The sequence below is a fragment of the Pleurodeles waltl genome, chromosome 9 (genome assembly GCF_031143425.1).
Source record: "Pleurodeles waltl isolate 20211129_DDA chromosome 9, aPleWal1.hap1.20221129, whole genome shotgun sequence".
Taxonomy (NCBI): Eukaryota; Metazoa; Chordata; class Amphibia; order Caudata; family Salamandridae; genus Pleurodeles; species Pleurodeles waltl.
In genome coordinates, this window is record NC_090448.1 from 280,158,182 (window position 1) to 280,230,270 (window position 72,089).

A 72,089-nucleotide genomic window follows, 5' to 3' on the forward strand; every position below is an offset into this window, starting at 1 on the left:
TCATAGGTAAGACCACAACCCTGTGGCTGAAGCATTATTGAACTGTGTAGCATCTCATTTTGTTGTGAGATTAAAGTACTTTACTGTATGTTTGCTTAGATGATCAGTGGTCTGGAAAGCATGGTATTGTGTCTATTGTTTAACTGTTGAGTTCTCTGAGTTCATGCTCCCAACCCTAAAAGAGTGTTTCCCTGAGCAGTCTTTGGCTGCTTACCCTTGCTATTCTGAGAGTTAAGTGGGGAAGTAGTGTAACTTGCCTCTGTTTGCAGGGCCACAGTGGGCCAGGCGATGGGACATCACTGGCAAACAACCTCAGTCCCACATTTGTGGCCCAATAGCACCTTTCTGCCTCCCTTTCGGACATGGTCTGACATTCCTTGCAGGAAATCCTGGGATAGGGTTTGATCATGTGAAAAATCCTTACAGGAAATCATAAGAAAATCCCTGGAGGCAATTATAATAATTGCAGGGAATTTCAACGCATGTATTCATCCTGGCCAAGGAGATCTTCAGTTGGAGGAAGTGTTTGATTGCTATAACATTTCTCCAGCCATCTTTCAGTCTGGTTCAGTAAAGCAGCAAGCCAAGGTATTGGGCCAATGCCTGATAAACAACAGACTGATATGCTTAAATGGTTGTTTAAAAAAATTATACCCCTGCAGCTGAAATGTTCTGGCATGGCCACTCGGAGGGCCCAATTGAATATGTTTGTTCCTGCTTGGCCGTTTGGGCTCTATTTAGTGTTTAAGCTAACAAAATTTGGGGGAAATTATCATTGGGCCACATCCACTGTCTTATGTTTTCAGGAACCCATGGTTGCCGATAAAGTGCTGCCTCTGGGGGTATCCTTACCTTGGAGACTCACAACACTTCTTGATCCAACCGACCTCCAGCTTCTGGCCATGTACTAATTCACTGAAGACACTGACATTTTTTTCTGTAGGACAAGAGAATAGAATCTTGTGGTGTAATGAAACTACAGATAATGTGTTCTACTGTTGGACTGTATAAGTGTTCACATAAAAAAATGTGGGTCTCAGTCATTGGGTTTTATTCATGGGAAGGGTTGGTTTGATTCCGCTTGTCAGCAAATGAAAAGGTCGGTGAGGAGGGCATCCAAACAATTTATGCTGATGCCAGAAAGATATCACAATCAGGAACTGGATAGGCTAAGGTGTCAGTATAGGTAGCTGATTAAAGAGAAGAATGGCACTTTCTATCATGGTATGTGGGAGGATAGGCTGATGGTCACACAGTCAGAGGCCCAGCAAGAGCTCTGGATGAAAGAGAATGAATCCCGAAGTCCACATGGGGGGTGGTAGCTCTAACATGGATGATTGCCAGGGACAGTATTTAGAGGAGCTATATGGTAGCTCATCTATTTCATCAGACCTTAAATGTATCCCAGCTACAAATTTGTCCCCAGCTGGTCTCTGTCAAAGAAATAAGGTGGTTTTTGACCATATGAAGCTTTCAAGAGCTACGGGCCCAGTAGTTTTAATTAAGTCAAAAGGCTGATGGTGGGCGTGGGTATATTCCCTTTTCTGTTGGATAGCCTCAATGGGCTATCTTTCAGGGGGGGCAGTGAAACCCATATAAAAAAGGGCAATGGCTCAGATCTCTAATGTTATAGACTGATCAGCCTCTTGGATGTCTCTGTGAAAGTGGTCTAACAAATGTTAGTGTCTAGTTTTGATGACTGGGCGCATGAGCATAAGATCATACTGATTGAGGGAGGAGGATTTTGGGAGGATCACCCAACCACAGACCTTTGTTTTTCTCTTTGGGGTATCATTCGGAAATCCTTGGAAGTGAATCAAAGGCTATGCTGTTGTTTTATTAATTTTTGTACAGGCTTTGATACAATGGACAGAGGACTCCTATGGGGGAAGCTCCGCTCCTAGAAACTTCTAATTACCATCTTCAGTGCAATACAAGCATTCCATACGTTCAGTTGGCACAGGTTGAACACGATAAATCTGGTACATTATCACAAAAGATACACATCCAGAATTGCCCATCACAGTGGTGCATCTTAGCTCTTTTGTTTTTTTAGCTTATTCTTGGCAGACCTTCCAGCAGTAATAAATCTATCAAATTAATTCACTTTCCCCCAAAGTTGGGAAACAGCATATCTCCTGTTTGCTGTATGCACATTACTTGTTTTTACTGGATTACACCCTGGTCGGTCTGCAAAGAAAATTAGACTCCCTTCAGGCTTATAGTAAGCAGAATTCACTGAAAATAAACCTGGTTAAAACAAAGATGTTGGTCTTTGGGAAAAGAGTTAATAACTTCAAATGGCGCTTACACGCCCAAGAGGTGGAACTGGTGAATTCCTATAAATACCTAGGGCTATCCTTCAGTAAGAATTTAAAGTGTGATATCCATATAGGGAATGTTAAGCAGAGGTCCACACTTCAAGCTGGTTGTTTGGTCAAATGTAACCAGAGATATGGGGGCATGGCCCTTACACCACTAATGGAGACATATGAAGGGAAGTTACTTGCTCTTGACCCTCTTGCAACTGAGATCTGCTGGAGAGGGCCATCCTCAGGAGGTTGTTGTCTCTGCCAACTGGAGCCATGGTTCAGGGATAAGGAGAGAATTGAATCTGATTTCCAGGAATCTTGTCGTATTTACTACAAATTTATTGGCAAACTTCTCTGTTTTGAGATTTCTCAAATCAGATGATGGCAAAAATCCAAATGTTTCTAGATTATGTTGGGAAGAAATGCTCAATAGAGAAAGGAGGCAGGCAAGGGCCAGAATAAGAGGTTTTGATACAATTCTCATGGGGGTACCATTGATACTTGGTCCCCCTTCCTCAGTACACAAGCTCTGAGAAAATCTATGGGAAAGTTTGGCGTTCTTTGGACCCGGCCCTGCTTGAGGGAGAAACCCTCGATCTGCTTCACATTAAACACTCTTGGCCAGCACACGTCTTTCTCTATTTGGAAAAGGTACCAGACCCCAGGCTAAAGAATGAACTCTTATGAGTGAGAATGTGGTGTAACCCAATCTTTTCGACTCCTAAATGGTGTAATGCTGTCCGGGATAGCAATGGATTTTGTACGTGCTCCCTGAATGTAAAATGCTCCTTATCGCAGGCTATTATGGACTGTGTTTTTTATATTTCTGCCCGTGTCAAGGTTTTAAAACCTCTATTGTTAAAATATCAATAATTTCCAAAGTTGGATGCAATGAGGCTTCTATCTGAATTGCGCTATGTTGATGCAGTAGGAACTGCAAGTTTTATACTTACTCTCAAGCAGAGTTTTAAGGATGGGGTTTGATAAGTTGTGCTGCTCAGGGTGGGGTCTGTGGGGTTTTAGGCTGATACTATATTTTAACTGTTTTATTTTTTTAGAAAGTTTTATAGACAAGTGTGCTAGTAAACGTCTTTTACCTACCTACCTGACACAAACACTGCCAGAAGATCGGCAGATCTCCGGATGTCATAGGTGTTTGGCTCCAGTCATATTTCAGTCAATTAATTATTAACACAGCTTGCAGCCATTCCTAGTTCAACTAATACTAGTGCAACATTTTCTAATACAACCATTCCTACAACATCCATTTCTACTTCGACTTGAGACGCCTTAACTGTTTTGTTCCAGTCATATTGTATTCAGTTAATTATTAACAATGCTTGCAAGCATTATCAGTGTGACCACTCAGAGTACAGCCATTTCAGGAAATTCATTGCTACTGTAAATATTCAGAGTGCAGTATTTCCTCGTGCAACCTTTTATAGTGCACTTTTCCTAGTAAAAGTATTCCTAATGCAGCAATTTCTTTGCATGCTGAAATACTGAAGTATTTTCTCAGTGTACAGCTTTTTTTTGGTCTGTCAGATTGGAGAGAGAAAATCATTTAACTCATCTTTCCAGCTTCTCTTACACTGCCAGAGGGAGGGAGCAGGTCTAATCTTCGAGACGCCATAGGTGTTTTGTTCCAATCAAGCTGCATTCAATTAATTATTAACGTGGTTTGCCAACCCTCAAGGTGATCATAAACACGTATTTCTCTGCTGTGATACATTTTCCATAATCCACACAGAAGATTAGAACAAATAATTGTAAAAAACAGCACTTTTGATAATTGCTATCATGGCATCTATGCAATGTGGGAAGTGCTGCAACGTAACTCAGGATTCTAAGGGCTAGATCTACTACTTACCGCAAAATATTTATTGCAATTTGCGACCAGCATTTTTAAAATAGGCAAATCATTTTCTGAACTTATCTATGTACAAGTAGGTCAGTTCACAAAATTCAGATTTAGAGTTGTTTGCAAGGTGACCTACCTAATTAATACTCACGAGGTAGGTCATACATTATGACTCATCCTGATTGGAGGCCATCACAGGGATGTTGACCTAAAGGGTACAGTAGATCACCATATCTGTGATTGCCTTAAAATAAAATAAACTTTTTAGTGCAGCTCATTCTCATTAATGGAAACTGGACTGTTATTTAAAAGAAAAGTTTACTTTTTTTAATAAAAGTTTTTTGAGCGTTGGCAGTGGTCCTAGGTACCACTGCCTGCCCCTAACAGACTTTTTGTGAAAATTCACAGTAGGGACACTAATTCGGTACTTGGAAGAAAATTAAGCCATGCCCCTTCCAGATACCGAAGTGGTATCCATTAGGAAATTTAGGAGTTGGAAAACATTTTCTGACTCCTAAAATGGGATTAGTAAACAGCAAAAACCATTTTAACTGTTGCAGGCGCCAAAGCTGAGCTCTGCGATTACATCTGGCCCATAATTCTGTATCTCATATGCCACCACTTTTCCAAATGTGTAGGGTTGCCATCAACACAAGAAACATGAAACACTGAATATGCTTGCTGGAATTTTAGCATGTGACCAGGGGCCAGATGCAGGAAACACTTTGCGACTCGCAAACGGCAAAATCTGCCGTTTGCGACTCGCAAATGCGTGTTTCCAATGCAGAAATGCATTCTGCGAGTCGGGACCGACTCGCAAAATGCATTTCAGAATCGCAAATAGGAAGGGGTGTTCCCTTCCTATTTGCGATTCCTAGTGGTATGCAATACCATTTGCGACCGCATATGCGGTCGCAAATGGTGTCGCAGTTACCATCCACTTCAAGTGGATGGTAACCCACTCGCAAATGGGACCCCTTCCTCTTTGTGAATGGACCCCAAATTATTTTTTCAGGGCAGGTAGTGGCCCAAGGGACCACTACCTACCCTGAAAAAATACCGAAACTAAAGGTTTCGTATTTTTTTTTAAGTGCAGCTCGTTTTCCTTTAAGGAAAACGGGCTACACTTAAAAAAAAAAAACTGCTTTATTTAAAAGCAGTCACGAACATGGAGGTCTGCTGACGACAGCAGGCCTCAATGTTTGCGAGTGCCCATAGTCGGTATGGGGCCACAATTTGCGACCCACCTCATTAATATTAATGAAGTGGGTCATTGCGACCCCATACCGACTCGCAGACGGTGTCTGAGACACCGTTCTGCATAACATTTTGCGAGTTGCAAATAGCGAGTCGCTATGACTCGCTATTTGCAAGTTGCAAAATGTTTCTTTGCTACATCTGGCCCCAGGTTATACTCACATCAAGCACGAAATGTAACCCACTGGGCAAACCTACCAGTTGCCTTAGAAAAATGTCAAGCATTCTTCCTGACACTGATTATTTGGAGTTAGATTATATAAAATGTGCATTCTGTCTTGGCTTCGAGATCTCATTTCTTGAAGTGGCTACGAAGGGGTTTATGATAGACGCTTTGAAAAAGCTTCAAACCTTAGCTAATGTTCATTAGGGCATAAAATGTATACCTTCGCGTCGGTATTTTCTGTACCTTGTATTGTTTTTTGCGATGGTCCTGTTTTTAAGGGAATGTGAAGCAGTGCAAAGGGAAGTCTCTCACTTGAAGGGAGAAAACTACCCCCCCACCTACCTTCTGCAAAACAGGGAGAGTCCCTCAAATTAATACAAGGACCCTATCTGTGATAAAAAATGTTATGGTGTAAGTTACAAATGCCAGATTTCTGCAAAAGTGAGGCAAAGTTCTAATAAATGTCATTTATGCTAGTTATAATATTAGACATACTGGTACCATTATGCCTTCCTCCTTAATATTGTAAATTTCTTTGTAGATTTTATCAGGATAACTATACTGTTTAAAATACGTTTTAGAGTATTAAGGATTCTAATATAATGAAATATTTTATCACATCTTCTAGGGTTTGGAGTCGCGCAAGGCCATTATTAGCACAGTGGTATCACCTTCCCATCAGCTCCTCTAGATCGGGGTCAAACTGCACCAATCTCTTATTTCATAGGAATCACAGTCAACACATTGATCTCCCAAACAACCACCACGCCATTGCTTCACACCAGACCGCAGGTTGTAGAAAGCATGCACACACACACACACTAGTGAAGCATCAGACATGCACATGGGGTCACATGCTTTCCCCAAAAATCCTACCTCAAACTACAGGTGAAAAGTGGCCATGTCCTTTATTAAACAGTAGCAAACTAGTAAGTGGGTTGCTCAGTCCAAGGCTCTAGGCTTAAATGAACTTGAGAGGGACAGAAGGGGAAAGCTGTGAAATGGCAGTCACTCTGCAGTTTGATTGAAATAAGCATGTCTGGGCACAAGTAACTCCATGCAATTGAGAAGAGGGTATTAAAGGAAATAGACAAATTTATCCCTGCCTATGCATCCATGCATTCCGGCAATGCACGTGTGACAGGGAGCATGTCAGTATCTTAGCACATGGGGCCGAATAACAAACAGCTGTCCTGGGGCCAGATGTAGCAAAACGGCAATTTGCGACTTGCAAATTGCGAGTCCCTGCGACTCGCAATTTGCAAGTCGCAAATTGCTATGCAGTACGGTGTCTCAGACACCGACTGCGACTCGCTATGGGGTCGCAATGACCCACCTCATGAATATTCATGAGGTGGGTCGCAAATTGCGGCCCCATAGCGAGTATAGGCACTCGCAAACATGGAGGCCTGCTGTCGTCAGCAGACCTCCATGTTCGTGACTGCTTTTAAATAAAGCAGTTTTTTTTTTTTTAAGTGTAGCCCGTTTTCCTTACAGGAAAACGAGCTGCACTTAAAAAAAAACCGAAACCTTTAGTTTCGGTATTTTTTCAGGGCAGGGAGTGGTCCCTTGGACCACTCCCTGCCCTGAAAAAATATTTTTGGGTCCAGTCACAAACTGGAAGGGGTCCCGTGGGGACCCCTTCCAATTTGCGAGTGGGTTACCATCCACTTGAAGTGGATGGTAACTGCGATGCCATTTGCAAACGCGTACGCGGTCGCAAATGGTATTGCATCCCACTGCGAGTCGCAAATAGGAAGGGAACACCCATTCCTATTTGCGAGTCGGAAATGCCATTTGCGAGTCGCAAACAGTTTCCTACATCTGGCCCCTGGCTCCATGCAATCTGGAGCGGCCATTGTTGTGCATCTGAAGTTTACAAACGTAGCACAATACTTCTCAAAGTTTGTGCATGAACTTTTGGCAGAAAAGTTTGGAAACAGAGAGACACAAAGACACCATTGCAGAGTGCTTTAAGTGAGATGGAAAAGGTGGGGGTCTCTAAACAACAGTTGCCAAAGAAGCATAACTATGAACCCTCTCATGAGGTTTGGCCTAAGTAATAAAGAGCATGTCTTAAAACTTGTGATAGAAAATTACATGCTTCCCACAATCTGCTCCTGACCAGAATTAGAGTGCCTCTTTGTCAATTTTCTCTAATTACATCCAGAAAACATCACAGAATAACACACATACGTCTGAAAGCAAGCCAGACATACTGGTTTTGCCAATTATTGTTTGAAGTTTCAGATACCAATAATAGTGTCTGTGAGTAAATGAAATTGAACATGGTTTAATTCTGAAAATATGATACTGTGACTTAAACATTTCTAGTGTCCATGAAAGTGGCCTTCAGAGTGTGCTGTTTGCAAAGAGGTCAAGGATTGGAAGTGCTTGTAATCTAAGCATCTTTATGAGCCATTGGCAGGTAGTGCGAGAAAATCATACTGCAGTCAGCTTCAACTTGTGAGTTCTCAAGTGTACCCTGCCATGAGCATCCACTCACATCCTGAAACCACCCAGAATCCTCAGGGCAACTCAGTTCAGAGTATGCCCTGGAAAGGAATCATTTGCACATATACAATGAGGGAAGAAGATGTGGTGGAACGTCAGAGCTGTCGACTTTGAAGTTGGAGAACCAGATTCGAGACTCAGAGTCAGTTTGATATCCTGTGATAATGGGCAAATCACTTAATCTCCCTGTCCCTAAAAAAATGAATGTGTCCTTGTGTAGCATAACTTGTGGTCATGTAAAGCACTCAAACACCTTTGGGTTGAGTTCACCAGCACCGGCTCCTCTGTTAGGGGGGAGGAGCGTCACACCCCACCAGCAGCAGCCTCTGCAAAACCTTTAACGTACGAAATGATAATAAACAATGTTTATCATTTCATTTGTTAAAGTGACGTGGCATTGGGGATGACAAGGATGAGAGGAGTGCATTGTGCACTCCCCTCGTGTGCATGTCTGTTTGGCCAGCCGTCTTGGGCATACCAAGCACACATGCGCAGTAGGCTCTCTCCTATACTGTGTTGCCGGGCTGGAGAGAGCAGGCACAGGCTCCCAGTCTGCCTGGGAGCACCCTGACTGTGCACTCCCAGCTAATCTGACACTGTTCTGAGGGGTGTCAGGATCGGCAACAGGGCAGGCTGGGAACCTGTGCCTGCAGCGACGAGAGAAACAGGAGCAGCACAGTGGCAGTTCAGGTACATTTTTTTTACACTTTTTAATTACATTTTGCCCCCTCCCACTCCCATGCCCCACCCCTGTGCACCACCCCCCCACCACTTGTGAACGCAGCAAGCCACGACTGGAGTTCACGCTATAATAAAAAACACAAAAAACCCTCAAAAAAGTCAACTGTAAGAAATACAATAGGTACTGTCTCACTGACATGGATAAACTTAAGAGTTGCTTCAGTCATTGCTGCGAAATCAATCAGTGTTTCTGCCTGTATAGTTAAGTAACTTAAATTTAGGACCTATTTAAAAGTCTGGAATGAATTACTGAGATCTGTCAGGACCTACCCCAGTTAAAGTTCTGGTTATGTATGTTTGAAGTATAAACCCCAGAAATGAAAACAGGTGCTCTGCAATGGGTTTACGTTGCATATCTCTTCATCATATGCCCCCTGAGAAAAGAGTTGCACAATAGTTTGTCACACACATACAAATTATGAAGCTTTTCACAGAGTTTGTTCTCAACTGAGAATGGTCTGTGTGACTGCGTGTGACTGAGTCTGATGGAATCCAGTCCCTGAAACGTTTTTTACCGTGTGGGGTGGGGCCTTCAAGGAGGCAGGGCTTAGTCCCAAGCACAACCCAAGGCACTTTTAAACTCAGTGCCTCCTACTACAAAACCCTCATGCTAGTGTCCCTCACCCCATTTTCTGCCCAGCCAAAACAAAAACAAAGCTGTTGAGGCTGCTGCCAATGTCCTAGGGAGGTTTCACACCTTGTAATGGACACTGACAGTACAAAACCTCAAAACAAGTAGCTGGAAACCTGTTCACTATAGGGGTTTCCAGTTAATTGTTTTCACCCCTAATGAAATCCGCTCCTCACAGGGTGACCAGATGAAGGGAGCTGATATCGTGAGGCACACAGTGGCGCCGTGTGAGTTGGCAGGTCTATGAGTCGTAAGGGCAGTTTACTACAGAGTGCACATTTCCAAAATATATCACCAGAATATGCAATGTCTGAGCCATACACAGTACATAAAACAACAAAGAATACATGAATACTTTATTGGTTTGCTGAATAATGCATAAGTTGCATGAGACCTTTTAGTGACTCCTAATTAGTTTTAACAGGAATCAGGAGCTTAGCTGAGCCTTCTGGCTTGCAACACGTGCCTCCATCACCTAGTGACTTTCAACCTACTTAGCCTGCTCTGTTTTAGTGCATTTATTTAATTATTTCTTCCAAGATGGCTGCTACGTTTACAGTTAGGAAGATGTTTGAGTTCACATTATCAGTGCCACTCTCTGAAGGCATCATTGTCAGTGTCAAAGTCAAGCGATAGACGTAGGTATTCACATTATGTCACTTTGCCACTTCTGTGTGACAGGAACATAATGTACTTTTGGAGAGAATTATTTAAATAATTTCGGCCCCAAGCATGCATTCTTATCTATTGTTTGGGAACATACCTTCGTAAGGGGCCCTACAAGATCTGAATAAATACATCTCATGCAGACAATGTTATCAGAGGGATTCCTACAAGATGCCATCAATACTATCTATGCTACACATCACCTTGATGCAGACCCAGCATTCGTGTCCCCACGGAGTCTGATCTAGAGACCTCATCCAAGGTAACAGAGGGTTGAGTGGCTCTTCTCGTGGACATGGTACTGTCAGATTAGGTTTAACACACCTTGCTGTGTCTATATTAGAGAATAAGTTCGTCATGCTAGGGTTTTAAGGATATCTCACATCTCGTGTTGTTGCAAGATGGTGAGGGTCTTTGTATTTATGACTCTCATTTTTACAATTCGGCTTCTTGCATTGTTCATTATCCTAATCATTGCAGCTCATGCATTTTACAGTAGATTGCAGTCTTGTTAACAAAACCTTTTGTAAACTTTCCTGCATCTCCTTCATTGCCTGTGTGCAACTGAGACTTGATGCTCGTGTGAGAAAAGGGTAATCTCCGTTTAACCACAACTTCCCTAAGATGTCGCACTCTTGAGTCCATGCATAAAGGCTGCCACAAATCACCTTTTACTATTTGGGTTTTTTATGAGGTACTGCTTGTGAGCCAGGAGGGTTGGGCCGACAGTTGCAACCTGTTTTAGGATTGGCCTAGTCACCTACAAACAAAGTGCTGTCATCCCTAAACCAGTAGTCTTGCCTACAGCAAGAGTCCAACTACGACAATCTCAAGTTGTACAACATAAGGGGGATCTACAACGGATTCTCACTCACCGACATATTAGATCACATGCTTGTTTATTTAATGTCATTATAATTTGCTGTGTATCGTATTCATACACCCATTCAATCATTTGTTCATTTCTTCATTCACCTGCTTACATAAAGGCTCACTCATTGTCTGGATTACCCAATGACACTTTCTTCACTCACTTAATCATTACCTCACTTTCTAGGTACGGGCTTGTTTCACTCTGTCTCATTCAAGTGTTTTTTCATTTACTTCCTCTCTAATACATTCACTCTTCCTCTCGCTTGCTCACTCACTCATTCACTCACACACTTGTGTCTCCCTACCACACTTAAACTCACTCATTCACCTCCATGCTGAGTCCCTCATCCTCACTCGTAAGCTCTCTCATTAACTCACTCATACTCATTGACTGCTTGACAGACTCACTCACTTACTCTCTCCCTGACTTTCTCACTCACTTATAACCACTCACCCTATAAGAAATTGTTGGCATTCTGAAACTCTAGCACTGATTTCTGCAAGCCAGTGTGTTAAAATTTAGACGAGAGTAATGTGATAATCAGATGCAATACTCAAAGCACATTAATACTAATTAATAAAATACATTTTTGCTAAGCAACTCTGCATTTATGACACTATAATACGAACTTGTTTTATTTAGGCATTCATAGCTCATACATCAAATTCTTCAAGCAAGCATGAATACACAGGCTATTCGCTTGAAATGCACGCAAAGGAAGCAAAGGACTACTCGAAAAATTAAACATCACCTTTGCAGTATTTTTGTTCCATGTTTGTTTAGCCATGACTAAATCTAAACACCACACTGACTTTAAAGCTGTGTAAACAAAGTTTACTTCAACCGGTCATCAATCATGCCATGTGATCGGTGTTCATTGTGTGTGAGAGACAGTTGTTTTATCTGGAGTTTCAGCCTTTAAAAATGTAATAACAGTAAAATTGTTTATTTGACACTGGTCTTGACCCACAGGCATATAATGATGCATTCTAACAGGAATGAGAGAGAAAGAAAACATTGCTTTCCCCTTGAAAGTCATGGGAAACAAAAGACATCGAGTTGTTTGTTTTGAAAGCTATTGCCGTGGCTTTCTAAACGAGAGTAGACATGATTCAGTGGGGATCCGGGTGTTGCTTATTTTGTTGAGTTTGTTAAAAACATCACTACAAAGAAGTTGCGACTGACACCATTATTTTGTTGCGTTTGTTAAAAACGTCACTAAAAAGACGTAGGGTGAAAGGTACTAACACAGGCAAACGCAGACATGCACACATGTTGTTTGTATGTGGTTGTACATTAAAGCCAGGCTTTAAAACCTACCTTTCAGCGACAACAGTCTGACCCAAAGAATGATCCACCTGTTTCTGAGTTTGCTTTTGATATATCTCCGATTCCCACAGATAGGTGACAAGAACTCGCCGTCCCTAATTTTTGTATATGATTCATACGACAGACTTGAAAATCAGTTGAATTTTATCAGTGAATGAATTATTAATTGCATTTGTGAACCTCCACCAAGTCATTACAAGGAAGTCCAGGACCCTGGCCTAAGAAATTTTGATGATCTGGACCGCAAAAAATGCACACAAATACAGAAACATTTATCAAACAAATACTGAAATGATGAAATATTTTATTTAATTCTAAAATAAATATTTAAAAAAATCCATATTTTAATTTTAATTGGAAGGTTGGAGCTCTTCTAAAGTCAACTAAAGCCACTAATCGTCCATACTGTATTCTTGATGCACTTCCACAGCTCCCACAAATCAATCTGAGGATACCAATTTAATTTTTAATCTACAATTTCAAATTCCTTCACGCTTACAGAATGTTAAAAAACAATCAGTGTTACATTTTACTCCTTTATTTATATACACTTTATTATTTTGTTAAATTTTTTTATTTTTTTAAGCAGTCACAGATCCGCGGAATGGATGTATGATAGAACAATGCATGCGTATATCACGCATGCCTTTAGAACGCGGTCTCTACAATGACTACATCTTTATCATACATGCATTTACAATGAAATTCATTGTAAAAGTGTGTTTGGTAAAGGAACATGCTTGATAAATGCTCTCCACCAGCACCTTACACCTGACACCATACTCCACCAAAACTACCCCGACCCCATGCCTTTGCCATAAACCCTAAAAACGACCCCACCCTGTCCTCAAACCTACCCCACCCGGTCCTAAAAAATACCCTCCCCCTGCCCTAAACCCGAAAGTCTACCCTTTCCTAAAACATACCCCGCCGTGCCCTAAAAACTACCCTGACCCCCGCTCTAAACCATAAAACCTACCCTGTCCTAAAAACGACCCCTCCCTGTCCTAAAAACCACCCCAACCCCTGCCCTGAAACCTAAAAGTGACCTTGCCCTGTCCCAAAACCTACCCTGCCCTATCCTAAAAACTACTCCAACCCTTGCCCTCAACCCTAAAGCCTACCCTGTCCTAAAAATTACCCCATCCTATCATAAAAATGACTACGACCCCTGCTCTAAACCCTAAAATCTACCCTGTCCTGAAACCTAACTGCCCTGTCCTAAAAAATACAGAGAGCCCCTGCCCTAAACCCTAAAATCTAGCCTGCCCTATCCTAAAAACTACCCGACCCCTTGCCCCACCCTAAAGCCTACCCTTTCCTAAAAATGACCCAACCCTGTCCTAAAAGCTACCCAGATCCCCCGCCCTAAACCCTACCCTGCTCTAAATCTATCCCAACCCCCCACCCTAAAAGCTACCCTGCCCTGTCCTACAACCTACCCTCCCCTGTCCTAAAAACTACCCCACCCCACCCTGCACCCTAACACCTACCCCACCCAGACCTAAAAATTACTCTGACCCCCTGCCTGCACCCTAAACCCTAAAAGCTACACTGCCCTGTCCTAAAACCTATCTCACCCTGTCCTAAAAACTACCCACCCTAAAAGCTACCTGCCATGTCCTCAAACCTACCCTGTCCTGTTCTAAAAACTACCCTGACCCCCCCCACCCGCCCTAAACCCTAAAAGCTACCCTGTCCTAAAAACAACCCCTATCCCGAACCCTAAAACCTTCCCCACCCTGTCCTAAAAACTACCTGACCCTCTGACCCTGTCCTAAAAACTACCTCAACCACCCCCCCCAAACCTGGCCCCACTTACCTCTCTCTCCTCTCATTGTTACTCCTTCCTGTTCCATCCGGACTGCTCTCATATGCATGGTAAACGCATGCACAGTAAACACAAATGCGTGGTAATAGCAGCGTGGTCACTGCATAGAGTTGCATTGACTGCATATCTAGCTAGTGATGTTTCTCTGCTGAATAGGCATCCCAGATTCCCAGGGGTCCCCGTCCCACAGGTTAAGAACTGCTGCTGGACTGGGCACTAAACTACCATCTGTTCTGTTTAAGATATGCTCTGTAGGCGATTGTGACAGTATACTGTTTTTGAGCCCATAACATTAAACATGCATTTTTTCTCTGTACAAAGTGACAGCAGAATGCCTACAGACCAGCTCGAGTAATATTTTGTGCTCACACACCTGCATATATATTGAGTGAATGTGTTGAGTGAATCCATTTTGGATTGCCTCTAGTTTGACATGGCACAAGATGAAGTTAGTGATTCAGCCTCCTTAGACAGTGGAGATGTATTGCCTGCATTCTAGAGCTAAAAAGTGGAAAAGTAGACACCAAAGTGTACATGGATGGATAATGTGTGCCTCAAATTCTATGGTAGCCTTTGTTTGCAAAGGATTGCTGATTAGTCCTTTCTGAGTAGTGTCATTTTGTTAATTGTGTGAAATGAGGTGCACCAGCAGATTCAAATGTTAGGGGGAGAAAGGCTTCTGGGCAAGGTAATGGAACCACCTTGAACTAGTTTCTGTAATTTAGACAGTGGTTTAGTATCTCCTGTCCAGAACTATTGTATAAAAGAGGGATCTGAACTTTTGAGCCAGTTCTGAGCTTCTTCACAGTGCCAGAATGAGGGTACTCCTCAGAGATGTAATTTTACACGTCATGAGTGATGTAATATTTGAGATCAGAGGGGTGCAGGTATATTTAGTTCACAGAACTTTAGCTAGTGAATTGTAGTGTTTTTTGGTTTATAAATGTCACTTTAATTGTAGTTCTTTTCAGTGAATTTCTGCTTTGTTTAATAAAAGTTATTATATAAAGCAATGGATCCATGACACAGACTCGAGTATTATGCAACAACATACGATACACGTCACTTTATTCAGACATATACAGAATGACAAAGTTCAGGGGCAGGATATCGCCATCTAACCAGTTCAACCCGCTTGCACTTCTAGCTCTTTATCCTTTTTGAGCCCAGTTGGATGTTTGGTATGTAGGTCATTATTGTACTCCAGTTGTCACACTGTTTTAACTGGTTACCACCCTGTGTGTTATTCTCGACTCTGTCAATTCCAAAGAATATTAATTTAGAAACATTTCTCTGGTATTTGTGATCAAAATGTTAGTCACTCGGTAAATGGTGTCTACATATGCAATAGCTCTTAAGTTAAGTGCTCCAAATACACCTTTTTTATTTGGGAAGGGTGTGCTACCCACATATATTTTTATTCAAAGGGATAAATAATGACATATACTGTCTGTCTGTAGTACAGGTAAGAATGTCTGTCTATTGTACAGGTAAGAAATTTGTCACAGAAACTTCTTCTAGCTATATATAAGATATATTCCTTTACCTTGGTGGAGTATTTACATGTCTTGTATCTCACACATTTGTTGTAGCCCTAAATGGAGTACCCCAATTGTAAATGGGTAGGTTGAGAAGTAACCGTGGGTCAGAACATCTCCTAATAATCTCCCTTACCTACACATGATAAAAGGTTTGGTCCCCACATCTGGGTCAATTATATTATTCTTTCTCAGAATATTTCAATCTTTGCTAGTAGAGTTTTAATCTTCTGGTGCTTTTTAGTGACAGTAGATATTAGCTCAATGGAGTTATTCTGTGTGGTCCCATTGCTCTCATCTGTCTTTTGGTTGGGGTACAGTACATCATTTCTGTCTATTCGGGCAGACTTTGGACTTGCCACCCTAAGAACATTGTTTGAATAGCCTCTTCTTTTGAATCACCCTACACTGTGTGACCTCTCCTTGGCATCTACAGCAGTAGTACTGCCTTTAAGATCTCCTTTTTAGGGATGCTGCTTATCAAAGTTCCAGGGTGGGGGCTGCTAAAGCATAGCACTCTATTATCTGCCTCTTCCTTTCTATGAAGGCTTGTGGTTACAATGCCCTTCCCAATCTCAGTCCTCACACCTAGAAACTCAACTTCAGTTAGGCTCATCTTCAAGATGAATCTTAGACCACATTGATTATGGTCCAGAATTTCAGTAAACTGTTTGGCCTTCTCTATGCAGCCATCCCAAATCAGAAACAAATCTTCAATATTTTCAGTCCAGATAATAATGTGCTTGGTGTATTCTTCATTAGGACCCCTCGACACCTACTGCTTCTCACACCAGCCCATTTGCAAATTTGCAAAGCTGGGGGTAAAGCAGGTTTCCATTGCAGATACAGTCAGCTGTCTATAGTAGACACCATCAAACAAAAAGATGTTCTTCATCAGACAATACCTGATCATAGGTAATATCTTATTATGATCATGCAAGTTGACAGGTCTAGTTTTCAAGAAGTGATCACAAGCCTTTATAGAAAAGTCATGTTTGATACATGTACACAATGAATTAATATCCACTGTAAACATAATGTATGCCTGCTCCCACTTGATACCTTGTACCTTGGTGAGGAAGTCAGTGCTCTCCCTACAATATGAGAGTAACATAAGCACTAATGGGAAGAGAAAATGATTAATATAGATGGTCATGTTCTCAAGTAATGACTCTTTGGATGGCCTTCCGGTGCTCTCTAAGAATCTTTATGCCGTACTGGGCATCGGGAACTTCCCCGGGAGGCTAGAAGGGTGGGGGTCGCTTTTGTTACTGGGGGGGGGGCTGGTTTTGCACCAGTGCAGCAGTTTAAAAAGCACTGCAGAGTTCCTTGTATACCCTACACTTTTCATGCAACAATAAAATTGCCAAGATAACTCTAGTGATTAATGTACCTGATGGAGAGTTATCAGAGTTTTGTTTTGTAGCAGTTTTAACTCATCTAAGGTAGTGCAGAGGGTTAATATGCCTGCTGCAAAGAACATGTACTTCCAGATTATGGAACAGTATTTTATGTGCATAGCGCAGTGGGATAATGATTTTGTCATAGAGATCCTTTTTTAACTGTGCAGTTCATAAGTTGTAATCACAAACTTGCACAGTGAACATCAAAGAGCTGCATGCAAGCTGCATGGTACAGGTTAGAACGTTATTTTTTTCCCAGTCTTTGATTATCCTAATTTTGCTAAAATCGGTTTGTTTCGGTAGAAATAAATTGTTATTAGTAAAGTCAACCCTAACCACTGTGTTACGTTCTGAATCCTGAGTCTGTGCTTCTCCAGACCAAGCACTCTAACAAAATTCCTACCGATATGGATGACACATGAATGCTAGACCTTGTAGCCCCTTTTGTCTTATATAACATTATCTATACAGTGATTTACCCACACATATGATTTATTGTCTCTGAATGTGTCTGGAGTGATGAAAAGTACTCCAACACCCCATGCTGGTAAGAGAGGTGCTATAAAACAAATGAAATACATGTGACTGACAGTTATGGAGAGATAAGAGGCACTGTTAGAGGGTGATGGTGAGGGGATCACTGAAGAGCGTAATAAAGGTTGCCATATCCTGGTGCTCCATCATTTACTTTGCTTTAAAAACTAATACAATTGAATATATAATCAAAAATATGTTGTAGGATCCAGGCTGGCCCGCTATGTACCCTGTGGGGGCTGGTCTCTCAAAACTTTCTGTGGCTGCTTTGGATTCCCAGTCCACCCTCATCTAAAATCCCTTTACTCATACTTGTCCCTGAACTCTAAAAACCCTTTTCCACCTCTTACCCTTCCCCATCCTGAACACTAAAATCCCTTACTAGCCATAATCCTACCCACCCCTGTAACCTAAAAAACACTTAGGGTCAGATTTATGAAAAGTGGTGCTGCACTCAGTGCAGAACCATTTTTCCTGCTCCCCTTAGTGCACCCTAACATCACCATGGTAGCGCCATAAATATCGTACCAGACCAGCGTCATAATTTTTTACGCTAGTCTGGTGCTCTGCAAATAAAAATGGTGCAAAGGAATCTGATAGATTCCTTTGTGCCCTTTTTATGGCCCCCCCTAGCGCTAGAACGCCCCTCTTGCATTCATTATTCCTGGCGCAGGCATAATGTGGTGTAAAGGGTTGAAAAGTGGTAAATATGGTGCAGCGTTTTTCGCCTTCCAACTCCACATTAGTGTAAAAAAATTACGTTAATGTGGTGTTGGAATGGCGCAAGACCAACATAAATCTAGCCCTTAGTAACCATTACCCTTACACATCCCTACACCCCTGCAACCAAAAAAATTATTAACCCCACTCATCTCTGAAGCCTTTCTAATCCTGACTGTCCTTTGCCCCTACCCATTCCCAGACCCTAAAAAGCCTTTCTAACTCTTACCCTTACTCATCCCAGAACCCCTGAACCCCTCACTACCCCTAACTCTTACCCATCTCTGAACCCTAAATCCCCTTACTGAGCCCTAAAAACTTAAACATTCCTTACTTCCCATTACCCTTACCAAACCTTGGACCCTAAAAATCCTTTACTATCACATACCCTACTCATGCCACTGGAAACAAGCTATACCTGACTGATGAGCACTAATAAGGGCAAAAGCAGTCTTGGGTCGCTTGCATTGTGGTTCAGGGAGGACCTGGCCTGGCATTTCAGTAGTTTCACTATTGCAGGAGGGTCAAAACTGATTTGCTTATGGCTGAGTTTAATCTGAGGTGCATGGTGTGCAAAATAATGTGGACTGGGGTACAGCCCTGAGTAATTACCAGTGGCTGAGGTTAATTCAAGCATTCCATACATCACTGTTTTGTATACTTCAGTCTATCAGTTTATGGTCTTGACCTTTGGACCGAAGAATGATTAGCTATGTCCTATTTGGGATGGAACAGTTCAGTGTGGCCCACGAGGATGACCATGCCATCTTCAGCAATTCATGGGAAGACTAGCTGAGGCACCACAAAAAAGGTGTTGGTCATGATAGAGGGGGCACAAATCACTATCAAGGCAATCAACTGCCAAGTGCAGGAGCTTTCTGTGTCCTACCGTGGACATCAGGTAGCAACAGTGAGGTCTGTCCATTTCATGCTAAGATCCGTTCTGAGATGGAGTGGGAGGTACTCAGGTGAGGGACACTTTAAGACTCACATGTTACAGGAACTTTGAGGCCACCTATGGGACCATAGTTGCACCCTTTACAGTCCAGACATCCAAGAAACAGCATGCAAAAATGATCTGCTTTGAGGAGTAAATGTAGTCTAATGACATCCCCAGCAGTGGACAGCTTCATGTTTGTCCAAGTTGTGCAGATTCACTGAAGACTATAGGACTGATCACACAGAATACAGGTCCTCTCCATAGATCAATAATGCATGTGTTTGAGTTTGGGTTCAGATGGTAATGTGAGGCATCAAGGCCTATACTTTGCTCCTGCTGTGCTTTGAATGGGTCATGGAGAGGTGTGGGTTGTGGTGCATGTATTACTGCATGTCCTTTCTTTGGCATCTCCAAGGAGTTCCTTGGAGGAGTTAGAGGAGTCTCTCTATACCATGCACCATCTTAGAATGAGTTTTTGTTTCATGTCACCCTTTTCCGTTACTTTGCATCTGAATAATTTTCAACATCTCAGATGCTTAATGTGCTGTGAGTTTTCTGAGTAACACAATTCACTGATGATATTGGATGCAAGGCTGAAAGCCATTCTATTTGAATGGTGTATACATGTGGTCTGAACATAGTCGTAGGCCAAAACTGAGGTGACATGCAATAGCTACAAAATAACAGCCAATTACACAATATTGGGCCAGATGTAGCAAAACGCCAATTTGCGACTTGCAAATTGCGAGTCCCTGCGACTCGCAATTTGCAACTCGCAAATTGGTATGCAGTACGGTGTCTCAGACACCGACTGCGACTCGTAATGGGGTCGCAATGACCCACCTCATTAATATTCATGAGGTGGGTCGCTAATTGCGGCCCCATAGCGAGTCTAGGCACTCGCAAACATGGAGGCCTGCTGTCGTCAGCAGACCTCCATGTTCGTGACTGCTTTAAATAAAGCAGTTTTTTTTTTTTTTTAAGTGTAGCCCGTTTTCCTTAAAGGAAAACGAGCTACACTTAAAAAAAAAATGTAAACCTTTAGTTTCGGTATTTTTTCAGGGCAGGGAGTGGTCCCTTGGACCACTCCCTGCCCTGAAAAAATATTTGTGTGTCCATTCACAAAGTGGAAGGGGTCCCATGGGGACCCCTTCCAATTTGCGAGTGGGTTACCATCCACTTCAAGTGGATGGTAACTGCGACTCCATTTGCGACCGCATATGCGGTCGCAAATGGAATTGCCTTCCACTCCGAATCGCAAATAGGAAGGGAACACCCCTTCCTATTTGCGATTCTGAAATGCATATTGCGAGTCGGTCCCGACTCGCAATATGCATTTCTGAATAGCAAAGAGGCTTTTGCGCCTCGCAAACGGCGATTTTCGCTGTTTGCGAGGCACAAACCCTTTGCTACATCTGGCCCATTGTTATGTAACAAGACACAAACAGGAAAATAATTGAGGATCCATAGTCAGGTTAAAAATTATTTTATGTAAAGGAAAATAGAAATAGAGGTAAAAGAAAGGGATACCGCAAAACAGTGTACAAAAGTGGATCTCAGTTATCTGTTTTGGGGATTATTGACAATATATAGCCAATATATGTTTTCCACTATGTCATCAAGCTTAGAAACAGTACATAACAGCTTTAAATTAATTAGTAAAGTAACTTTTATATCAATCAATCAATCACAGGGTCTTCTATAGCGCAAGCTTGTCACCCCAGGGGGTCTCTAGGCGCTGGATGGTGCTGCAGGCCTGGTCTGACTGGTGCTGGCAGGTGAAGAGCCAAGTCTTGAGCTGCTTTCTGAAGTCCTTCAGGGAAGGGGGGTGTGCAGGTGGAGGGGGAGGTCATTCCAGGATCTGGCAGCGAGTTGGGAGAAGGAGCGACCTCTGTAACATTTGCGTCAGATGCATGGGATGTGGGCCTCGCAAGGGAGGCTGAGCAGAGGTCTCTGGTTGGTTAGTGGAAGGTGAGGCGGTTGATGATGTAGGCTGGTCTGAAGTTGTGGAGGGCCTTGTATGCATGTGTTAGGAACTTGAAGAGGCATCTTTGTTGTACGGGAAGCCAGTAGAGGTTGATGCTGCTTCCTCTTGGAAGGTCGATGACGAGTCTTTCTGCCATATTTTGGATGGTCTGGAGGTTGTTCATGAGCTGTTTTGTGGCTCCGGCATAGAATGCATTGTCGTAGTTACGGCTGAAGATGAGGGCCTAAATTACTGTTTTGCTGGTAGGGATGGGGATCCATTGGAAGATCTTGGAGCATGCAGAGGATGTGGAAGCAGGCAGAGAAGACCGTGTTGGTCTGTTGCTTCATGGTCAGTTGGGTACCTGGGATGTTCCCGAGATTATGTACCTTGTCGGTGGGTGTGGGTGTGAGACCAAGGGCAGCCGGCCACCACGTGTTATCCCAGGGTGAGGGCTTGTTGCCAAAGATGAGAATCTCTGTTTTGTCTAAATTTAGCTTGAGGCAGTTGGTCCTCATCCAGGCGGTGATGACGGTCATAGTGTTTTGGAAGTTAGTTTGTGTGGTGGTGGTCCTGTCTGTGAGGGGTAGGACAAGCTGGGTGTCTTCAACGTAGGAGAAGATGTTGAGTCTGTGGGTGAGTGTGATGTCTGCAGTGGAATCATGTAGATATTGAAAAGAGTGGGGCTGAGGGAGGAGCCCTGGGGAACACTACATATGATGCCTTTTGGGTGCAGAGATGTAGGGAGGGAGGAGGATCCTCTGTGTTCAGCCAGAGAGGAAAGAGGAGATCTAGTTGAGTGCATAGTATTGGACACCAATGCTGTGGAGTTTGGTGATGGGAGTGAGGTGTGAGACAGTGTTGAAGACTGCTGAAAAGTCAAGGATGATGAGGACTGATGTTGCCCCTAGGTTGAGGAGACACCCAATGTTGTCCGTAGCTTCGATCAAGTTGGTTTTGGTGCTGTGATTGGACCAGAAGCTGGATTGACATGGGTCGAGCATGTTGTGTTCCAGGTAGTCCGCGAGCTGGCGGTTGATGGCCTTTTCCAAGACTTTGGCGGGGAATGGGAGGAGCGGGATGGGGCAGTAGTTTTTGAGCTAGCTGGGGTCGCTTGAGGGTTCCATCAGGAGGGGCCTGACTTTGGTGTGCTTCCAGGCACCAGGGACAGTGGTTGTGGTGATGTAGGTGTTGAGGAGTTCTGTGAAGGGGGCTACGATTGATTCTCCTCCTAGGTTGTAGAAGTGGTGCAGGCACAGGTCTGTGAGGGATTCGGAGTGGATAGAGTTCATAATGGAAATGGAGTCTTCGGTGATTAGCTGCTTCTATTTGGTGATCCTATGGGAGAGTGGTGGGATAAGGTGCGGTGGTGGTTGAGGTCGGTTGGTTGGTGGTCGATATTGCTGTAGATGTCAGTGATCTTTTGGTGAAAGTAGTCCGATAGCATGTCACAGAGAGCTTGGGAGGGATGAATCATTTTCTCTATGGTGGTGGGGCAGGAGAACGATGCTGAAGAGTTCTTTGGTGTGGTTGGTGCATGCCTCGATGCGGGAGGTGAGTGCTTCTTTCTTGATCTCTGAGTTGGTGGTGGTATTTTTGGAAGGTGGCCCGGAAGGAGTTGTGGTCAACAGGGGTCCTGTTGGAGCACCAGTGTCTTTCTAATTTTTTGCAATGTTGTTTGAGGGTCAGAAGTTCTGGGGTGAACTATTTGATTTGCACGGTGGACTTGCTGCTGGTGGTTTTCTTCAGCGGGGTGATGGTGTCAACAGCTGAGGAGATCCAGTTGGAGAAGTTTTGCACACGGCGTTCAAGGGTATCTGCAGGGACGAGACTAGATTCTTTGATGGCAGCCATGCAGGATGTTTCAGTGACTTTTCTCCAGTTGTGGCAGGGGAGGATGGGAGATTATAGGTGCTCCAGGTAGTCGCTCGATGGTGAAGTTGACGATGTTATAGTCAGTCCATATTACCTCAGAGGTGTGGGAGAACTTGGCTCTGTCGCTGGAGGAGACAATGGGGTCTAGTGTGTGTCCTGTGTAGTGTGTGGGGGTGGTGACCAGCTGAGAGAGGCCGATGATGCTCATGTTTTCGAGGAGTGATGCAGAGTTGGCCTTGTCTGGGTCTTCCAGGTGGAAGTGCAGAATCCCCAGGTAGATGTAGTGGTTGGAGTCGCTAGCCAAGAGGGCAATGAAGTATGGCATGGAGTTGCAGATGCTTTGGCAGGGCCAGAGGGACTGTAGGCGAGGGCTCCTCTGATGGTCATTATGCCATCGGGTTTGATTTGGAAGCTGAGGTGCTCCATGATCGGTGTTGTGTCGTCGTCCGAGGCAGTGCAATGGAGGGAGTCCTTGTGGACGAAGGCCATGCGAGGGTGGTGATGGTGTCCCAGATTTCTATGACATGCTTGCAGAGAAGTCTTAAGTTGAGTAGTACACAGTGGAGTTGAGGTATGTGGCTTGGGGTTTGCTGGTTGGAGGTTGTGGTGGTTCCAACATTGCAGGAGACATGGCAGTTGAGGCAGGAGAAGGGGCCCTTTTTGGCTGGAGATGATGCGGTGCCGCAGCTGGAGTGTAGAGTCTTAGGGCCGAAGTTCTTGATCTCGTCAGAGGAGTACCAGTGCCAGGTTGCAGATCCAGGGGTCCTGGTGATGGGTGCGGTCCAGGTGTGGATGGGTACAGACGGGCTTGCCTTTTGTGCACCCGCTATGCAGACTGCCTTTAAGTAGGTCCTGGTGTGCGGGGCTCAGGTGGTGCAGGGGAAGCAAGGCAGGAAAATGGTGGCAGGACACGGGGCCTGAGCAGGGGCAAACAAGTGGGAAACAGAAAAAAAATAAAATAAAAAAGCGGGAAGAGTGCAGGGAGAGTGGTTGGCCTCAAGTTGGCAGCAGCAGCAAACCAGGGGCAGAGACATCAGAGGCACTGTGCTGTAGATGCCATGCAGGGCCTATCAGCAGTACCAAGGGAGCTGGAGGGGCCTCCTCAATGGGGTTGGGCAGCAACCGCATTTATGTAGGTCATAGGAGGGCAGGGTGCAGGGAGGCGGAGGGACAAAGGCAGGAAAAACAGCAGCAGGATGTGGGGGCCTGAATGGGGGCATAGAAGGGGGAAACCAGGAACAAAAGAAAAGAAAAAAGTGGGAAGAGTGCAGGGAGGGTCTGAAGTAGGCAGCAGCATCAAAACAGAGGCAGCTGAGGCACTGTACTGCAGGTGCTATGTAGCGCTGAGCAACAGTGCCGGGGGAGCTGGAGGGTCCTGCTCAATGGTGTCACGTAGCAACCGCCATTAAGTAGCTCCGGGGGGAACAGGCATGGGGGGAGCAAGGTGGGAAAAACTGCGGCAGGATGAGGGGGGACTTAAGCAGTGGCAACAGCACCAACTGTCACAACAGTCCACTGTAGTAACCTATCACAAAGATGCAGCTGTCATGTGATAGTTCTCACCATTTATGCAAATCTTTACGTAGGTTCATATCACTTGCGGTGCATGACATATGCATCTTCATAACCAAGCACCATTCAGCAATTTCTTTAATCCATAAACAATCTGTACATCATTTAGACACAGATGATGTATGGCAATCATATGTTTAGACAAAAGCAGGTACAGCACTGCAAATTTCAAATGTATCTTTAACATACATTTGATAGCATGAAGGCCCAGAAGTCCAATCTTCTCATGTACTCGGGCCACCACCATTTCCAAGAACTGTTCAACAATGGAGCATGACTACACCATATTAACGAATTCTGTTTTTCTCTTCTCATATTTTGGACAGAAGGCTCCACAAGCATGATATGCATTGTGTAACACCACAGGGGTGAAGTATCTCCTAACTGACATGCTAAATTGCATTAATTTAAATCTGCCATTACTCGGTACAACTTTCAAATAACGGAAGTAACGGCAGGGTGTGTGCCATTCAGTTTAAAAAAAAATCTATAACATAATCTTCTCCATACTTATCTTTTAACAGTAGGCCTTATGGTGTATTGTCCTGTTAAACGGACAGAAAATACACAACTCCTTTATGATATTGACATAAATTCTTCATAAACTGTACCTTACAGGTTGGGTCAGGAACATCTTCCTTGTCAGTCTAGCCAAGCAGGTTATCCTGTATAATATGAGAAACTGTACTGATTTCAGAACAAAATTATCCCATGCTGATGCAAATACAATAAATTCTTCATTTTCAAACATAGGTTCCTATATCTAGGTATCCGTGATCTATGCACTTGACCAAAATCTCATCCCTTCACAGCACCCAAAAAATGAGAGAGCCCAAAGGTGACATGGTAAGGCGGAAATATTGGTAGTCTTCTCCCTCTCATACTGGCAAGGCAAAATCAGTCTTCAAAATAAAGGCTTCATCCATACTAATTAAAGGTGATATTTTGTCATTGATGGTGTCATAATTCAGCCAGTATATAAGGTACTGGATCGGCAAAGCTAAATACCAAAGGCTTGATTTAGAGTGTGGCAGAAAGGGTTCTCTGTCACAAATTTGACGAAGTGTTGTCAGATCTGTCAGCCTTAGGGTGGCCTTCCCCCCAAACATGTTGCCTTTTTCTCTAAATTTTTGCTGAAATTCATTGTTGTTGGCCTTAGGACTAAACATGGTAAAACTCGCTTGCACCTAATTGACATACTTTAATTTACTTATTGGTCCCTTATAGGGTGGTATGCCATATATCCAGGGCCTGTAAATTAAATGCTACTAGTGGGCCTGCCGCACTTATTGTGCCACCCACTTATGTAGCCACTTAAAACATGTTCCATGTATGCCATTGCAACCTGAATGTAGTTTTAAGCTGTCAATTCGACCTGGAAATATAACCCCCTTGCCAGGTCTTAAGCTCCTCTTTTATTTCATATAAGCCGCCCTAAAGGTTGGCCCAAGATAGCCCATAGTGGAGGGTACTTTGTAATTAAAATGTTGGACATGTACTTTTAGGTATTACATGTCCTGGTAGTAAAAAATACCTACATTCATTTTTCACTACTACGGAGACAACCTATCCCCTAGGATAACATTGGGTGGCCTTATTACATTTACAAGTGCTATCTTTTGTTTGAGGACACATAAGCATTTTCATGTTTTCTATATATGATATTGTAATGAAAATCCTCTTTAATAGTAAAGTTGGATTTTAAATTACAACTCTGAAAATACCACTTTTAGAAAGTTGGCATTTTCCTCCCCTTGCTATTTGGTGCTTGCAGCTTGTCTAGGGTTGCATGACTCGTCATAGCTTACAGCTGGACTTTGTTTATTCCTCCCATACAGCTGATAAATAGAGGGATTAGGTGTGCTGGATAATCCATCAACTAGAAGGATGACGGGGTGGAGCTGGGTACAGCCCCTCTTCCAACTGAATGGGCTATGCTTTTCTTTCACACAAAGGGTTTGTCATCATTTCATTGTCCATGCTACCAGCTTGGAGCCAGGGCAGGAGAGTCAGGAAATTCCAAGCACTTCAAAGAACAACTTGTAGAAAGTTCCCCTACTTCAAAGAAGATACCAGGTATAAAAAACACAGTCCAACTCTTCAGTTCACTTTCTGGGCCTACTGAAGGACTCTCAGAGTACTGCATGCTGGTGTGGCCTGCTTTATACTCCACAAGACTGCTTTGTTGCACCTGGAAGGACTGCTTTAGTGTCTGGAGCTTGTCTTGAATCCTCAGATGTCTGCCCTGTGGTTTGAAATCTGTTTCCTCACATGAAACCAGTACTAAAAGTGCAACCCCAAAGGCTAGTTTGCAGGCTTCCTGATCAGAGCCCCAGGGACATAAAAGGATCCCACACCTGAACTCAACCTGAATGAGTCCTGAAAACCCAAGCTGTGCCCCTCTAGTCCCTTTGATTGTGGTGTTAAAGATGCCCAAATAGCCAAAATCCAAAACTTGGGACTTTTAACATTTTTGGCTAAAAACCGAGTGAAAATCAGGACGAATCTGCTTGTCTATCCGCTGAAGGGTCATCGCCAGTCAGCCTGGCTTTGCAGTAGCTCTTGCTACATTCTTCTACTGGAGCAGCAAATCCTGGTCAGCAGTTCCTCATCTAAGGGGTATCCAGTCACTTGGAACTCTCAGCAGCTACTGCTACAGCTTCGTCCATCTGAAGATTTTCAACTTCCAAAAAAGAAACACAGACCAAAATTAGAAATCTTCTCCGCTGCTTTGTGTATGTCTATTTCTCTAAATTGGTGCGTGGTTTTTCTTGTGTAGTGTTCTTGGGTTGTGTTTTCACTTATTAATACGTTACAAATTGCCCCCCAATTAAGACTGACTGCTTTTTGTGCAAATCTACCAAGGGTTAAGCATGGGTTAATTTGCTGACTTTTGTGATTCACCCTGACAAGGATTGTGGCTCTTAGTTGAACAGGGGTCATTTCCTATTCAACCAATAAGTCAATTTCTCACAAGTACCCTGTCTGCCAAACTCTCGGTCTTCTTAAATTCTTAGAGCTAAGTCAGTTTTCTGTTGACTCATCAACAGAAAGCGTATGCTGATGACCTAGCAAGAGCTCCTGCCATCAGGGTAACAACATGATTCCACGTACCCTATCTATGTTAGACAGACTGATGTCCTTTTTATCCTTTTTTCAGGAAAACCCTGGCAGTGATGAAATGAAAACTATAAAGAATGATCCACACAACCAGGTTAGGAAACACTCTGGGCATGTGGGATATAAGTTATTTATTTATTTTTCAAATACAAACTCCTGTATGACCTTGTTTTCGGGAGAAAAAAAAAAACAAATCGGTGGACAGCTGTCAAAATTGACAGCACCATCCACCAGACTTTCAATACTTCAGAAAAACTGCCATGATGGCAGTTCGTCTAAAGGTACAGTCAGTTTGGAAGACATTTTTTCCTCCACCTTGACGGATGGAAAGAAGCCCACCAAACCCTAAATCAAGCTTACATGTTCTAAATTTGGAACATCTAATCATCCATTCTCATATGTAAGAATAGGACTGTTGACTATTCTGTGTTTAGGACCGCTCAAAGTAAACCTGAGAGCAAGGAGATCAGGCCCTTAAGGTGCTTCTTGAGATCCGATACATAGTAGTTCCTTTTCACCTTTGGCTTTCTGGGAAGCATCACCATGTTGGTCAGTGCTACACAGACTATATTTGTGAGAGGGAGAGTATTCCTGAATATTATGTAGGCATGCATACTAACTGGTACACACACCAGACAGTTGACCGTACTCCATAAAGTATTTCAACAAGTGAGGAATTGCTGTAACAAGTTTATCATTATCATATATAAAGATCACATGTATTCAATGTTCTATACATATCCTCCATTTTCTTATATTGTATCTCAGATTATCTCCAAATGAATCTATCACCAAAGAAAATAACATTGGAGATGCAAGGCAGCCCTTTGAGTACACTTATCAAGTGTTCAGCTCTTTGAGATCTCCCTCTACATCTTCTCCTTGGCTAATGGGTCATTATTAAGAAAGCAGTTTAGTCCAACTACACACAGTGGGCTAATATTGTAGCGCCTGAGAGCACTAAACAGAAGCTCTCATTTTAAGGTGTCTAAGACCTTTTCTATATTTAGTACAGGCAATAGCATATTCTATCTCACTATCAACAGGGCTTTTAGCATGTGTCAACACATTTCATTTTAGACATTGTGCTTCTATGTGGCATAAACTGTGTTTGGTTAGGGGAAATTAGGGCGTGAAGCACTTTAAGCAGTAAATTGCTCAAATCTGTGTGTCTACATTAATTATTGATAAGGGTCTATAAGACCAAAAATACGTATGATCATGGTCCAGTTTGGGCTGCACTACAATCAATACTTCCCTCAATGACTAGCAGCATATTCCATCTCACTATCTACAGGGCTTTTAGTAGCATTCAGAGGTAGGGAATTCCACAAGAAAAAGCTTTGGGCATGAAGATATCAGCTACCTAACATAAAAGTTAGGTCAACAATTGGCACCTACTGGTGGACGTGATGCTTTTAGTAGATTAGTAATGGACTTGCGGTCTGACATACAAACCTTTTGTGAGTCACAAAGGCCCATATTTATACTTTTTGACGCAAAACTGCGCTAACGCAGTTTTGCATCAAAAAAATTAGCGCCGGCTAACGCCATTCTGAAGCGCCATGCGGGCGCCATATTTATTGAATGACGTTAGCCGGCGTTAGCCGCCGGCGCCGTCTGGTGTGCGTTAAAAAAAACGACGTACACCAGGCAGCGCCGGCGTAGGGGAAAATGGAGCTTGGGCGTCAAGAAATGGGGCAAGTCAGGTTGAGGCAATTTTTTCGCCTCAACCCGATTTGCGCCATTTTTTTTCACTCCCAACCCCCATAGAAATGACTCCTGTCTTAGCAAAGACAGGGGTCATGCCCCCTTGCCCAATGGCCATGCCCAGGGGACTTCCGTCCCCTGGGCATGGTCATTGGGCATAGTGGCATGTAGGGGGGCACAAATCAGGCCCCCCTATGCCACAATTTTTTTTTTTTTAAAACACTTACCTGAACTTACCTTAATGTCCCTGGGATGGGTCCCTCCAGCCTTGGGTGTCCTCCTGGGGTGGGCAAGGGTGACAGGGGGTGTCCCTGGGGGCATGGGAGGGCACCTCTGGGCTCCTTCAGAGCCCACAGGTCCCTTAACGCCTGCCTTTTGCAGGCGCTAAAAAACGGCGCAAAAGCGGCCGTACGTCAATTTTTTTGACCCGCCCACTCCCGGGCGTGAATTTTGCCCGGGAGTATAAATCCGACGCACATGCCTCGGAGTCGATTGTTTAGACGGGAACGCCTACCTTGCATATAATTAACGCAAAGTAGGTGTCCACGCTAAAAAATGACGCTAACTCCATGGACTTTGGCGCTAGACGCGTCTAACGCCAAAGTATAAATATGGAGTTAGTTTTGCGTCGGAATTGCGTAAAAAAAACGACGCAATTCCGGCGCAAACGGACTATAAATATGCCCCAAAGTATTTACAAAGTGTCTTCAAACCAATAAAATGGATTTGTGGGGTTCATCATGCTAATGTTTGGCTTGCTACAGTAGCAGAGTACAGAATGTTTATCACATTGTTGTTTTGCAATTCATATCAGCATTTCCTAAATTGCAATTTTCCAATTACTGAATCACAATTTATATGTACTAATTATTCACATATTGCAAATAGTCACAAAAGCAGCATGTAGCATGTGCAATTTATCATCAAGAAAATGCAGATGACAATCAAATGCAAAGTGTAAAAGTTCACCCAAATGCAAAGGCAGCACTTTATGCTATGGTGAAGTGTATGTGCATTCCAGGGACATAGCAGAGGAGGAAGAAGTGAGTGGAAAGATGTTTTAGACAGATGGCAACTTTGTTGCACCAAACTGAGGAGGAGGTTTGTAGTAGGTACCGATTTAATAAGCAGGTGATTCTGAACCTGAATGATTAGGTACAGCCAGTTTAAGGAAAGGTTATGCATAAACACATTCAGGGATTGGGTAGCCTACTCCTCCAAGCTTCAGTTGCAGCTGTGGGAGAATCACTCACAGTGCTCCCGAAGGCTTTTGCGGAAACATAGTGAGGGGAAATGAAGACTTCAGATATCGCAAGGTGAGAATGAGTAGAAGAAGTATTCACAGAAAGAAACTCCAGCTGCAGTGGTAAACAACTCCTCGCTATTCCTTCATCTCCCATTTCAAATGGTAACATGCTCAGATGGAATAAAGGAGGACAATATAATACAGGAAAAATAAAAGGGGAAAAAGGGAATGTACCAACAAGGAGACTATAACAAAGATACAATAGTATATAAGAAACCACAGCTTTCCACAAGGAGAAACACACAAATGCTTTTCCTTGACACCCCTACTGATTTATATTCTGCAAAGGTAGAATTGTATAGCACAGATTTCAAATATTATTGGATTTGTGGATGGAACACCTGTCCTTATTGTCCCACACCAAGGAGATAATACATGAATCAAGATCATACAAATGAACACTCTATTAATATGCAGGTAATGGCTAATGTATCATGCCGTATCACTGGTAACATGATTTTCAGGAATCAATCGAGACTCACAGTGCATTTGCATTACCATCTAATGACATTTATTAATGGAAATTTTTAAAAAAAACATTCTTTCCAGTGACGGTGCATATTCCCTACTCCCATGACTGACACTATGCTTAAAATCACAAACTCTGATACTAGAGATGCAATTCAGCTGTATTATTGATAGGCCATTTGATTTGTGCCCAACCAAAGAGTTGACCAACTCTTTCTCTTCTCTTCTCCTCTGTCATGGGTTGTTTGAATTGGACTAAACTTCTATTTTCTACTATAATTTTGCATCTGCTCATCTGTGTGCTTTTACATAATTTGGTACAAGTTTCCTTCAAAGTGGTGAGAAAATCTTAGACCGTTACCTGTGTTGCCTTTTCAATAGTTAAAGCAGAACGATTGTTGTGTCAGACTCTTCTTGCACACTCAACTCATTCAAGTCGGTGGTGAGACAGTGGAAGCATTCATTGCCGCATTGCAAGTTCTCGTGTTGAGTTGAAAATTTGAGAATTGTATTGACATTTATATTAGGGACAAATTTGTATTTAATTGTTTTAAAAAAAAACACAATAAAGGTTATTTACTTGCAGAAATCCCACATTATCTAAAGCTATTGATGTGGCCAAGAGTATTGTCAAATCTATTGTTTCATCTCAAACTTTGATTGAGAATGTGGGTTTGTCACCCTTTGCATGTGTTTCAGAGGGGAGCGCTGTTTATGTAGTGAATACAAAGCTTAAACAAGAAGGACAGTTGATTTGCTTTGTTCTGGTTTCCACGCTCATGTAAGTAATTATCCATTTTGTCCAGTGTTAAACAAGAAGTGTAATATTTGCAAGAAGCTAGGACAGTTTCGAACCATGTGAAGAGGAGGAGGCCATATGGTAAAAATAAGTAATGTTGAGATCCATAATACTGTTATTAGGACTGTACTAACAAACTTGACAATGCACTGTTGACAATCAATGATAAGTGTGACAAGGATCTGTCAAGAATCAAAGGTCCACTGATGCAGTCTAAGACTAATGACAAATCAATTCATGTCATGGCAGACTCTGGGGCACCAGTCACCATTTTCGTAGATGACATATTTTACAAACTTTTGTCCAAGGAGTTTAAACTAGAGAAACCCAATACCAATCACAAAGATTTTGAGGGATTTGATATTGAGCCTTTGAGTTTTTTAAATGGTCAATTGGAGTGTTTGGGTAGACACATTTACAATAAAGTATTTGTAGCAGTCAAAGGAAATGATATTGTGCGGGTGGAAGGATTGAGCCAGGCTAAGCGTCATGTTGAAACCTATCAATAAAGAACTATTTGTACTTAGATAATTACCTAAATTTTCCGTGCAGAGTGAAAAGAATATTTTACAGACCATGATCACCAAGTTTCTCAGGTTATTCAAAAAAGACATTGGTATGGTCAGAGGTTTTGAACATTTTATTAATTTAAAGAAAGATGCTTCTCTGGTCATCCACTAAGTGAGACCTATTCCTCTAAGTGTACGTAAAAATCTCAAATCTGTACATGATAAATTGCGCTGAGAGGTTATCATACAACCTACAGAATCTTCAGAATGGATTGCATCAGTTGTTTTAACAAAGAAAGTCTGGGGGTTGAGATTGTGTGTAGACTTGAAGTCTCTTAACCAGAATATGGTTGCTGACTGCCATCCCCCCACATATTCAAGAAATGGTAGCTAACATTGGTGAGGCAAAGTATTTTTCTACTACTGATCTCCACTCTACACACCACCAGATTGCCCGGGGAGACAGTCCCAAGATTTGCTGACTTTTGTCATGCTATATGGCATGTTTAAATATTTGAGGCTGCCTTTTGGTCTGGTGTCAGCCACCAGCATTTTCCAAAAGAAACATAGCATTGTCCTTGAAAGGGTGTTAAGCATTCTTCACAGTGGAAGGTGCTGCCAATCAAGGGTGGTGGGGCAAAGGGGGGTTAAACACTGTCAGTGGGGGGGGGGGGGGTTAAAAATCATTTAAAAAAACTTACCTGTCTGCTGCTCCCGCTGCTGGGCGCCTCCGTGATGCTCCTCTCTTTCCGGCACTGGGGCACAAAGCACAGACTCCCAATCCAGACGCTGCTCTCATGCTATACCAAGCCTGGTCTGATGCTCTCTCTGACACAGGGACCCTGTGCCATTTCTCCAACCTAGCTGTGTAACACAGCTGGGTTGGAGAAATGTAAGTGTGCAGGTCAGATTGGCTGGCCTATGACTGCCGGCCAAACTGACATGCCCATTTACAAGTGCCCACCACTTCTCCTCCCTGCCATGGCCCCTCCCTGTCATAGATATCCATGGCTCAGTCAGACAGTGAAAAAAATGTAATTGTCACTGCATGACTGAGCAGGATGATGACGCTGCTCTGCTATTACAGAGGAGCCGCTCCTGACTCTTAAGGAGAGAAAGATGACAAACTAGAAAAGTAAAGTGTGATTTGTTAGTAAATGAGGTGGATTATTTTGGACATACCTTTACTGCTGAGGGCATCTAACTTTAATTTGACAACATGGATGCCATTCAGAAAGTGCCACCACCCTATCAATGGTGGCTCCTCCATTATGGTGGAGTAGTGTTGCCCCCGTGGCAGCAGAGTCAAACGAAAAATAAAATTATAATAAAAGGTGTATTATCATTTTAATTTTCATTAGGAGCTGAGTCTAGGAATGGGGGAGGAGTGCTTGGCACTGCTGTCAGTGCGCATGTCTGTTTGCCCAACAGCAGGCACAGGGTCCCAGTTCACTTGGGAGCACAAAACCAGCATGCTCTGCCAGATCCTGATGCTGCTCTCATGGGTATTACCTGCATGTGGCAGGTAAGTTATGTTTTTTTAATTTTTAATTGTTATTATTGCTCCCCCGCGCTGCCTCACTTCCTTTCCCTGACACCAGCCTCTACTGCACCCTATTATAAAGTCTCTTTGCATTCATTTCCAGAGTTTTGTGAATATTATGCTTGTTTTGTACCAGGTTATGCCTTACCATTTCCACCTATGATGAATTTGCTTCGAAAGGGGGAGACATCTTTAGGGACAAATGAAATCAATGATGCTTTTGCTGATAAAAAATGGTGATGAATGCTCCTACACTTAAACCATACAACCCTAAATGTAGGTGTTTATCTCTGTGGATGCCAGAATGAAGGGAATTGGTGCTGTATTTGGGCACTTTTGACGGCTTCAAACAAGTGACAATAGTATTTGGCTCTAGAACACTAAATAATGCTGAATCTGGGTACAGTTCAATTGAACGTGAGGCTTTGGCTTGTGTTTGGGCAGTGCACACTTTTAAGGTTCATATTTGGAGAAAACCTTTTGAAGTGTTCACAGAACATAAAGCTCTAGTTTATTTACTTTTGCTTAGTGGCCTCAGAAAGGCTTCTGTCAGTTTGGTTCACCTTCTTTCAAAACTACACGATTATGACATGATTTTAAAGTATTTTCAAATGGTAGACATTTTCAAGCAGGCAGTTTATCCTGATTGCTGGATCTGGATGACTCAGAATGTGTTGTTGCCATGGTTGATGCTGTGTGTGGTACTAATAGATAGATTCTGAAAACTGAGGGGGAACTCGCTATGAGCCAAGATTGTACATTTAAGAAAAGGTTGCTAGACGTTAGGGATGGGTGGCTACAGCCTAAACAACTTTCAAATGAATCACAAAGTTTTACAAAAGTATAGTCTGAAAGATAAATAATATGTGCCTAAGAAATGGCATCTTTGTACCTCCCTCAGGTCAACGTGAGAACATTATTACAGTAGCCCATTAAGGGCACCTGGGAGCATTGCTACATGCAAGAGTCTCAGGCAATTTTATTGGTGGCCCAACATGGATAATCAGTTTGGGTCATTGATTGGTGTTTGTCCACAATGTATTATGTCAGGCAAACACTGGAACATTAATGAAGAGCCTTTGTTTTCAGCTCCTGTACCCGGACAAATTGGCTTTAGATTCTTCAGGACCTTTCCAACTGCTATCCTCAGATTGTCATTTTATGGTTGTATCGATTGATTATTTTACTAAATGGATATACTTTGCTTTTGTAGATTCACCTCATTCGACAAAAATGATCTGATTTTTCGATAAAGTTTTCTTTCCGGGAGATACTCCAAACCAAATTGTTACAGACAATGGTTCATACTTTATTTCCAAAAAAATCAAACACTTTCTTGAGTCACAGAATGTCAGACATCTTCAGATGGCCTTGTATAGTCCTGCAGCAAATGGTTTAATTGAGAGAGCTAATCGATTTCTCAAGGAAGGCATAACAGCTGCATTAACTTCAGAGCTGAATATCAATTCTTATTTTAGGAAGCTATATGGGCATATCTTCTCACACCCACTACACCACAGGTATATCTTCATTTAAACTTTTGAGAGACAGGAACCTAAATCCAAATGTGTGCCCACTTGGCTTAGTCAGTCATCACAAATTGAGAAGATCTCCTGTACTTTGAAGGATATGCGTGACAGGGGCTGTCATAAGCAGTCATTACAGAAAAAAGTTTTTGTTACCACTAAACATGCCAAAGAAGTTGGGTTTTTAATTGGTGGCCGGGCGTTAATGAAAAAAAAAAAAAGAAACAACCAAGACTCCACAAATTGAGTAAAATGTTTCCTCTTCTGTGGAAGTTTGAGGAGTAGGGAAAAACTTTTTTTTGTCTGGTAAGGTGTGGAGGAACAAGAATCAATTGGTTCCCATCACAAATTTGCAAGCTGAAAATTATTTAAAAAATGTGTGAGTGAGAGCAGCAGTGACTCCAAGTTAAGTACTGATTTGGGTTTATCAAACACCATTGATTTACCAACGGAAGAAAATCTTTGTGATGCTGCTGGCATGTCCAATAGTGTTGGTAGTGAACCAGTTGTAGACACTTTCCAGCAAAAATATTGAGTCTTCGGATTAACAGTCTTCTTGTGTGATTTCTCATTATTTTAGGCCTCCAAGGTTACTTCTCAGACTGTTGGATTATGATCTATCTTAATATGTTTTTAGTTTTTATTATTTGTTTTCCTTACTCTTTATTAGAATGGAGGTGTGTAGCATAGTAGTATGTAGTATGATATTATTGTGGTTTAGTGTATTGGTATATTTTCATGATGTGTTCCTTGGTGTGTCTGGTCCCTCTGAGTGAGTCGGAGGCCAGCTGTGGAGTTGACCAGTCCTCCATCTTCTCTTCTCCTCTGTTGTGGGTGGTTCAAATTGGATTAAACCTATTTTCTCTACCATACATTTGCCACAGCTTATTTGTGCCCCTCTACAATTTGCCAAAAGGAAAGTCTTGCTGCCCACATATGAGTTGGGCTGTGCTGTAGTATTAGTCGCCTTGTAGTGTAAAATAACAGCTGCATGTACTCAAGTTACACAACATACATAAAAAAAGGCATACCGATTGAATCTTGTTAGAAATGGGGCTTCGGTCGGCAGTCAGGTGACCCGCTGTCCAAGCAAGGACCTTCACTCTAGTCAGGGCAATGGAGAAACACACTTAGATAACCCCTGCTTACCCCCTTGCTGGCTTGGCACAAGCAGTCAGGCTTATCTCAGAAGCAATGTGTAAAGTATTTGTACCAACACACACAGTACTACAGTGAAAACACTACAAAATGGACACCACACCAGTTTAGAAAAATAGGTAATATTTATCTAAATCAAACAAGAACAAAATGACAAAATTCCAACACACACAAGTTAAAATATGAATTTTCAAAAGAATAACAGTCATAGTCCATAGAAAACAATGAAACGTTGATTTTACACAAAGTACCTGGGTAGCATCAAAAATAATGCAGCACGGGCGAGTGTGCATTGGAAAAGGCGTTGATGCCTCAGATTCCTTCTTTGCAAGGGAGGCCGTGTGTTGTTTCTTCTCTGATCAGGTCGGTGAGGTGTAATTTTTCTCCCTTGCAAGAGTGATGTGTCGATTTCCAGGTGGGGCACCTTGGAAAAGCACAGAGTCGGGTTGATTTTGATGCCCAGGGACGATGCGTGGAAAATCCTGACACACGGTGTTAGAAAACCACACTGCGTGGGGTCTGCGTCCTTATCAGCAGCCGCAAGCGGGTGTTCTACATCGTTTCACCAGCCGCGATCCGTCGATCTCCCAGGGGCGATGCAGGTGGAGCGTCGGTTTTAGCTGCAAAGCTGGTGGCTCGTCTTTAATCAGCCGCGTGGCAGATGGTGTATCAAAAATTAACCCGTACAGCGTTCTGTGTGTGGATTTTCAGCTCTTGTCTGCCAACTTCATCTCAAGGGCCCAGGGACTGGATAGGCCACCACTTGGCAGGGTAGGAGTCTCAGCAGAGAGTCCAGATGTTAGCAGAGGAAGTATTTGATGGCTCTGAGACGTCAAAACAGGAGGCAAGCTCAGATCAAGCCCTTGGAGATTCTTCACCAGCAGGAATATACCACAAAGTCCAGTCCTTGTCCCCTTTCACAGGCAGAAGCAGCAACTGCAGGACAGCCCAAAAAAGCCCAGTCACAGGTAGGGGCAGCACTTCTCCTCAGCTATTCAGCTTTTCTCCTTGGCAGAGGTTCATTTTGGTTCCAGAAGTGATCTGATTTTCAGCAGTTTTGGGTCCAAGACTTATACCCCTTTCTGCCTTTGAAGTAGGCCTTCTTGAAAGGAAAGTCTATGTTGTTCACAAGATCCTGCCTTGCACAGGTCTGGCCCCAGACACACACCAGGGGGTTGGAGACTGTATTGTGAGAGGGCAGGCACAGCCCATTTAGGTGTAAGTGACCACTCCTCCCTCCAGTCTGCAACATATGGCTCATCAGGATATGCAGGCTACACCCCAGCTCCATATGTCTCACTGTCTAGAGGGGATTCACAAACAACCCAACTGTCAAACTGACACAGACAGGCAATACACAAACAGGCAGAGTCACAGAACGGTTTAAGAAATAAAATGCCTACTTTCTAAAAGTGGCATTTTCAAACTAACAATCTAAAAACCAACTTCACTAAAAGATGTATTTTATTTCCATCTACTTTCAAAGGGAATCTGCACTTTAATAATATCTAAAGACAGCCCCCATGTTAACCTATGAGAGAGAGAGGCCTTGCAACAGTGAAGACTGAATTTAGCAATATTTCACTGTTAGGACATGTAACACACATCAGTACAGGTCCCATCTTTAACATACACTGCACCCTGCACATGGGGCCATTTAGAGCCTACCTTAAGGGTGCCTTACACGTATGAAAAGGGAAGGTTTAGGGCTGACAAGTGGGTACACTTGCATATCGAATTGGCAGGTTAAAACTGCACAAACAGACATTGCAGTGGAAGGTCTGAGACATGTTTACAGGGCTATGTATGTGGGTAGCACAACCAGTGCTACAGGCCCACTAGTAGCATTTGGTTTTCAGGCCCTGGGCACCTCTAGTGCACTCTACTAGGGACTTACTAGTAAATCAAATAGGCCTATCATGGATAAACCAATCAACAATACAATTTACACAGAGAGCATATGCACTTTAGCACTGGTTAGCAGTGGTGAAGTGCCCAGAGTCCTAAAGCCAACAAAAACTGGTCATAAAAAATAGGAGGAACGAGGCAAAAAGTTTAGGGCGACCCTGCAAAAAAGGCCATTTCCAACAAATATGTTTATGATGGCTCTAACATTTAAGAAGGTCATCCACCTCAAACTCCAACCCCCTCGGCCCCCCAGCACTGGACGTTGCAGGGGCCCTGGATGGATATGGATACAGAACTGAAGTTGCACAAATATACTTGAGGTATATGTGACAAACAAATCATACATCTGCTATAGAATTTACTGTTGTGTTGAAATAATTTCAAGAAGATTTCTCATTCCTAACTTTATTTTTACATTGAACAAAAGGTATGCAAAGGACTTTGTTTTATACTTTTTAAAGTACAACAAAATTGTTAATTTGACCAAATCAAAAAATGGAATTTAATTTGCATCTTAAATGGATACTAACACATCTTGCTATGGCAGGTGCTATTGTACTACAATGTCTTTGCCCACTGTGAAAACTTGTAGTTTAAGTAGTGCATATTTCTGGTGCTACAGTCACACTACTAACACTTGATGCTTCTTCACTTTCTATTGATACATTATCAGACCTGTTAGCAACATTAGCTGTCTGTATTTCCTCAGGTGCATATGTCACTTGTGCAAGACTTAAGGCTATACTGCCACGTTGTCAAACCATCTCTGCTTGCATTTTTGCTGTGCATCTGCACATTGCTGTAGTAGCAGATGCCAGCCATCCAACAGAGAGGCCTATAGCCTGTAGGTGGAGTTCTGTATGCCTTTACCTGCTCCTATTTGCCTTTAAGTAAGCAGCAGTGACATGTTCCAGATCCTTCACTGTTTTTTTGCATCAGATATAAATGTTTTTAAAACTGAATGACATGATTTTTTAAACCCCAGCAATCCTCTTACTGAGCTCACAAGAGGCCCTAAAGTTTTTTCTTTGTATCAGTAATACAGATGTCTCCAAAGAATGAAAGTGGGATGTCATAGAAGTACCAACTTGTACATCTCATAATAAATTGCCAACAACTTGTGACGATGCCCTGCTGAGTCTGTTTTAAGAGTGATGTCTAGAACTGGAAGTACTGAATTGTGGTTTTGATTTTGTGCTAAGAGTAGCTGTCTCATTGGTCGTAGAAAGAGATTGTGTGGAAATTAACAATATTAGTTGGATTTATTCTCTTGTAGTTGGAGAACTGGTGAACTACTGTTTCTGTCAAAGCAAGGTCTAGCACCTCTGACGGTTATCCCACTGTCTGTGTCTGGGTTTTCTGGTTAGGTGGCTCTGTTTGGGGCACATAAAACAGTATTTATTCATATGTTTTTGATAATACATTTATGATTCGCTTCTACAATCATGTATATGTGTAAATAATGTGACAAATCAAATATTTTTCATTATGATTTATAAACATCATTTTCCTTTATATTTTATAGATTCTTCTATATTACTGATTTAAAAATTAAAAAGGGACTCAATCAACAAACAATTAGGATTTATAGTTTGGTGGAGGGGGTTACTCCATTACAAACATGACAGAAATCCTGCCCCCCATATTATTATCCGAATAGTAACCTAAGGAGATCGTAATATGGCAAATGGGATTTTGTCACGTTTGTGCCGGAGTAACTTATCCGCCAAACCCTAAATCAGGCCCTAAATTTCTCATAATGAAGCGGTTGTGATCCATATAAAATCAAACACTGAATCTCATTACAATTTCAAAAAACAAAATGATTTAACTACTCTACTTATTTCGGAAAAATTAATATATGCTTGTCATTGATTAAAGTTTGGATTTAGCATACCTGTTCTGCTTTTTCTTGGAGAAAGTGTTGCCAGTTTAGGATATTAATGACACTGACTATGGCTGCAACATACATTCAATTAACTGCTACTTTGCAGATAGTGGTGCCTCAGTGGTGGTCCTCTGGCTGCTGCCTCAGTCTCCTGCTTCCTTCTGCAAGTTTAATTTTTCTTCTGGACCTTCGGTCCCACCAATTCGTCCTCCACACAGTATTCGGACCCTTAGGTATTGCGGGATCCAAGTGGCTGCTCAATGTGTGGGCTTGGCCCAGAAAGGGACAGTACTGGAAGACCTATCCCGGCACCACAATTCTGGAATTGAATGCTGCAATACCTAAGGGGCTCAATACTGTTGTCAGTAGGGTCAAAGGCTTTTATTTTTCTTCGTGACAGTGTTTCTATAATAAGTAAGAGCTACCTGTTTTCCCACACTGTATTGGTAAGTATGAGTTTTGGGCACTCATCCACTTTAGATTCCTTTGTCCCAATCTAGTGTAGATTAGGAATTTGACAGGTCCTGATGAAATGCCACAGATCATTTTGACTGCCTCTACAGCAAGAAACATGCTGACCAGATATTGAGTCTAACTATATTATGAAAACAAGAAGAAAGATGACTTCCCTTCAAGTTCCATATTGTTTTTATCCCTTAACCAGGACCACCACTATAATAAACTAGTAACTCATAGCCCCTTGCTTAATTTTAATATTATAATCACTTTCACTCCAGTCCACACCATTCTTATACATTCACCACAAGCTTGCAATGGCAAACCAATCAAAAGAGTCCAGCAAAGAGCCCCTGTAAGGGGCTTGTTGGTCATTGCAGCTCTGGCCCAACGAAGAGCTGCTTGATGATGAAGCATGCCACAGAGTTCAGATGGTAAGGGCCCTTGCTCATCTATTTGAATATTTCACCAACCTTAGTTTCTTGAAGATACACTAGTGGTGTTTTATCCTTAGGTAATATTGGGAACTGCATATTCTTTGTTTAATAGTCTATTTTTAAGAGCACCATTTCCTTCTTAGATACCCTGATAACACAGGGCTATAGATCTGTACAGGTTACTAACTAATTGTGCCAATTTAATCATACCAACTGTATTCCCAAAATATTATACACTTCCATCATGTACTCTTACTCTTAAATACATCTTGTGCCAGTTCAGGTTCACCAAATGTGCTCTCAAGATGGCCTGGCTCCACCTCCACCTCCAGCAGATACTCTAAATTACATTCTAGATAACGTGCATGGCATGTTGTTTGGACAAAATATCAAAATAAAATACTGGGATACAATAATATGGTGTCAATATATTGGGATGTCAAAAATATTGTAGACAGGAATATTGAAGGTAAAAATATCATTTTAAGTGTTGTTTTTAAAATTGTTTAAAAAAAATATTCATTAGAAAATATCATTGTATATGATATTGTTTGTAAGTGTTAATTAGTAGGTAGTTTATTGTAGTGTATTTGAGACTATTGGCCTCAATACGACTTTGCCGGTTTGATGGCAAGACCGCCACTGTGGTGGCCATCAAAAGACCGCCATGTTGACTTTCATCCGACCTCCAGTTTAAGAGTTACACTGTGAAGTTTGACAAAAAACTGCCAAATATCCAAAGCCACCAGGACATTGGAGGATGCACAGAAAGGAGGTGTTCCTACCACCAGCACTGCCAGGCCTCGAAAAATCCTCCCACCATATTATGATCCACAAATCACGACAGCGGTTATTCCATGGCAGAAAATATTTGGCTGTGTGAATCGCGGTGGTCTGAACTCACATCACACAGAACAAAACACCACATTGGATAGTTTGAATATCCCACACATGACACACATCCACACACTTGATACACCTACACACTCCAAGATATAACACACCCCTACACAACCCACAATCCTTTGCAGCGTGAACACCACACACAGCCACAAAGGAGGAATTATCAACACTGGTTTGCTAAAAAAATACTTTGGTACCTATACACATTTCACCACTCATACATCCCACACCTGCACCTCATACACAACACACAAGTTACCATCACACAAAATACACAACAACCTTCACCCACTCACATCACAGCACCTACACCTCATCACTAACGGTTCCTTCCACCAGTTTTTGTTGCACTACCTCACCGTCTATACCACCACTACCATGTCCCCACAAAAACACCCCTGTTTCACAGATGTTGAGTTGAGGGTGATAGTGGATAAAATTGTCAGGGAAGAGCCACACCTTTTTGGAGCACAGGTCCAGAAAGCATCAGTAGTCAGGAAAATTGAGTTGTGACAAAGAATAGTAGACATGTTAATTCTGTAGGCAGCTACCTCTGAACAAGGGACAACATCAGGAAGAAGTGTACCGACCTCAGGAAGAAGGTACTTTCCATGGCATCCAGGCACCAGCTGGTGGTACCCAAGACTCCAGATTGTCATTTCCTGGAGGGTCCAGTTGCGGTTCCAGTGCTAGAAGTCGAAGTAGAAGTTGCAGAGAAGTCCTGCTGGAATCTTGCAAGCCGAATCACCAAGCGAGGAGACCACCTATCAGGAGGGGGTTCTTACATTACCTGTCTGACCTGGCCACTAGGATGCCCCTGCTAACCTTGGATTCTAGATGGCCGAACCCAGAGCCACCACCTTCTCACCCACACTTTACATCATAGGAGGAGAAGGTTGTGAACATCCTGCATCCTGAGGGCCCAACAGGAATACCTGGGGGAGTGGAGTCTGGTAAGTCCCCACAACATTCATGTAATCAAAAAGTTTTGTCTTGCATGCTCCCTCACCACCCTTCACCACCTCTATTACCAAACCAACCACCACCGGTCTGTGTCTAATGTACAAATACCACTCCCTGGCATGCCACATGGCTACCAAACTCACCTGGCTCCACAGTCTTTGAAATGGCTTGTGAAGTACTGGGAACTTACAGCACTACAACTCCCACTATTCCACCATAAAGAAAACCAGTACGGTGTATTCATTTTGAGATGCTTTGCATGCGCAAACTAACAAGTAATGTAACCCATCATGAATGTTCCACTATTAAACATTTTATGCCAGTGCCAGAAATGCAATGGCCCACTTCCACTACCATTAACAGCAAAACACAGCTACAGCTGAATGCCCTATCAAACTGCCCTTAGAGAAAGTGTCCTAAGATTGACATTTACTCACCTGGGGTGGAGAACTAGATGCTAAACCAGATGCACTTGCAGTACATCCAGATGGAGCCCAATGTCAACTGCTATCTCCTATACTATGTTCCAACTCTGACACAATTGTGCATTGTTCACTTTTCATTTGGATATGTGATAGCATACACCTTACTAGCCAACAAATGTAATCACTCATATCATTAGTCAGGTAAAATAAGAGTGTATCAGCAATCAACAAACTACCAACATAGTCAAACAGCTTTGAGCATGGTCTATGGAATTGAAAACTCTGAGTCTCACTTTGCACTAACTAAGATTTAGTAGCAGCTGCCATTGTCTTTTCAGAGGAGCATGTAAAGGCAGTGTGTGCATCTCACACAGCATCACTACTACTCCAGTGTAAACATAACTTGTTGTAACACGTACAGCAACTGCGTGTAAACAGTGTAAACATAACTTGTTGTAACACGTACAGCAACTGTGTGTTCCACTTCTCCCACAGTTAACCTTACCAATGTCACCATGGAGAGAATACCAGACACTACCACAACCCCTCTGGATGAAGGCCCCATTGAGGACAACACCCCTGGATGTTTGGACACTGACAACAAAGCTGACCCATCAGGGATGCCTGGTCAGTCAACATCTATCAGCCCCACATTGACTCATCCCAGCCCTGTAGCCTCAACATCTGAGGCAACCATTCACCCCCAAACATGTGTCCAAGGACTGTTACTTCCATTGTGTGCCCCCAGTACAGGAACCTGAGTCTCCTTTTGTTACCCCTGACCATGATGGACCTGCCACCACTAGGAGTGGACACACTATGCCAGGGGTACAGGTACGTGGGGGCAGGGAATGTGGGAGGGATGGTGTGGGCCAGAGAATGGGGACTCAAAGGGACTACACTGACCAGGAAAACATCTCCCGAGTCTTGGGTGCCTACCAAAACTTCCGAGGCATGATGGGCCAGGTACTCACCATGATGGGGGAAATCCAACAGCTGAAGAGGGATAACCAGGAAGTCATGGAGCAGTGGCAGGAATAAAATGCCATCCTGACTTCCATTGTTGGGGTGCTGAGGGACATCAACAGTACCCTGAGTAGGTCTGCCACACAACACCAGGCCTCTTCCACTAGTAATGAGTCATCAGCCCCTTCAACAATTGCGGCTGCTAGTGGAATGGAGGCCCTACCAGGGGAAGGACATGTCTCAGACACCCCACCCTCTGTAGCAGAGGAACCCCCGCAAATGTGGACATCCACCCAGACATCCAGGAGGAACAGATGCCAAGACCAAACCCACAGCCAGGAAGTGCACCTCTCCTGATTGGTTCCTCTTGTATGCCACAGATACACACTTTTGACTGTTCTGAAACACAACTCCATTTTTCTATGGTGCAAGAACACAGGACTTGTGCTTCCAAATGGTGTAGCAGCTACTCTGATGATTTCATCTACCGTGACTCAACCATTCACTGATTACTTTCTGTTATTTACATTTCAATTCATATAGATTGAGTTGGACTCCCCATCAAATGTGTAAGTGTCATGTATCAACCATGAACAACTGTCATGTATGACACCTCTTGTCCCAATATGCCCCTCTGTATTGTACAACCTTTGTTATGGACATCACACATGTACTCTAGAACCAGGAGACTCATTACGTTGGGATTGTACCAGACACATAACCCAAAGCAGCTTATTGTACATCTCCACACATTTATTAGTAGATTGGCAATCAGTAGATAGAGTAGTACTGCTGGTGACTTCAGAATGTCAGCTTCCGTGCCATACACTGATAACCCACAGGATACAGAAGTTATGGACATGTCAGTCTTTTCACAAGCCAGGACGCAAACATATTGGTCCATTGTCACACCAGGAAAACCCTTATTTCATACCCACAGCTTAGCTTCCTAATAATCATACCCCACGATACAGACTGAGATCAGTACTGATGTCCCCAGTCCTGGAACCTTTCACTTACCATGTTCATGTACCTGTAGGCTTGCCACTCACATGTGTCAGTCCTCACAGACATGTACATTGGTCAGCAAAGTATTAACACCTTGACAGCTATGTACAAGGTAGTTCATATACAACAGAAACCATTATGATGGTAGAGGCTCTGGTACAACTATTTTCAAATGTGTCAGACACATGTGGGCATACACATAGCACCATTTGAGCACCTCTAATATCAAACAGGTAATCCTGTAGGAAAACACCCTTCCATCCCAGTGTTCTGACAGTCTGGCTATATAAGTGACACTTCACATACACATGCTAATCAGTACCTGGTTTCATACATGTCAACATCTCATGTATGCCTGCAAATCCCATCTACTTCTGACACTGTCTGTGATTTGGAATTGGTGATGAGCCAAACAGTTACTCTGCAAATCTGTGATTGTCAAAGATGACATATTTGTAAACATACTTGCATTCTGGCTAGTCATTTGTACAAGTGTGACTTTGCAGTAAGAACCCATTACACTGTATACCACACTGTTCAGTACACAATAATAACTTACAATCAGCATGCATACATGAGTCACTGGCATTGGAGCAACCTAAGAGCTCACAAATGATGGTCATTAGGAGGTTACATGCTAGGCATCAATTATAGACTACAAAATGAAATCTCACTTTTGAGAACACATCACATACCTTTATTCAGTTGAAGTATTGATTGATGAGATCTGCCCTGATGTCTCCAGCTTCACCTTCATCAGGCTCATCCTCACTTGGCAAATGTGCATTTCCACCCACAGGTTCTGCTGGCTCCCCCTCATCTGATATGAATTGCATATGACGTCTCAGGGCAAGGTTGTGGAGCATGCAGCAGGAAACAATGATCTGACATACCTTTTTGGGTGAGTAGAGGAGGGCTCCTCCAGATTTGTCCAGGCTGTGAAATCTTGCCTTCAGGAGCCCAGAAGTCTGCTCCGCGACACGCCTTGTCCTTCTGTGGGCCTCATTGAAGCAGACTTCCCCTGGCATCGTTGGGTACCTCACTGGTATCAATAACCAAGGACGGTTTGGATAGCCAGAGTCACCTGCAAGGAATAGGTATAGCAACAGAAACATATATGTTGGACATGCACATTTGTGAGAGCAGGAGAAAAACTTTGCATACACACATGTTATATGTGACTTACCAACTAGCCAGGCCCTCTCAACGTAGAGTCGTGTCATCAGCAGTGGGATATTGCTGTTGCGCATAATGAAGGAATCATGGACTGATCCAGGATAGTTTTCACAGACTTGTGACAAGTACTGGTCTGGCAGGCACACAACTTGGACGTCGATGGAGTGGTAGTTTCTCCTGTACCTATATACCTGTTCATTGGCACTGGGGAAACCAAGGCTACATGGGTGCCATCTATGGCTCCAACCACATGTGGATTGTATTCCAAAGCATAATACTCTGCCTTCACAAAGGGTCAAATCCGCACGTTGGGGAAACATGATGTAGCTGTCTGGGTGTTTCAACAATACTGTCTACAGCCTTCAGTGCTAGATTGAACATGGGCTGAGACATCCCTGCAGTTAGGGCCAGTGTATTGTGACAGGACCCAGTGTCCAGGAAGTGTAGCACTGACATGACTTGAATGATGGGAGGTATGCTATTGGGATTTTCTAGTAGCAGACATCAGATATGGCTCCAACTGATGACATAGATATATGACTGTCTGCCTATTCAGGCAATATAATTGAATAATGTGTCTCTCCTCCATAGTATGCAGGTCTGCTAGTGGGCGGTACATAGGAGGATGTCTTCCTCTCCTCATGCCAGGGTAACTATGTGGGACAGAAATGGATTGTAGGTGAATTTTACAATGTACAAATACTGTAATGAATATGTTCATATACAGGTCACACATATCTCCATATGATGTGAGATGAAACATATGACATTTGATGTATAGCATATTGCTATGCATGCTATGTCAGTTCCCTTTGATGCAGAATCACTATATATACATGTGATAGGCAGCGTTTGATAGTCGCACCTAGTTTACATGTGAGACATCTTTGCAGCACCTATACTGCATTGACGTCGCTAAAATGTTGTGTATAGAATTTCATTTCCATTAAAAGCCATACCTCTTTTACACAGCTTTTAATAATCACATGTACATTGGAACTACTAAACATGAAAGCAGCACTTAAAACGTGTTTGTACTATATAGCTTGTAGTAAATGGTGCACCTTCTATTACTTCCCCATACATATATTTGCCTCAAAATGGCAGCTGCCTGACCTATTGTACTGGACATGAGGGAGTGAGCTAAGTCCGCCAGCAGATGTCGTTATGGCGGTAGTCGGTTACAACCATGTTGGACTCTACTATTCTGACTCATTGCTGCCTTTGGCAGACTTGGGCCAATGGCACCGGCGGTGAAGGTCATGTACGTGGTAGATGTGATAACCATGTTCTGCCGAATCCCTCACTTGACTCCTGACACTGCTGCCAGCAAGACCTCCGCTACCTGAGCTGCTGTGTTCTGCCTATGGGTGCTATCATGCCACTTCCTGCAGGTGATAGGGCCCCAGCCTTCACCCCAGAAGAGCTGGACAGCTTGTGGATGAGGTCATACCCCTGGATGGACAGCTATATGGTACACCAGAGTAGCAGGTGAGTCCAATGGTATACCAATGTGTGAAAAGTGGAGTGTATCATGGTGTACATGAAATGTGCTGAATTGACCAATTTGGCACTCGTGTGGGGTTAGGGACATGTGTACAAGGGCATAGGCAGACATACAGTAGTGATACATGTTGGATGGTATGTGATCTAAGTACCTCTATTCACAACATAGATTGCAACATGTCCAAAAATAAATGTGTGAGAAATATTAATAGAGGCAACCCATCTTATGGACAATCATGTGGCCTGGTGATTTGTGTCTAATCAATACCTGGTACTGATCATGGATGTTGTATGGGTGACTCCACTTTACTCATGGGCTGGCTGCAGATGGAAAATTGGTAAGGAGTTTGAACTAAGAGGAAGGAAATGTTTGCTTACTTGCTGTGACAGTAGTGTTATGACCACTTGTGTTGGGATGGTGCATGTGGGCATAACTTTCTCCTTTTGTCTGTGTCAGTCATTCAGTAAAAAAAAAACTTTATTCGGCGATCACATTTAAAACCATTAAATACAAATAAATCCTAAAAACATATTTCAATTGGAATTATTCCTTAAATAACGTTAAAATCACTTCCGCCCATCCAAACCTTTGGCAGAGGGACCCAGAGCGACAACTTGCATCAGTACAATCCCAAATGTATAGGTACATCAAGCTGTTCATAGTATTTCCTTATAACACATGCAGATCTAATAAAATGTATTTTTTGGTAACAAGTTTGAATCGTCAACATTTTTTTAAGATGAATCATTGCTTCCCTATAATTACTGATTTTTGCTGTACGCAGAAAGGGGAGAATAAAAGTCAACCTAGGGTCAGAGTACAATGCGCAAAATAAGATAAAATGGCAAGTACTCTGCATAGACATAGCATCACACAGGCAAGGTAGCAGGTCTCTTCGCCAAGAGCCCAGCGTAGGAACAATCACTCTGTAGTGGATCAAATTTAACCTAACCAATGGTAAGAGAGACCCAGAAGTTGGGCTCGCGAACCAGAATAAATAAGGCCTCTGTAGTTGAGATCAGAATATAGGGTTCAAATGATCTCAACTTCAAGGCACCCTGTAATCTGAGGGATATAGACTGCTCTTTAACTCTTTAAAACGCTGTTTAACAATCGCTTTTGCATTACTCTGCAGAGATTAAGGGTCTGTAAACATATAGTCGAGCCCCATAATACTAAGGACCTTTTAATGTATGAGAGCCACAGAATCCTATTCGTGTTAGCCAGTTGTAAACACTCAGATATACTGCCTTGTACCAGACTCGTACCCCAACATCTGATCCACAACAAGAGAGGAGAGACTGCTATTGTGTCTTCTAGGTACTGCAGACGCAGTTACTCATGGCATATTATTTTCACTACACTCTTGGGCACCCCCAGCAATCTGTGGGCAAATAAATGTTGCATGCATTGCAATATGTCAGCGTTAACCTAGCCCCACAGACCTGTTTCATACATAGCAGCAGATAAACATTTTGATTTATAAAGAGTCACCATCTGGGGGATGGGCTTATGGCCCAATTTCTGTGAAAAGCAGAAGATTGCCTCATGATTCCTTGCCAGTTGTTGGGTTTTGGACTAAAGGTGACAGGCCCATGATAAGGAGGGGCTTAAATGGATGCCCAGATAACAGAATTCCTTGACCTGATTAGGGACAAATCCACCCATGCAAAATTGTTTGGACTTTGTATTCCGAGGTCCACTTGTCATAACATAGGATTTGTTAAAATTTATCTTCAAGTCCAAATCCTGCATAAAAGAAAGAGCAAGGTCTAACAGCCCTTGAAGGCCATTTGCAGGACGTGAGATTTGTACTGCATCATCTCCATATAATAGGATTGTAAGTTGTCTTTGGCCCATCTTTGGATAATCCTTCCTGAACCTAAGTAAAAAGTCATGGAGCCCGTTTATATATAAGAATAACAGAGGAGCTAAAATACATTCCTGCTTCACGCCACTCCTAGAGGGAATTGGGTGTGTTCTTTCTCCATTAGGGCCATGTTGTACTGATGCACTGAGGTACGAGTGCAAATGGATAATTACGTTCAGCAAATTTGGGTTGATGTTCAACATGTCAAAAGTACTAGAAATATCTTTGAAAGCCATGTGGAGGGCACCTTTTTTCGCTATAACATATTTGCTGAGTATAGGCTGTAGATTTAGAACCTGATCAATGGTGCATAAACCCGGCCTGAAGCTGAACTGGATTGGCAACAGGGTATTTCCCTCCATTACCCACTCCTCCAAACACAAGAGGATTACTGTATCTAGGATTTTGGCTGTGCAGTCTATAAGGGAAATGGGTCTATAGCACAATGGGTCCTGCCTATTGCCTTTCTTAAAAATGGGGACAATTGCGGCCCATTTAGAGGAGGAAAAAATGTAGCTCTCTTCTACACTTCTCAAGATGTTTATGACAATAGAAGCCCATAGATGGGGCAATGATTTGAAGAGGTCCGCTTGGATCCCATTGGGCCCAGGTGCTTTACCTCTTTTGGTACAGTTTATTGCGGTAAAAACCTCCTGTAGGTCAATAGGGGGATCTTATGGCATTGGATAAAGACACTTGGAAATTGTACTTCCCTGCCCTACATAGGTTTGTTCATTTTTCACCTGGAAGACCCTTTCGTAGTGACTTACTTAGGCATCTTCTGTGATCAGGCACTTATCTAATTTAGTGATGGGCTCAAAGAAGTATGGTTGATTGATAACCGCCCAAAACTTGGTGGAGTCTTTCATTTGAGTAGCACCATTAGGTCATTCATGCCTTTGATCTAATTTCAGCTTTCCTCTCTTCTAATGTGGCCTTATAATGGCTCCAAGCCGATTTGACTAAATCTCGTGAGCGTGGTGATGCTTTGAAAGCTTTCTTTAGGTTTGGGTGCACAGACTTTCACGCAGAATTAAACCAGCAATGCACCACTGGGGTAGCTTCTATCCTATCCATGCTCAAGGCAGCAGAGATTGAGCCACATACCTGCTCATATTCCTGCACTATTTTCTTGTGTGTTGCATGGTAGGATAGGCAAGTATGAATTAAGTCCAACCTTTCCTTGATGATTTTATGACTAAACGCCATTTAGTCCACCTTGTGCCACTTGATGTGCATGCCCTTGTTTCTGTTAAAAAACAAGTTATCATGCCCCTCCATTTCCTTTCTGCCTGATTTAGTGTAATGCACAAGGGGTAATGATCACCGGCACAACCTGGAACAATCTGAAAATCACATATTAAGTGGGAGTCCTCAGAACTAATAAGGATAAAGTCTATTTGACTCCCTTTAGAGTTCCCTGTGAACGTGGGGATGCTATTAATATTCTGGGGCGTAGCCTCCCTGGCAAATAGGAGATCGTATTTGCTCATAAAAAAAGTTCTGCGCCTCCCCTATTTCCGAGTGCCTAAAATGGATTGCAGTTTCTCTGTCCTCAATCGAAAACCCACAGTTATTAACATCATCATCTGGACATAGGGGGATATTAAAGTCACCGACCCAGAGCAGGGTTACATTGTTGCGTTGTAGCCAGGTGGAGGACTCAAGAAAGTCCATTACATCTTCAACATGTTTCTTTAAAGGACCGTATGGAACATTATTATAGCAATTCATTATGAGGATAGCTATCCTCCGCTCCCCCTGTACCAAGACAATCATAAAAAGGGACAATGCCCAGAGTAATGTTGCCCTAGAATTTACTAGCTTCAAAGAGACAAGGACAGCAAGACCTTCACTGGCTCTGCCTGCAGTGGGAGGGATTGTGGATTGGTGTAAGGTAAAAAAGCCATACAGGTAGAAAGGTTCAACCAACCAAGCCTCCTGGAGACAGATTACACTATATGAGGACACAAAGTTTATCCAATCAGGATTTTGTAATTTAGACTGTACTACTGCGATGTTCAAGCTGTTCAGAGAAAGGGGTTTCCAGCCTCTTCTTGCCTCACGTTCTTCCAGCCAGAAGGATGGGCAGGATCCTGTGCTGGGAGGCTCAGGGGGCTGTCTTCACCGACTCCCCCTGGGCCCAGAGGGACAGCCCCTACAATCAAAGGTTTCTTCACCAGTCAATTAACTCCATCCAGAATGTTTAGTGGCTCAAAACGATTAGCAATTGGGACCTTTGGCCAGGATTGCAGAGCTGTCAGCCCCACCATGCTAATTGATGACATTTGAGCAAGTTGTAACTAAGACAGAAGTATCGTAGAAGTGTCCTAACTCATAAGCTTTGACCCCACCCTTGTGCCCAGCACTCTACTCCTGAGTCTCCAGCAGGCCTCTGACCACCTGAGGGTCCTTGAAATGCGTCACAGTACAATCTACCTCTGCAGATTTTATTGAGGGGCCCACCCATTAGACTCTATGCGCAAAGAAGATCTTATGGTTTAGGTTCACTGGAGAGTTTGTTTTCACCCTCAGCCAATGAGCGGACTTTCTCATCAGGGCTTTGGTGTCCTTCTTATTTCCCCCCATCAGAGGAAGCACGTTCTCCAGTACCGGGACGTACGGGGCACAGTCTGGAGGTAACTGCAAGCCCCCCTCAGGAATTGTATTTATATTTTAGCGTGGAGGTTCCTCAGAGGGAACCTGACTTCCAGAGTAGCAGTTTTGCTCAGAATGAGAATGGCCCAGTTGGACTTGGGTTAATGGGGGACTCAGAGATCTCAGGGCTGGGTTGTGTTGGTCAATTTCCAGTCCAGCTGCAACTTCAGATCTGTGGGTTTCCCTTCAGGTGTATGACTGTTCTGATTGATTCGATAACCAGGCTAGTCACATTTGCCTGGTAGAGGGCCATCTTCTCAGCAACCAGCTTGGTAAGTTTCCCCTCCAGGGATGTAGAAAAATGACTTCAAAGTGGAGTCAATTTGGGCAATGAGGTCACCCGCAATGTAATTTTCCCTTTGGCATTTCCTCATACTTTCTTCATTCCCCAAAGGGTCTTCCTGGTCCTTGAAGTGCGTGTTTAGGCCTTTCTTCCCTGAAGTAGACAGTAGCTTTTTTGGTCCTTCTTTTTTCTTCTTCAGTGGGGGGGAATGCACCGGGAAGAAATCTATAATTAGTTCCTCTGATTGACTCTCAGCTGACTTAAATGGGAATAAAGGATATGGCTTGGGGCCAGCCTGAAGAGAAACGATGTCCGGGGGCTTACTTAAGTGATGCTCAGTTATAGATGGCTTTATTATGATACGAGGTTTCAAGTGAAGCCTCTGGGACAGGTTCTAAACTCAACTTGCTCTTGTTCTGACTCTATGACTCTCATGACGGAAGATAGATAATTTGGGCCATGTGTGCTGACCCACTTTTATCACCAAGGGCACTGTTTTTCCTTTTCCTCATTTTATAAAGAGTTATTCTTCTGCCTTTATGCATCTTGATTGCCCATACAGATGTCATGGATGGCCAGTAAACGCCTGGGAGAATCACATGCCCTACATTTCTAGATGTCAGAGGGGTGGCTCAGCCTAGCCTCCTTTGGGCTCCGATGAGCGTGGACAGGCCTGTCCTTGACCCAGGCTTTGCCAGGGCGCGTCCCGCTGTGCGGTGATCTCCCAGGAGCTATATAGTGCTCATTGATCAAGCAAGTGGGAGCAGCTGGACAATGGCTGCCTCCTGGGGCCAAGGGCAGTCTGGGATATGTAGTCCCCCACAAGATGTGTAGCACGTCCTGCACTGAGATGATCTCCCTGGCACTATATAGCGCTTGTTGATGGAGCAAGTGTGAGCAGCAGAAGAATGGCCACATCCTGGGGCCAAGGGCCTGAGGGTCCACAGCCATCAGAGCACCCACTGTGGAAGTGGTGGGAGGACCTGAGACGCTGGGCCCAGAAGACCAAGGAGACCCAGCTGGGGATGTCCTCCCAATGAGGGAAGGCTGCTCGTCGGACCTTGACCTCCCTAATGACTGCATTTTGGCAGTGGTCTACCGTGAGGTGGATGGGTGTTTGAGGGCAGCAGAGCAGCCACAAGGGGATAAGTACTGACTACACACATGTACAACCCTCTGCCAGTTCAGTGTATAATGTGTAAGTATTTAAGCTGTGACAATGCGGTACGTGCTAACAGCAAAGAGTCCCCTAGGAACACCTAGGTGTACAGTTGATAACACTGATATACAAATGAGGACATTCTATTGTGTATAGGGACATAAAACTCACCTATGTTAACAATATTGTATTAAAGCACATGTTAATGCACATGTGACTGTGTCATATGGGTACCACCATACTGCTCTAAATGTACCCTGCTGGGTCGACCTTCCCACCTATTGATCCATACTTCCAGCATCCAGGTCTTTAGTCTCTGTCCATCCACTGGTCTACCTCCATGTGCAACATAGGGACTGACAGGTGAGAAACAGGGTAATCATTCTTGAGTTGTGAACTAGATGTAAAGTTCACGTGAGGGTGTGATCTCAATCTGAACAATAACTTGGCATATTTGTTACACTTACTTGGAGGCGCGTGAAGGTGCCCCCATTGTTAAGTGCGGACTGTGCATTGGCAAATGTGATGTTTAATCAGGGTGGACAATCTACATGAAGAAAATAATTGTGTAATTCTACATTCCTAGTGTAAGACATATTATTGACATGTGAGTTCAGACTATTTCTACCATGTGCATGGTATTGTGAAGGTAAGGGTCTAGACGCTATTCCCTTAGCCAATGTATTTGTAGTCATGCTACATAGGGAAGGACATCTCCTATATAGGTAACATATGCACTGTTTTTGCCAACATCATCTGTACATTGGTAAATCCTGCAATTTGTAGGATTTGTGATATACGTTTGGCACACTAGCTTTTGCTGTTCTGATACTGTTTTGAAGGATTTTAGTATGGCCAAGCTCATTTTATAGTGACTTCATTGTGTAGCAGATATTGTGGTTGACATTTACATGTTGGTGGAATGGTATATGTTGTCAGACAATTTGCTGTATTCTAGTTGTATATCGCAATCATGGTTACTTGAGAAGTTGTTTATGTCAGTGTAACTTTGCTCAAAAGAGGTGAGGTTGCTCATGTTTGAAGAGCTGATACTGATGTAACTATTGAGATATAGTTAAGTTGAGGTTGGGATTCATCATGATTAGTAGCACTGTATGTGGCCTTTATGCACATGACAGATGTCCATTGTATTGAATGGGTTGGTGTGATCCCTGGGCTTGTCTGTGGGCAAATCCTGTGTGCTAAGTAGCCCACTATTGCTGTACATGTCTTTGTATTCTATGTGAGGATGACTTAGATAAGTACGTCCACAAAGTTGGTATGAACCTTAGCAAAACCACTATTAATACATGTGTTGTAGAAATGTACAAGAAATCTTTTGCACTCCAATTTTGGATATGCCAAATGGAGCAGGTGCATCTGTGCTCTTTGCCATTCTGAATGGACACAGTTACATGTTATGGATGTGATTGCTAAGCAACATGCTGTGTTGTTAATGGAATGTGATAAGCAACTTTCATAGAACATGACATCTGGTAATAGTCTGAGCAAGTGTAGATTTGGAGTATGTAAGGTTCTCATATCAAACTTCATACTAACTCCAGTTGATGGGTTGTTGTCTCGCAGTGATGCTCTGTACTGGGACACACTTTTTATGTTGATAAATCATCTTGTGCAGGAATAGTTTGTGTTATAGCTGTACTGATAGGATGGTGATGTAGTTGTCAGATAGTTGGCTCACGTTGTGTAGGACATCGTTGTCATACAGGGTTGTGGAAAGTATGTAATTGTGACATGATGTTGGCTCAAAATGGTTCCTACCTGGGGGTGTTTTACCCATTGCTGTGATGTTACTGTGTTACTGTAGTGTGTGGTGTAATGTATGTATATGTACAGAATTTGATGACCTTACCTCTCTCTGTTTCTCAGCATTGTCAGGCAAAGGAGATGGGGCACAGCTGAGTGGGGAAACTGCTGGACACGGGCCCAAAGTCATGATACCACCAACACAGAGGGACCCAGTGGCCTGGAGGGTGAGGGGAGTGTCATGGGGGAGACAGGATCCAGTTCTTCATCTTTGGAATCTCTCCTCCAGTGGACACTCCCTGGTGGTGGCGGACCCATCTGGGACAACCTCAGCAACATCTAAGCCCACCCCCTTACTACCACTGCTCTCCCTGTAGCTCCCCACCCAGTTGGAGGTTGTCGCCTTCGCTGCAGGCACCTCTGCCCTTGCCCATGTCAGCCCTGCTGCCCTCATTGAGGAGGCTATTGACCTGCTGAAGTCGATCTCTGTGGGTCAGTCAACCATTGTGAATGCCAACCAGGGACTGGCAACTCAGATCCAACGGAGTAATACGTTCCTGGAGGAATAGTGAATTTCACCCCTTTTGTGTCCAACACCTTCTGCAAATTGGCTTTGATTGGAGTGGGAAGGGTATTTGTCACCCCTTTAATGTCCAATACTAGTGTCCAATACTTTCCCCCAATAGGGTTAGATTGGAGTGGGAATAGTAACTGCCACCCCTGAAATACCCAATACCAGTATCCAAATGTGTCCACCAATAAGGTTAGATTTGAGTGGGAATAGCACCCCTTTAGTGTGCAGCACCTTTCCCAAATTAGTATGGATTGGGGTGGAAGCAGTAAATATTACCCTTTAGTGTCAAACAGCTTCACACATTGGTATAGATTGGATTGGGCATGATAAATGTCACCATTTTAGTGTCCCCAAATTAGAATAGGTTGGAGTGGGACTAGTAAATGCCATACCTTTAGCGTTGGATACCGTCCTGAAATCAGTTTAAGTTGGTATGGGAATAGCAAATACCACCCTTTTAGTGTTCAATGCCTTCCCCAAATGGGTTTAGATAGGAGATTAGTAAATGTCACCACCCGATTGTGTGATTATTTAAATGTATTATTTTAGTGTGTAAGCTTTTTTTAAACTGTATTTGTAAGTAGTAGTAATAGTTTGTGTTATTTAATTAGTATTGTTGGTGTTATAAAATATAATAAAAACTAGTTATAGTTATATGTTTGTTATAAATAATATGGGTAATACCATACCTTTATAGAATATAGATGTGCATTATGTTTTCTCATTGTATATGTTTTCAAAGTTTATTTAAAGCATATGTTTACACTTTTAGCATATACATTTCAACTTAAAAATTAACATTTGTATATAAATAAATAAAACATTTTGATGATTTTTTATTATCAAATAAAAAAGTAAATCATATTTGATTAGTATGGTATGTTGTACATTTTACTCTTTTTTACCGTATTTAACATTTTTTACATTTCCTAACTTGTTTTATATTCATATTTTCCACAGCATTTTAACATAAGTTTGTGCAGTATATCTTTAAAAATTGTATACATTTTACACTAATATTTAATTCATAGTTAATAACTTTTTACCATATGAACAACATTTTCATACTTGTCAAATAATTGTTACATTTTTTTTGTCATACATTTATTCAACATTTTTATATTATTTTCAATTTTTTAGTCTCCTTTAGATGACATTTTTTTTAAACTTTCAACTGTGTAGACTGTTTGCAGGTGCTGATTCAGGACTGGTAAGTCGTTTTTTAAGGATTTTGTAAGTGTTTTGAAGGTAAGACGGTGTCGGAGGGAGATCTAGAGTTTAGTTTTAGTGTTGTTTCTGGGTTTATTGTAGATTTAGTTGTAATAATAGTAGTGTTGTTCACTAGTTGTAGTCTCGGGTTTTCATACACTGTTTTAGGGCCTCATTGCAACTTTGTTGCTGGAACACTCAAACCGCCAAAGTTGTAGAGAGGAGGCAGCCGTCATACCGGCTGCAACCCCCTCGGTCATATTAGGACGTTCCCGCTGGTCAGACTCATGGGAACTGTGCTATGGTATTGGCCTTGGATCCCTTAAGGGAGCCGAGGCCAATACCGTAGCAGCCAGTGCGCATTTCGAGGGTGCTGGGAAGGGGGGTTGCTGCACTGCCCATGCTGCAGACTTGGGCAGTGCAGGCCGCCTCTGTGGCCCCCTGTAATCTGTTTCCACCAACCTTTTCATGGCAGGGTCCCAGAGAAGACTGCCAAATTATGACCATGACGGTATTCCTAACAGAATACAGTCAATGCACCGCCAGCACCGCCACTGCGGTCAGACTGCAATGGACAACGGAAGGCACCTGCTGGGTGGCGTAGGCCATGTATCCACCGGACAGATTACAAGGTTGTACACCATCAAGGTTTTAGCTACGGTCACACCACCATGCAAACCCAGGCAGAAACTAACTGCATAAAAGGAGACACTCACCTTTAGGAAGCCATACTTGTCCGAAGCCGCCATGGAACCAGAACTAGAAGTCATCCCGCTGCTCCTACTCGGTCAGAGACTACAGAATCAATGCCAAAGATGATGACAGCAACTGTAAGTACAAACACTTACCTGTCACTGTTGTATATTGCTAAAGTTCGTACGCTCACACAGCATACCATCAGGAACGGGAGGCAAGAGCGACACACACACATAACCTGGCACTGACATGCACACTCACAGAGAGCCACATACACACATGCACATATACAGTACACACACTACGACCATCATACGACCATCACACACACATGTCAAAAACACACACCAACTCCCAGAAACACTGCACAGGCCGACACACACACACAATAACACACAACACCAAAACACACCACAACAAAACCACAACCGTAACACCATCAATGCATTAGCAAGCACCCGCAATAGACACAACCCAGTGACAAATCACACGTACAACACAACGTACCACTGACAGGGAAGGAACACTCACAATCACACAACCATACAAGGTAGCAATCGACACACACAGCAAACATCAGCACATCGTATCCGACATACCATACACCAAACATGCACACAATCAAAACACACAAAGCCACACAGCACTTCTACGTGTCAACACAAACACCACATAATATCACGACAACATGTCCCAAACACACACATGCCCATCACACAACACACACCCATCACTGGGGGAGAAACGCTGTGCACACAACCTCATGCTGTCCAGACAAAACAGGTAGCACAAGCACCACTTACACACAAATACTCATACACAATGTCATCCATGAACACATCATTCACATTACAACCAATTGTACTACACCTCCAGGTAGAACCAAGTCAGTGCCAACATCATTTAATAACTAGATGCTACCTATACCTTACATTACAACAATGTCACACACCAGCTAAGCCAACTATTGCACATCTACCATACCATCTTATCAGTAGAGCAGTCACAATAACCATTTCATGACAACCTGACTTATCAACATAAATCTGAGTCCCTAGCCACAGTAACATAGTCAACCAACAACCAAGCAATGGGAAATAATGATAATTTCTACATATCACATATATAAAATCCACCCATACCTACATTTGTAGCAGATGAAAAGTAGCCACATAATGTGCCAAACACAGGACAGCATGTTACATAGATGCCAAAACCATTTCATGTCACAGAGCTCACAACCTTCAGTATTGACGTAAGCAAATATACAACAACTATACCTGTCATTTCAATAATTAGAGCGTCTAAACACATGTCAGCAACACCGGGCCCAAGACTCATCTAGAAAAGGATGATACATACTTAGTGGTGCTTCTCATCTAAGTCAGCCTCCACCTGTAAACAAAGTTATGTACAATTACAGGGGCCAACTTAGTCCACAGGATTTAGCCACAGACCTGCGCCAGGTACCATACCATCACCTTAGATACAATGTACACCTGTCATGTGCATGAAAGCCACAGATAGTACAACTAATCATGATGATTGGCAACATCAATAGCCGAATATTCAAGTGGCCACATCACTATCCACACTTCAGACATGAGCAATCTTACATCTGTACATGACCATTGCAATGCTACACTTCTGAGCTTAACCCCTTCGCTGCCAGGCCTTTTCCCCCTCAGGTGCCAAGCCTTTTCTTTGGCTGTTTGGGGCAGCTCGCGCTTAGGCCCTCATAATGTTTTGTCCACATAAACTACCCATGCCAAATTTGCTTACTTTTTTTCCCAGCATCCTAGGGATTCTAGAGGTACCCAAACTTTGTGGACTCCCCTGAAGGAGACCAAGAAATTAGCCAAAATACAGTGAACATTTTGTTTTAAAAAAATGGGAAAAAGGGCTGCAGAAGAAGGCCTGTGGTTTTCTCCCAGAAAATTGCATCAACAAAGGGTTTGTGGTGCTAAAATCACCATCATCCCAGCTTTCAGGAATAAGCAGGCTTGAATCAGAAAACCCCATTTTCAACACACACCCATTTTTTGTGCTTTCAGCCTCCTTTCAGTTAGTGACAGAAATGGATATGAAACCAATGCTGGATCCCAGAAAGCTAAACATTTCTGAAAAGTAGAACACATTCTGAATTCAGCAAGTGGTAATTTGTGTAGATCCTACAAGGTTTTCCTACAGAAAATACCAGCTGGAATAAACAAATATTGAAATTGAGGTGAAAAAAACAGCCATTTTTCTCCACGTTTTACTCCGTAACTTTTTCCTGCGATGTCAGATCTTTTAAAGCAATATACCGTTACATCAGCTGGAGTCTTCTGGTTGCAGGGATATATAGTGCTTGTAGGTTCATCAAGAACCCTAGGTACTCAGAGCCAATAAAGGAACTGCATCTTGCAATGGGTTTTCATTCTGTACCGGGCATACAGCAATTCATTTGCTGAAATATAGAGTGAAAAATAGGTATCATGAAAACCTTTCTATTTATTTTCCAAAATGGGCACAAGATAAAGTGTTGAGAAGCAGTGGTTATTTGCACATCTCTGAATTCTGGGGTGCCCATACTAGCCCGTGAATTACAGGGCATTTCTCAAATAGACGTCTTTTTTTACACACTGTCTTACATTTGAAAGGAAGAAATGTAGAAAAAGACAAGGGGCAATAACACATGTTTTGCTATTCTGTATTCCCCCAAGTCTCTTGATAAAAATGGTACTTCACTTGCGTGGGTAGGCCTAATGCTCGTGACAGGACACGCAACATGGACACATCACATTTTTACGTTGAAATCTGACGTATTTTTTGCAAAGTCCCAAGCTGTAGATTTTGGCCTCTTGCTCAGCCAGCACCTAGGGAAACCTGCCAAACCTGTGCATTTAAAAAAACTAGACATGGAGGGGAACCCAGGATGGGGTGACTGGAGGGGCTCTCACCAGGTTCTGTTACCCAGAATCCTTTGCAAACCTCAATATTTGGCCAAAAAAACACCTTTTCCTCATATCATGGTGACAGAAAGTTCTGGAATCTGAGAGGAGCCACAAATTTCCTTCCACCCAGCACTCCCCCAAGTATCCCGATAAAAAAGGTACCTCACTTGTGTGGGTAGGCCTAGTGCACGCGACAGGAAATGCCCCAAAACACAACGTGGACACTGCATTTTCCCCAAAGAAAATAGAGCTGTTTTTTGGAAAGTTCCTAGCTGTGGATTTTGGCCTCTTGCTCATCCAGCACCTAAGCAAACCTACTAAACCTGTACATTTTTTAAAACTAGACACCTGGGGGAATCCAAGATGGGGTGACTTGTGGGGCTCTCACCAAGTTCTGTTACCCAGAATCCTTTCAAATCTCTAAATTTGGCAAAAAAACACTCCTCACCCAACAATTGGTGACAGAAAGTACTAGAATCTGAAAGGAGCCACAAATGTCCTTCCACCCAGCGTTCCCCCAAGTCTCCTGATAAAAATGGTACCTCACTTGTGTAGGTAGGGCTAACGCGTGCAAGAGCAATACCCCAAAATACAAAGTGGACACATCACATTTACCCAAAGAAAACAGAGCTATTTTTTGGAAAGTGCCAAGCTGTGGATTTTGGCCTCTAGCTCAGCTGGCACCTACGGAAACCTACCAAAGCAGTGCATTTTTGAAAACTAGACACCAAGAAGAATCCAATATGGAGTGACTTGTGGGGCTCCCACCAGGTTCTGTTACCCAGAGTCCTGTGCGAACCTCAGAATTTGGCCAAAAAAGCACTTTTTCCTCACATTTCTGTGACATTCAATAATATATATAAAAAAAAACCTGGTGTCTGGTGGTTTCTGCCCCTCTTGGGGGCTGATTGGACAAAAAGAAATAGCCCATTGGGAGCAGAAATGGCCTAAAAGTAATTTTGCCCCCGGGGAGCGACCCTTGCCTACTAGGTAAATAATTATCCCTGGTGTCTAGCGGTTTCTGCCCCCCCCGGGGGCAGATCCGCCTAACTATAATAGGCTGAGCTGCCCCCGGGGGGGGAGAATGACCTAAAATATTTTGGCCCCCAGGGGAGCGGCCCTTGGCCAAGGGACGGCTCCCCCTCATGACAATAACATTTTAAAGAAACCTCCCTGGTGTCCAGTGGACATTTCTGCTGCCCGATTGCATCGCGACCGGGCAGCAGAAATGCTGAGAAAGACATCAAAGGAAAGGAAACGCCTTTCCTTTCCTTTGATGCCTCTCTCAGCGCCTCCACAGGATCGGAGGAGAAATGTAAAAGCATTTCTCCTCTGATCCTCATTGGAAGCTGAGCTTCCGGTGTTGAGGGGCAGGCCTCTGATGAGGTCAGCGCGCAATCGCGTGCTGACGTCATCAGACACCACAGGAGGGATTCGAGGGGGCGGGGGTGGAAGGGGAAGCGATTCTCCTTCCATCCTCGCACTGGGGCACCGATACGAGGCTAGTGCTCCCCCATAAGCCAGTCCAAGGACATAACATCTACATACATGCTGATACTATGTAACTCCACGTGATGATTTGAACGCGGGTTACGACTTATATAATATTCTGTTTTGATAGGTTGCTTGCACAATATTTCAATGTACGTTATGATTTGATACCCTGGATACAATAAGATATTATTATAATATAAGGATTGAACTTTTCGGCTATATAAATATTTGGAATAAGCCCTGACGAAGTCTTTAAGATTATTATCTTATTGGACGAAACACGTGTTGGCGTTTGGCTGTTGTTGATTCATGAATATTGGATCGATGAACGTCTTCATTTTCCGAAATGATCTGCTCTTCTGAAAGAATAAATTAAGTTTCTTTTCATTCATGAATTCCTGTGTTTCAGAGAAATTCATTGTATTAATTTTGGCTTCAAATATGTAATATGGACCATGAAGTATTCACTTCAATATTAAGTTTGATACACGAGTGCCGTGACATCTGTTCTTATCTAAGTCCTTGACGCCTGAGCGCCACAGCAAAGGACGTAACCATCACGTCCTTGGCTGCGAAGGGGTTAACATGATAGAGACATACACCTTGAGGCAAGCCAAATGACTGACTACACATACCATTCCAACAACATGTGAAGGTGAAATGCCACACCTGCACACAATTCAGTCAGTACTTATTCTAGGATTCCATACCAAAAGCCATCAGAACATACCCACAATGGCAAAACTAAGTATGTTGAAGTTGCATCACAATGTTGATATGTGTCTGGACCTAACAATGTACACATGAGTATGGAAAAAAACTGTTCAGATTGTACCAATTACCAAGATGCAGTGGCCTATTTAACATGCCCACAACAAATTGCAATAGGAAATTGCTGTGTAGCCACTTACTATCCAAAGAACATGTACCTGGTATTAATATTCTGAACACTCACATCATTGATATTTCTTGCACTAGGAGTTTGGTGATACCACCATGGTTTAGTACATGCAGCATGTCCATTATGAGGAAGCATCACATTGGCCAATGTTTAGTCCTCACTTAACAGTGGCGACACCACCTAACAGATCTGAGTAAGTGCAGCAAGTGTGGCATGTGAAATGTCAGATTGAAATCACAGCCTCACAATAATTTGACCCTCATTGAAAACCTCCAGAATATTAGTCATCTACTGAACTTGTCTGATTCAATGTTGCACATAGAGATGGATCAAGGGGCATTTGAATGGACAGAGGACAAAGATCAGGACAACTTTCCATCAGGATTATTGGGAGTATGGATCTGTGGGTGGCAAGGAAGAACTAGCACGACACTGAGAGCAGTATAGTGATACACATATGACACAGTCCCATGTGTATCATCATATGCTGTTGTACAGAAGAGATGACATAGGTGAGTAATAACATTCTAATATACAGTACATTGTGCACACCTATGTACCAATGTTGAGCACTCCACATATAGGTTTACCTAATACTCATTTTACCTTTTGCACTTACCACATTGTCACAGCTTAGAGTCTTTCACATCATACACTGACCTTGCAGAGGAATGTAAATGACTTCAGTCAATACTCACCCTCTTGTGGCTGCTGAGCTGTCCTCAAATGCCCATCCAACTCAGGGTAGCCCACCGCCAATATGTGGGCCATTGGGGGGGGTCAAGGTTGTAACCCTAAACCGCCATTACGACTTCTGCCAACGGAGTCAGGTCATGTTCTGATATCCAGTAGTGTAGGTCAGGCAGCTGCCATTTTAGCACTCAAATATGTATGATGAGGTAGTGAAAGTTGCATCATTTACAGAAACCTCATATCTATGACAATGTGAGAAGTGCAGGCTTACTGTTTACAAGTATTATTGTGCCTGTAATTAGTAGGGGAAGTGAAATGAGGTATTTTGGGTTAGGTGCATGCAACAGTGTTGTCACCATACTACTGACACCCGGAAGATGGCATAGGTGCAAAAATATCTGTGTTGCATATCTACAGGGTTGATGTAATTTTAACTATCGGTGACATGTATCTCCATGTAGAGTACATACAAGGGTTTATGGGATTTGAATTCTGTACACTTTCATATTTTGGCTGGCTATGTGCTGAATACCACATATTCACTGTTTCATGTGACATGATTTTGCTATGTGTGTTATGTCTGCTTTTGAAGGCTGTACTGTCTGCATTGTTAAAACACCTAGACTGCTACATCAGATTTCCGCAATCTGGCCCACGTGAAGGCTGATTTCAATGTTTTGGGACACATTCCACATGTAGTTGGAGCCAAAGTGGCACCCATGTAGCCTTGGTGCCTTCAAGTGCAAATGAATAGGTATATAGGAACAGTAAAAACTTTCACTCCATCAAACGTCCAAGTGGTCTGTTTGGCTGGCCACTACATTTCACAAGTTTGTGCAAGGCATTCAGGATCAGTCCATGATTCCTTCATCCTGTGGAATACCAATATCCCACTGCTGATGACACGTATATACTCAGAGAGGGCCTGGCTAGTTCGTATGTCATGCATGTAATGTGGGTCTGTGCCCTTTTTCCTGCAACCATATATGTGGATGTCCAAGATTAAAGCTTGGATTGTTGTAACTATACTCTGGCTACCCAACTGTCCTTGATTATTGACACCAGTGAGGTACCAACCACACCAGGGGAAGTCCGCTTCAATGAAGCCCACGGAAGGGGAAGGTGTGTGTTGGAGCAGACCTTTGGGCTCCTGAAGGCAAGATTTTGCTGCATAGACAAATCTGGAGGAGCCCTCCTCCACTCACCATACAATGTATGTCAAATAATTGTTGCCTGCTGCATGCTCCACAGCCTTGCCCTGAGATGTCCGATACCATTCATACCAGATGAGGGGGCCTGCAGATTCTGTAGGTGAGATTGCAGATATGACAAGTGAGGATGAGCATGATGAGGATGAAGCTGGAGACATCAGGACATATGTCATCAATCAGTACTTCAACTGACTCAAGGTATGTGATGTGATTGTAGACGGGTCTCGGAGACCGCGTCTTTCCTACCTCAGAGCCGCCATCATTCCACAGGTTCCCTCGATACGTCATTGCGTTCCCCTAGCAACGAGGGGACGCCACGCCGCTGCAGCAGCATCAACTTCCTGGTTCCGGAAGTTGAAGAGAGGAAGGACGACGCTTCTAGGGCGCGGAACGCCACAGAGAAGACGCCGACCGCAGGAGCAGTTGCGCCGACAACCAACCCGAAGACACCGGAGCCCGGCAACGGAGGGGGCAAGAAGACGTCTGAGGCAGTAGCCGGAGAGACCCAGAGGACGCAAGACTCCCGCCACGACCCCGGAGGGTCGTGGCTTTGGAAGGTACGGTCCCTCCTAGGGACACGAGGGTCACGGGGAGCCACGAGCACTGGGGAAGGGCACCAGGGAGGCGGGAGAAAGGGAAAAGAGGGTCACTGAGTCACAAAAAAGGGGAAGGAAAGGATTCAGGAATTGTACAGACACCAAGAACCCCACCCCTTTCACTGTGACACCTCCCCACCGACCCACCCTGCTTGCTACCTTTCCCCGTTTGAGCACAATAATAACACCCGATCCCACAGAAGGACTTACCCGTTTCTCTCTTTCCTTCATGCTCCCGGAATCCGAATGAGAGGCCCACACCTTCCACCACCAGGACAGACCGGAGAGAAACCCTGACAAGAAGAAAGAAGAAATTAATTAGAGCAGGAAAACCGAACCTAAACAGAACCTTATAAATACCGACCAAGTGAATTCCCTGTGAAAAGAAACAGCGAATAAAACTAAACCAGAAAACCTGTATACCACTTCCCCGACTCTGTTTTTACCGCTCGTATACACTAGCCTACCACAGTGGTGTCAGAAGTGGGATATTGAAATTCCCTGGTGGGCTACCGAGCGAGATACACCATGAGCGAATCTCCAACCCTTGAGGACATGATTAAACAACTTGCAGAAGGCCAAAGACATCTGCAGTTGGTGTGGGAAGCACACCAAAGAGAGGCCAAGGAGGACCGGGAGGCTTTGCAATCAGCCTTAAAGAGTCAGGCTACGATTTTAGCCAGTAATCAACTGGTACATGAGACCGCATTACAAAAATTAACCGATACAATAGCGGCCAGTAAGGTTCATCCAAACGTCCCCAGCTCGGTCCTACAAAAATACCAAGAAGGCGAGGACCCAGATTCTTTTTTTACCAACTTTGAGCGGGTAGCCTCATCCGCTCAATGGCCAGAGGACCGATGGGGACAGTATGTGGCACCCCTACTTACTGGATTCTTACAAACAGCATATCAATCCGCCAATCCTGACGGCACCACCCCTTACAAAGAGTTTTAAAAAAAGTATTCTTGCGCGAGTAGGCCATGATACGGAATATTATCGGTTAAAATTCAGGAAGATAAAGTGGAGTACGAATGAAGATCCTCGCTCCTTCTATTTCCGGGTAAAGGACTTGGCTCTGAAATGGCTGGGACCCATAGGGACAACCCGGGAGGATGTCATTAAGACAATTATTTTAGAACAGTATTTGGATTCCTTGCCCCCAGTACCAAAAACTGGATCAGGCAGCACCCAAAGGTGGACACTGAGGCCGCTATCGATTTGGCTTTTGCTTACCATCGCTCCGCAGAAATCAAACCCTTATCACCAAGACCCTTTCAAAAAAATCCCACACCGCCAGCAAAACCAGTTCCCAGATACTTTCCGGAAGAACCCCGGTTCCCTAAACCAGTAGAACATCACCCTATGCAGTCCCCACAATGTTTTCACTGCGGGGAATGGGGCCATGTTTCAAGAATATGTCCTAGGAAAACGGAAGGACCAGAACCCATGGAAATTGGGGTCACTCGGCATAGGGTTCTCTGTACTGGAAAAGGGAATGAGAAGTTTAAACACGCTGTCACAATAAATGGACAGGCCATCTCTGCATTAATCGATTCGGGATGTAGCCAATCGGTAATCCGGAAAGATCTGATCCCCCTTAATACTCTAGCCACAGATCAGTGAGTCTCTAACTGTTGTATACATGGAGACAAAGGAAACTATCCCCTTGCACTAGTCAAAGTTGAATGGGGTCCCTTTCAAGATCTGGTCCCAATAGGGGTTATGGATCGATTAATCGAAGACTGCATTATAGGAACTGACTATGTTCGATTCCACGATCTCTTAGATCAGATCCGCATTCAGACCCTAATCCCGGACTGGTGGACCGAAGCTCCTTTTTCTAATGTTACCATTGAAGGCCCTCCCAACCGGAAGAAACTCACTCGAAACGAGAAAAGACACGAGAAAATCCGATATCAGGAAACCCGAGAGACTAAGGGGGTCCCTAAGATAGTAGCAGAAATTAGCAGCTCGCCCATCTCCTTTCGAACCAGCCAGAGAGAAGATCCTACCCTTTCACACGCCTGGAGCTCGGCCAAAACAGAAATCACCAATGAGGTGGGTCCTTATTTTCTTGTCAAGAAAAACCTCCTGTACCGAATAACCACGACCGTTACGGGAGAAACCAAGCAGCAATTGGTAGTCCCTGAACCATATCGAGCCCAAGTACTATTTCTAGCCCATAATCAACCCGGGGGAGGCCATTTCGGCCGAGAAAAAACAGAAGAATATCTCATGCGTAGAATTTATTGGCCCGGAGTTTATGCTCAGATAAGAAGATATTGCTCCCAATGTCCTAGATGCCAACTAACTGAACCAGGGATGCCCAGAAAAGCACCTCTATACCCTTTACCCATTATTGATATCCCTTTTAACCGGGTGGGTATGGACCTAGTCAGCCCACTACTTCCCTCCTCTAAGGGACACACCTACATTCTAGTCATAGTGGACTACGCGACTAGATACCCCGAAGCCATTCCCTTGTCCAGTATGACAACCAAAACAGTAGCACAAGCTATGATAACAGTGTTTTCCCGAACAGGTTTCCCCCAGGAAATACTGACAGATCAAGGTACTCCCTTTATTTCAAAACTCATGAAACAAATATGTCAGATATTAGGAATTACCCAACTAAAGACCTCGGTCTACCACCCCCAAACAGACGGGTTGGTAGAACGATATAACCGCACAATAAAAACATTGTTGCGGAAGACTGTAGATGATTCCGGTCGCGACTGGGATCAGAAGCTTCCCTTGGTCCTGTATGCCATACGAACCCACGGACAGTCTTCTACGGGACACAGCCCATTTGAATTAGTTTTCGGGAGACAACCTCTTTGTCTCCTAGATATGGCCGCTGAGACGTGGGAAGAGGAACAGGAGGAAGGGAAACCTCTTCTTGATTATGTCCACCAACTAAAAAGTCAATTACAGAATCTCTGGGAAGACGTCCATAGACATTTAGTGACGGCTCAAACCCAACAAAAAAACGTACTATGACAGGGGAAGCAAATTACGCTCTTTCCTCCCAGATGACCAGGTCCTCATAATGCGGCCTACGTCTGACCATAAACTGATTGCTAAATGGCAAGGACCCTATAGGGTTATAAGAGCAGTCTCTCCCGTTACTTACCTCATAGAGGTAAGTACCTGCCCGAGGAAAACCCAGATTTACCATATAAATTTACTAAAACAATGGAGAACTACAGAGGAGGGAGATGGACAAACAGCCATTGGTTGTTTTGTCTCACCATGCAAAGAACTGGAGATAGACCTCTGCCCTTTAAGAATAACAAATCCAGAAGGAAGACCCGGTATTAATAAGGCCATAACCGAAACTGAAAAAAATCAACTATATGCACTTATAGACCTACATCCCCATTTTTTTTCAGAAATACCAGGGAAGACTTCTCTGATACACCACAATATTAAAACACCTATAGGACATATAGTACGTCTTCGTCCTTATCGCATACCTGAAGCACGGAAACCCATAATCGAAGACGAAATCAAAAAAATGTTAACACTAGGTGTCATTGAACCCTCTAACGGCCCCTGGAATTTCCCTGTAGTGTTGGTTCCGAAACCAGACGGGTCGATTAGATTTTGTATTGATTTTCGCAAACTTAATGATATCTCCCTATTCGACACGTACCCTATCCCCAGAGTAGACGACATTTTAGAAAAATTAGGGAAAGCCCGTTATTTATCCACCCTTGACTTGACAAAGGGGTATTGGCAGATTCCCCTTAACCCAGACGCTAAGGAAAAGACAGCCTTCTCCACCTCATCCGGTCTCTATCAATTCACAGTTTTACCTTTTGGTCTTCATGGCGCTCCCGCGACATTCCAGCGCCTGTTGGATCAAATCCTAAAACCCTTCCAGACCTTTACCGCAGCCTACCTAGACGACATTATCATTTTTAGCGAGACCTGGCATGATCACTTACTACATCTTCATACGGTCTTTTCCGCGTTAACCGGGGCCGGTTTAACTGCCAACCCTAAGAAATGTATACTAGGGAACACTGAAGTCTTATATCTAGGTTACGTAATAGGGAACGGCACTCTGCAACCGCAGAAAAACAAAGTTGAGGCCATACTCCAAGCAACTAAACCAAGAACGAAGAAAGACTTACGATCATTCCTAGGCTTAGTAGGATATTATCGACGATTTATCCCCAGTTATTCGACCATTGCAGCTCCTCTGACCGACCTATTGACTAAACAGAGCCCCACGAAACTCGTACCATTCACCGACACCCAGAATTGTAGTTTCGAACGACTAAAACAGTCCCTTACCACAGACCCAATACTGAAATGTCCTGATTTTTCAAAATTTTTCCACCTGTATACTGATGCCTCGGACGTCGGTCTCGGGGCTGTGCTCGCTCAGCCCGATGATGGGGGATACGACCGCCCAGTGGTCTTTATAAGTAGAAAACTGTTTCCAAGAGAGACCCACTACCCTACTATCGAAAAAGAATGTCTCGCCATTAAATGGGCAGTTGAATCCTTACAATACTATCTTTTAGGTAGATCCTTCGTCCTATACACTGACCATGCCCCTCTCACCTGGCTCGCCACTCACAAAGACTCTAACTCTAGAATTTTGAGATGGTTCCTAGAACTTCAACCGTTTACATTCCAGGTGCGCCACATTCCTGGCTCCCAACAGGGTCCCGCCGACTACCTCTCACGGTTTCCCCCTCATCCATCTCGGTCCTCGAGCAGTCCTGATCATGGGAAGGGGACTGTAGACGGGTCTCGGAGACCGCGTCTTTCCTACCTCGGAGCCGCCATCATTCCGCAGGTTCCCTCGATACGGCGTTGCGTTCCCCTAGCAACGAGGGGACGCCACGCCGCTTCAGCAGCATCAACTTCCTGGTTCCGGAAGTTGAAGAGAGGAAGGACGACGCTTCTAGGGCGCGGAACGCCACGGAGAAGACGCCGACCGCAGAAGCAGTTGCGCCGACAACCAACCCGAAGACACCGGAGCCCGGAGCAACGGAGGGGGCGAGAAGACGTCGGAGGCAGCAGCCGGAGAGACCCAGAGGATGCGAGACTCCCGCCACGACCCCGGAGGGTCGTGGCTTTGGAAGGTACGGTCCCTCCTAGGGACACGAGGGTCACGGGGAGCCACGAGCACTGGGGAAGGGCACCAGGGAGGCGGGAGAAAGGGAAAAGAGGGTCACTGAGTCACAAAAAAGGGGAAGGAAAGGATTCAGGAATTGTACAGACACCAAGAACTCCACCCCTTTCACTGTGACACCTCCCCACCGACCGACCCTGCTTGCTACCTTTCCCCGTTTGAGCACAATAATAACACCCGATCCCACAGAAGGACTTTCCCGTTTCTCTCTTTCCTTCATGCTCCCGGAATCCGAATGAGAGGCCCACACCTTCCACCGCCAGGACAGACCGGAGAGAAACCCTGAAAAGAAGAAAGAAGAAATTAATTAGAGCAGGAAAACTGAACCTAAACAGAACCTTATAAATACCGACCAAGTGAATTGCCTGTGAAAAGAAACAG